Source organism: Eptesicus fuscus, chromosome 3 (assembly GCF_027574615.1).
Source record: "Eptesicus fuscus isolate TK198812 chromosome 3, DD_ASM_mEF_20220401, whole genome shotgun sequence".
In the NCBI taxonomy this organism is placed as follows: Eukaryota; Metazoa; Chordata; class Mammalia; order Chiroptera; family Vespertilionidae; genus Eptesicus; species Eptesicus fuscus.
Genome location: NC_072475.1, coordinates 66,868,706 through 66,937,440, shown reverse-complemented (window position 1 = coordinate 66,937,440; position 68,735 = coordinate 66,868,706). Strand labels below are relative to the sequence as shown.

The 68,735-nt window shown below is 42.5% G+C and overlaps 1 protein-coding gene across 2 annotated transcripts; it reads right to left on the bottom strand.

Moving 5' to 3' along the window:
- Nucleotides 1–8,294: 8,294 nt before the first annotated feature.
- CCDC80 (coiled-coil domain containing 80) lies at nucleotides 8,295–44,792 on the bottom strand. Of its 2 annotated transcripts, XM_054713979.1 has the most exons (9): nucleotides 44,623–44,792; nucleotides 44,073–44,391; nucleotides 41,742–43,657; nucleotides 34,449–34,605; nucleotides 22,396–22,532; nucleotides 20,124–20,272; nucleotides 12,555–12,658; nucleotides 9,989–10,069; nucleotides 8,295–8,808 (listed from the first exon to the last, which is right to left on the bottom strand). In XM_054713979.1, exons 3-9 carry the CDS (start codon nucleotides 43,644–43,646, stop codon nucleotides 8,462–8,464), a joined length of 2,880 nt encoding a protein of 959 aa, XP_054569954.1. In that variant the 5' UTR covers nucleotides 43,647–43,657; nucleotides 44,073–44,391; nucleotides 44,623–44,792; the 3' UTR covers nucleotides 8,295–8,461. The 2 variants fall into 2 exon arrangements, with proteins under 2 accessions (XP_054569954.1, XP_008144819.2); XM_008146597.3 differs by lacking the exon at nucleotides 44,623–44,792 and having other exon boundaries at nucleotides 44,073–44,410.
- Nucleotides 44,793–68,735: the final 23,943 nt, after the last annotated feature.

Here is a 68,735-nt window from a genome sequence, read left to right as displayed (position 1 = left end):
AATTTGCTACTAGAATTTCTATATTGCATACTCTATGTACTTATATAATATTTTATGTATTCATATACATTTAACCCACTGTGTTAAATATTTTAATAGTTCTTATTTTGTAAAATTTTGTCTGTAAAGTTTACACACATCACCCTGCAAGGATTTCCCCAGTTCACATGTTGAAAAGGCTCACCAGGTTCCAGAGAGCACACTCACAGAAGACTTTTATTTAGAGGGGAAGGATACAGTGCAGCAAGGAAAGGGGAGTGCAGACAATGGGGTCCAAGGAGACTGCATGCCTAAGCTCCCTGGGGCTTTGTTTCTCCACAGATCATGGTCTCACCACGACCTCCAGCTCACACTACCAAGAGGAAACGACTTTGGGAGAGCCCAAAGTGGAATTTCCCAGGATAGTTATGCCTCTCTGGCCATGTAATTAGCCAGGTTTACTTACGTTATCAGGCCAGTTGGGAACCATCATTAAAGACACAGATTCTGGGGATTAACAGGGTAGTTTCAGAGTCTAAATGGCACATCATAAATCCCATTGCCCTTATCTTGGCCCAGAGTAAAAAACCAGACATCTTCATGTCCATGGAGATGAAGCTAGAGCTTTCCAGTCTAGTTGTAAGCCAACTCTATCCTATACACACACACACACACACACACACACACACTGAGTGGCCAGATTATTATGACCACCTGACATTTTTAGGCAAATTAGCCGTACACTGCATTGGATGGGATATGGAAGCCGAAGGCCTGTTCGAACACCTTTGCTGTCTGCAGTTACCAAGATAAAACGTCTCCAATTTACACAGGAACACAAGGATTGGACAGTCAAGCATTGGAAAAAAGTCATGTGGTCCGATGAATCACGTTTCCAGTTGCATCATGCAGATGGAAGAGTGAGAATTTGGCGGAAACAGCATGAAAGCGTGTACCCCACATGCATGAATACAACCCTTCAAGCTGGTGGGGGCATGTTTTCCTGGCATGATTTGGGCCCTTTAATTCGTGTGGAACAACATCTGAATAGCACAACATACCTAAGTATCATTGCTGATCAAGTTCATCCTATCATGTTGATGGCGTATCCAATGGAGATGGCTTCTTCCAACAAGACAATGCGCCATGCCACAGTGCTCGTATTGTGCAGGAGTGGTTTCAAGAACATGAGGGAGACTTTACCTTGCTTAGGTGGCTCCCACAATCACCAGATCTCAATCCAGTTGAGCATTTGTGGGACGAAGTTAAAAGAGCCATCAGGCAGCTTGTTCCACAGCCATCAAATCTCACAGAACTGGACAGTGCTATTCATCAGGCATGGTGTCAGATTCCTCACATCACCTTTCAACATCTCATGGAGTCAATGCTAAGAAGAATCACCGCAGTATTGAAGGCAAAATGAAGTACTGATGGGGTGGTCATAATAATCTGGCCACTCAGTGTATATCCTTACCTTCCAATTTCTTTCCTTCAATTAGGAAGCTAAGTGGGTCAAAATGAGGATAAAAAGACAGACTATAGCTATGTTTCCTCTCTTTGGCCTCTTGGACACAGCTGATCCTTGCCTGGGCAATGGATTATGGAAGTATTATCTTTCTTAGTGCCCAGTTTTCCCAAGTTGAGGATGGTGAATAGGCACACATGACTTGAAGTTTATGCTGTAGGATTAAGAGCATTCTCTAGTTTCCATCTTAATGAAGTTTTCTTCTATAACTTAATTACTTATTCATTTTGGTTTATTTCATGGAGGGGTGGTGCTTATGAATAAATTAATAGTGCCATCATTTTCCGTGAACATCCTAAATCTTTGAGAGAGAGGAAGTTCCCAGGGGAAGAAGTGCCTGCACTATGAGTATCCAAAAGCCACTGACTGTGGTGATGATGGAGTCAATAGGAGGGACTTGCTCAAATCATGTGGAGCTTGACAGGAAGAGTAATGAAATACTCTTAGCCTCCAAAAGACTGAAGAACTATCATCACTCATCTGTCCCTGGTCCCTTCCAACCACCCCCACTCACATCATTGATTATATATACTATCTTATAATTAACAGTGTACTTGACTGTTCTTGCTGGTCTGTACAGGGAAATGTCTGTTTCAGTTTTTATTCCTGGTTTCTAGCAAACTACATAGAAAATAGTATAAATACAATAAATGTTTGAATCACCATATAACTTGGGTCTAACCTTCAAGTTAGTAACTTGCATTAAGCAATGAAATGACCAAGAAACTAGAAACACCAATCAGAAAGGATATATGCACCCCTATGTTCATAGCAGTACAATTTACAATAGCTAAGATTTGGAAACAGCCTAAGTGCCCATCAGCAGATGAGTGGATTAGAAAACTGTGGTACATCTACACAATGGAATACTACGCTGCTTTAAAAAAGAAAGAATTCTTACCATTTGCAGCAGCATGGATGGAACTGGAGAACATTATGCTAAGTGAAATAAGCCAATCAGTGAAAGAAAAATACCACATGATCTCACGCATTTATGGATAATAAAGAACATTATAACCTGATGAACAAAGATTGATACAGAGGCAGAGAAGCATCGAACAGACTGTCAAATTACAGCGGGAAGGCTGGGGATGTGGGGGTGGGGGGGAGGTAAGAGATCAACCGGAGGACTTGTATGCATACATATAAGCATAACCAATGGACGCAAGACACTGGGGGGTGAGGGCATGTATTGGAGTGGGGTGGGGGGGCAATGAAGGGATATGGACACACATGTAATACCTTAATCAATAAAAAAATTTTTTGAGGAAAAATGAAATGACCAGATGGTTCTTTGCACACATCAAGGCTTTCAGCTATTCCTGATCAGGTCTTGCCAAATTTGGGCATATACCTACTCTGCCTACACTGGTCTAGTTTGGTTCTCTAAAAAGTGTTCTTGACCAGAAGCAAGGCAAGGATGGAAAAGAGGAATGAAGGAGACAGATGGAATGAAGGTGATGTCTGCAGGTGGAATTTACTCTTTAAGTTTTGGAGGAAAAAAGTGAGGCTTGTTTCCAGGAATTGGCAATCTTCCAGAAAGGGTTTGCCAAGCTGTTCTCTCCCTCCCACCTTCAAGGATCTCCTTTTTGCATTGCAGATATCCTTGGAAAGCGTGGCACCTTCAGGCTCTCAGTTACACCTAATCAGTTATAGCCATCCGTGAGCCAGAATGGGTCATGACAGAGGGGCCTGGGAAAGGGGGAAAGGGCCAGGAGAGAGGAAAGGGGTGCTTATGGGGGAAGAGGAAAGGCAAATAAAATTTTTCCCAGGATCAGTTTTATCTATTTAAAATCACCCCATCTTTTCACCCAGCCTCCTTATCACAGGTATCCGCCCGTAGATTGAAGGATGGAGGACCATTCTTTTGCTTTCTAGGAAGAAAGCACTAATATTTAAGGCCTCTGCAGTCAGCAAGGGACTGCCCAGTTTGTCCAAGCTTCAGGACAACAGATGATGCATGTGGTCACCAAGTTAGGAAACTCAGTGCCTTGTGGGAGGGACTCCTTAAACATTCAGGATGCTCACAGTCTTTGCCAACCTGAATGTTCTTGGAAATGCCAGTCTGGCTATAAGGAGAGGATGAGGGTTTCTATTGTTAGACGTATAACCTCCTTGATTCAGCTGCAGCAGTGCACTATGCTGGGAAGAACTCAGGGAAGTTATTTCATACCTTTTCCCCAACCCTCTAAACATCTGGAACTGAATTCTGAACTACAAAGTCTGGATTCTCTGAGAAGTCAATTCATTTTGACCACAGGAAACCTCTGAGCTTAGCAGCCTACTCCTTAAAGGTCAAGAAAGATTCATAAATGTCAGGGTTTAACAGAAACTTACATATCTAGTCCTACTCTCTTATTTGGAGATGAGAAACTGAGCCCCAGAGGTAAAGTGACTCATCTCAGGTCACAGGTAAGTACATAGCAAAGCAAGGACCAGCAGTTGTCCCAAGACCAGTGGCCTTTCTAGGACACCCATTGAATCTGCTGCAGTTGGCTCTTTGCCCTTCCTACCTGTAGTGTAAGTGCCTGACAATTAGCTTTTTTGGTTTGTAATGTACTTATTTGACAATAACTTTGGCTTACCAAGGCATTCATTTAGAAGACATCCATCTTGAATAAACATATTGTCAACTACATCTAATCTAATAATAGACAAATATGCAAATTGACCGCACCTTCGCTACACCTAAGCCACGCCCACCAGCCAAGCCACGCCCATCAACCAATCAGGACGAGTATGCAAATTACCCCAACAAAGATGGTGGCTAATTTGCATATCAAGACAGCGTCGAAAGGGGGGGGAGGGGAGGAGAAGGGAGGAGCGAAGTCAGGGCTGGGGGCGAAGGGAAAAGCAGGCGGGCTGGAGGAGAAGGCGGGGCGGGCGACAATGGCGGAGCGGAGGCGGGCCGGGGGCGAACAGAAATGCGGGCAGGCTGGAGGAGAAGGTGAGGCGGGCGACAATGGCGGAGCGGAGGCAGGGCCGGGGGCGAACAGAAACGCGGGCGGGCGGGAGGAGAAGGTGAGGCGGGGGACAAGGGAGGAACGGAGGCGGGGTAGAGTGCAGCAGGAAATCCTATTGCAGGATTTTTCCTGCAACGGGAAAGCTAGTAACTAAATAAAGAGCCAGCTGCCTATCCATGAAGTTCCTATTTATTTATTTTTATTTATTTAAAATATCCAAGGATTTTTTTTTATTATTATTGATTTCAGAGAGAAAGGTGGCAAGAGAGAAATATCAATGTAAGAGAGAAACATCTATCCATTGCCTCCTGTATGGGTCCCGACCAGGATGGAGCCCACAACCTTTTGGTTTACAGGAAAACACTCCAACTGAGTCACCTGGCCAGGGCTGAAGTCCCCCTGGTAGAAAGCCCTCGATGACCTAGATAATTGATCATTTGAGTCACCCTGCTTCTTCTTCCTGCACTTTAACTTCTGCTCTTATGTTTCAAATTCACAAATAAGTGTGAACCCATGAAGCCCTAGGTACCCTAGCTTTGACCCCAATAAATTCAAAACCTCTGGTTCCCATTCTTTCTGTGACCTAGTTCCAGGAACTGTGAGTAATAAAGTTTTTTTTTCAAAGCTCCCTGAGGGTGTAGCTGAAGTGCATCTTGCAATCATAATAAGGACAAGACCACAACATGGCTCTGCTCCTGCTCAGGGGAATGTCTGTGCGGGCTGCCACCACAGTATGGATCCAGGTGAGTGCCTCAGGCATTCCTAGCTGACAGCAGCACTATCATAGGCTGAGACCAACACAAAACACCTCCATAACCTTGATTCTTGAGCTCATGATCACATGTACAAAACTCAGAGAAAGTCTGGCATTGGGAGCTTTGCACCAACTCTGAGAGAACTGAAGAGAAGGAGTTAGCATTTTAACTGTGCTTCATTTTTGCCATGAAGTTAAGAATATTCATTAACTACACCGCACTCTCTGCACACCCCAACCCCGTGGTCGGCAAACTGCGGCTCGCCACATGCGGCTCTTTGGCCCCTTGAGTGTGGCTCTTCCACAAAATACCACGGCCTGGGCGAGTCTATTTTGAAGAAGTGGCGTTAGAAGAAGTTTAAGTTTAAAAAATTTGGCTCTCAAAAGAAATTTCAATCGTTGTACTGTTGATATTTGGCTCTGTTGACCAATGAGTTTGCCGACCACTGCCCCAACCCATTAAGTAGAGAGCAGCCAAGAAGGAAAAAGGAAGAAAGGAACGCAATCGACAGGGAACGGAGAATTCGTGGTAACAGAGCAATGGACAAAGTTTCTTTTCAAGAGGCCTCTCTATCTGTAATCTTCATACATGACTGAGTCCTGAGATCAACAATCAGGGCTCACTGAGGTTACCATCCTCCCTGGTATTGAGCTATTTTTTTCCTCGATGCTCTAGAAGTTGATAAGGTGTGAGTTTCATTATTAACTCACCTCCAGAAAATGAGACCATTTGGGTTCCACGGGCTCCACTGCACCTCAGCCGCCTGCCTCTGTAGCAGGGGAAGGAACTCTCTGCTGAATTAATATTCACCGCAGAGCCTGGGATTGCTCTGGTAAAAAACAATTATTGAAATTCGTAGAAGGGAACTGTGACAACCAGTGACTTTGGCAAGGCTGTGTTCTTTTCAGGATCATCCAGCTTTCCCTAACTCAACCAGCTGCTTTTCTTTTTAAATACCATAATTCCACAGGCTTTCTAAAAAATGATACATTGTTTGTTCCTTACCATTTTTTTGTTGTTGTTGCTATGGTTTTGAAAGAAATGCTTTTACAGAAAAACAGTACCCAGATTTCAAACTCTCTGATCTATACCCCCAGAAGACAGAGACTCATATTACCTAAATATCCAACTTTCTCATCTGCTGGAGAATACTTTGTATTTTACCAGATTGTAGAATTTGAGGACTTTTACCAATAGTACCTTCCTCTGAAGGTATTTCAGGGTTTTTGCTGAGCTATGGCTAATTCTACAGTGGTCCAGATGATGACCCATAATTTTTAGGCCCCTCTCATTAGAGAAAGGAGAGACAGAAACATTGCTAATTACTAATCTCAGTGCAAGCAAAACAAGAAGAATGATTGAAAAAGTTATCTGAGCTTATGAAAAACAGTTGTTCTTTGATTGTAGGAGCTACAACCTTGATATTATTTTAGAAGTAAATTTTCTATTTCTATCTAAATTCATTTCTTTGGGAGATGAAACTTCCTCATTATCATATTTCCTAAAACTGAGACTATTTAGGCCTCTTACTTAAGCATTGTCCCTACATTATTTCAGAAGCAATGGTAAAGAAATTCATTTTTATTGGCAATTTCAAGCAGTGCTTCACCTTGGCATAAATTTAAGAGTAACATACGTCAACCTGGCTCTTTCCCTTGCATGTCTCTAGCAGCTGGTACAGGCTGTTCTGGACGGAGGGAGGAGGAAAGCTCTCCACCATGCGAGAGGGGTGTGGTGGGAGCATAATTTACAGAATAAGAGAACGGTGTTCTAAAGTCACTTGAACTTTCCAGACCTCAGTTGCCTGTATACCAGGTAAGAATGAGTCGTCTTCATGGAGAATGAGGGGCAAAACAAGAGATTTTCTCAAACTCATGTAGTCACAATTTCCACTTTTACTGTAATTGTAACAAAGTTCAGATGATGTGGAGACAGATTTGTACAAATAGGCACAGGTGAGTTAGTAAGGAACATTCACATGTGCCTCGAAATGCAGTTATCGATATCTTCGCTCATTGCTCATTAGAGTTAATAACCAACCAAACATTATTTGGAGAATTAGTTATTATTAACAGTGGAAAAAAAAATAAGCATCCCTTTATTGATAGAGGCTGGCACTGTCAGCCTGGGATTCTGACTGACTGCCTCAAGGCCAGCTCATAGATATTAGTTGGTAAATAGTACTTGGCAGTTGTTTGTTGAAAAAAGAGAAGTAGGGAAGAAGGAAGGAAGGGGGAAAGGAAAGTATTTGGTTTATGTGCCATATGTAAAAAACAAAGGTTCTTTTTCAAAGAAAAGGATTATATTTTGTTCTCCAGCTACAATTTTATCCACTGTGATATAGTACCATTTGCCTTTGACAGCACAAAAGAACTCCTGGATAGAATCTCCTTCTCTGTAATTTTATTTTACAAGGTCCTGTGGGGGTAACAGGCCCATTAGAAAATAAGTACAGTGGTTAACGGTGAGGGGTCAAGGTGTTCCATGACAGGAAGTCCACGGTACCTGCTAGAACTCTGTAGGTGTCACCTCTAGCAGCAAGGTCAGAGTCCGCCGCTGATTTAGGGATTCCTCTTCCCTGCCCCATCTCAAACTCAAGATAACATCAACAGAGCGGGAGGTGGCTATAATAGAAAGGCTGGTTTAGGTGCTTTCTCTGGCTTGGTAGCCAGTATCAATGGACTCCTGTGGTATCAAGCTTCATGAAAGAAAATAACACCATGAAGAAAGCAGAGCCATTTTAATCGTTTCTTGATGGACATTTCAAAAAAGGTTAAGAAACTATCTCTTCTGTCTGCCCCAGTTGTTCAGATGTATCCTGAAAATATGCGCTGTGATCTTTAATGTCCTTGATCACAGTTTGCACTTACCAGCGAACACTAAAAAAAGTAGAAGACAGACATAATTACTTATTCTATAGAATTTTGTATTCCAAATCATGTCCATCATGTAAGAGAAGTAAAATATCCATTTTCAGTAACCATTTTTCAGCACCAGATCCCCTCCAGTTAGAAAAACAAATACTTATTTCAAGTGCCTTTATGACTGAAGGCTTCAATAACAACTCATGAGTAGGCCAAGGTTTGCTATTATTTAATCTTGGAAGAACACAGAAAGAAAAAGGAAGGGAACGTAGTGGGCAGTGTGGAATGTAGGCAGAACTCCTTTACGTAGCTGGCCACATGTGGCTTTAACAGATGAAGGGGAAACTGACTGGGGCTAAGGTTACATTTTTCTGTTCAATAAGGGTATCCATGGTGGTAGCTCTCATGGTGACGGTAGTCGTCCTGGTAACCATCCTGGTATCCTTGGTGGTAACTATGGTAACCGTAGCCTGCATACTCATCTTCTGGGCAGCGCATCCCCAGTGACTGCTGAATGGCCATTTCCTGTCTCCGGAGTTGCATTGAATCAATTAAATCGTACACGATCACCATGGACCACATTGGGGAAGGATACCAGGATTTTACATTTCCATCTTTTCCAACTAGAAGCATGGAGAAGTACTCAGGGCTCACTTGAAAATAGTTACGTATGTCTTTCACCAAATGGGCTGGTACATCTTCTCTCTCAACAACAGAGCTCCCTAGAATAGAATTAGAAAAATTGTTAGTGGATTAAAGAGAGCACTCAGGAAAACAAAGTGAGAAGAAATCACAGTGAGAATGAAGAAAGGACCCATGATCTATTCTCTTTAGCTCAAGATCCAATTAAAGAAGTTTGCTGTTTTTTTCCTAGTAGAAATTAAATGTCCCTGCTGTGCACATGATGTCCCCTCTATAGGAATGTTAAACATATAAAACCAGCCCCTTAATTTAATCCTTGCAAGATCAATTTAAGATTTGTCATTAACAGAGATTATATTGTTTGCATTTCTAAGTTTATTTCCAATTAGCTTAGTTAGTTCTTTGCAATTACAGTTTTTCTTTTGATGCTGTTGTCTGTATTTTAAAAAAGCTTATTTTATTGTCAAAGGTGAAGAACACCAATCACGTAAGCACTGGGTAAATGTATTTGAACAACTGTGATTATTGACACTGTCCAGCATTGTGCCTGGATTTCATATACATTTTCTCATGTAAAGAGCCTGATCTTGGAAGGAAGGACTGGATATGCCTTCTGAAATCTTTGATCGCTAGTCATTGTCTTTTAGCTTCTTGGAGCCTTTTAGTATACTAGTATATCTTTATCTGTTGAAAGGGAATCATTAAGATATAATCTATGGGCCTCACAGTACCATCGTGAGAATTAAATGAGATAACATAGATGAAAATGCTTTGTAAACCAGTCAAATATTACTAGTTAATAAAGTAAATATTTTTACTATAATTTATGAGTAATTTTACATTGAAAACACTGTTAGTTTTTTCACTCCACTTCTCCTTCCTCTACACACATACTGTGTGGGCACGCACCTGCACGTGCGCGCGCGCAGACACACACACACATCCTTCTGTGCAAAGCAGGTGGGGTATACCTTAGAGCCGTGGTCGGCAAACTGCGGCTTGCGAGCCACATGCGGCTCTTTGGCCCCTTGAGTGTGGCTCTTCCACAAAATACCACAGCCTGGGCGAGTCTATTTTGAAGAAGTGGCATTAGAAGAAGTTTAAGTTTAAAAAATTTGGCTCTCAAAAGAAATTTCAATCGTACTGTTGATATTTGGCTCTGTTGCCTAATGAGTTTGCCGACACTAAGGTTTAGAGGTATACCCACTGTTAGCATAAAATTTAATATAATTTAATTATTATAAAATAACAACACTGTACCATTAATCGGGAATAGTTCTAAGACTCCCCCAATTTCTTCTCCAATGCCTAAAAGCTTCAGAATGGTTATGTGGCGCAGACCTGAGAGGAAAAAAAAAAAAAAGCCATAGAATTAGGGGAAAGGACTCTAAGTTATCTTTTAATTCCAAACACCAATGTCTGACCATTAAAATCTCTAAGTTTAAAAAGAAAATAGAACATAACCTGATTAGGTAGAATAATCTATTTTTAAGTTATTCCATAAGAAAATACTTAAATACTTCTACAATTGTAGATTTGGGGAATTAACAGCATCAGATGTTGTTTGCTTTGGGGGGGTGGTGTTGTTTTTGTATATTAAAATAGAAGAATTTGCTCTAAAACTGTGATTCTGACTTTATTAAATGACAAAATGAAAATAAAGTCATCGGAACATTAAAATATCTAAGATGATCTAAACTGATTAGTGTTCTGAAAAAAGTCACATAAACTTACATAGATTGCTTTCAGAAAAAAGACTGGAGACCTTATCCATTGTGATTGTTAAAGAAATAATTCTGGCTTCCCCGAATAAAATTTGTGGCTTAAAAGGCAGGTTCTTATCACTTATTTTGAGGATTCAAAGGGTAGGTCACACTTAGGCAAGCACAGTCTGCTTCCCACCCTCAGCTAAAGTCTCAGGAAGGAGAGGTCATGCCTTGGCAGCTCGCTGGAATTCTTTTGAAGATGAAGCACACATGGAGGGATTCAGGAGAAAGAAACAGGAGGGCAAGGGGGCTGACAATTCATTCTCTCAAGATCTCATGGCTTAGACAAGTTTCCAGCCTAGTCAGCGTAATAACTTGGGATTAATGATATAAATGTTGGTGTTTATTGTCCAGGGGAGAAAATTGAAAGCAGCTTTGGGAGGTCTCTTTTAAGGAGGAGCTTAAAGCAAAATATTATTTCAAAAAAGTTTTTGTGGTCTTTACTCTTCTCGGAGAAATAAAACATTCTGTTGACTTGTGTTTCCCAAAAGGGAAGATCATGAATTTATTCATGAGTTGTTCACATTTCCTGTATATTGTAAACAAGAGTTTGCCTACAGTAATGTGACTTAGGCTCTATGTGCAGAGATTAAAAACACTAGCCGGTTTGGCTCAGTGGATAGAGCACTGGCCCTCGGACTGAAGGGTCCTGGGTTCGATTCCATTGAAGGACACACACCTAGGTTGCAGGCTCCATCCCCGACGCCACCCGGACAGGGTGCGTGCGGGAGGCAACCAATTGATGAGTCTCTCACACATCAATGCTTCTCTCTCTCTCTCTCTCTCTTCCCCTCCTTTCCACTCTCTAAAAATCAATGGAAAAATATCCTAGGGTGGAGGATTAACAAACAAACAAACAAACAAAAAAAACAACCAGCATCACCTAATAGCTGCAGCAAAGATGTCTTTAGAAAATTAACAAGTCATGATTTTATTTATATTCTTATTGTGAAGGGTCATTAACTACTCCAGGAACTTCTGCTTTCTAGCACTGTTGGTAGCTATAAATAATTTAAAATATGCTTAAGAATAGTATCACAATCAAATCTTATATATGTTGATATAAAGTCTTAAATTTTAACTGTGATAAAAGGAGCATAAATAAAAACTGAAATATATTTATAATTTACAGTTACTGGTACATAGCAAGGATCCAGGCTCTGTTGGTGCTTTATAAAACTCACCCCCTCCCCTTTGATAAATCAAGTACAGTTGTATAACAAATGATTTTCCTTCCTAACAGAAGTATAAAAATAATGCTGATTCCAATAATAATTTTTTTTTTTAAACAGTGGCCCCTGCTACTTCCCAACACCCAGGACTCTCAAAAATTCATCCTCAGCAGAGTTATATCTTAAATGAGACTTCAGTTGGGATTTCCACTTTTGGAATTGCCATTATCTCCGTGGTTCTATGTACTATGCATTTTCCTTTCTAAATATCCACATTCAAAATGATATTAGCTGTATCAGATCACTAGAACAATAATGTTTGGTAAAAACACACACACACAAGCATTAATTTTCAAAACAGTGGGCAGTTTACTACAAAAAAAAGTTCTCTATTACCTGCTTGTCTTAAAAATAAGGTTCTGTTTAACAGATCTCTTGGTGCCCTTTTAAAGGAATGGCAAATTAGCATAATGTGCTTCAATTAATACATTCATTCTAACACCATTCCTGTTGTACAAAAGACATTTAATTTGTGAAGTATCCAGAATTACCTAAGTAAATGATGAGTATCATAACTTAGGTAAATGATGATAGATATGGTCTTGAGACATATATATGACATAATACAGATCACTGACAGTAAAGCAGCAGGTATTTTCATGAAGAATCTGAGAGGGGAGAATATTGAGAGAAAAAAAAAATAGATCCCAGTTGACTAAGGCTCCAGTCTGAAAGCAACTTTATACTCAATATAACTGAGTAAGTGTCTGGGAATCTACAGTCTGGACTGGGGAACATTTGAATGAGCTAAGCTTCTATGTTTCATTTTAGAGTTGAGCAGGAAGAGAGTGGTGTGGGAAGGCAGAGATGACGAGGCTTCCCACTCACCGAAATTGCATGCCTGACCACTGAGGGCCGAGAGCTGCTGTGAATAGGCCCAGTCTTCATCATTAGGAGCAGAGATCACCAGCAACCGCCTCCTCCATCGGAATCTGGAAAAGAAGCAGAAGGCCACAATGATTGCTTCGAACAATAGAGGCTATAGTGTAAGGAAGCAGGGTAACTTTGGCTGCTGGTATTTTTCTATTCCCAGAACAAAAAGCACTGACTCTCAGAAACGTCCCATAGCTCCTCAAAGCCATTCAACTGCCTTTGCACATTTCTTGCACTTTTTCTGTTGTAACTTCACAGTCTGCCTACTTTGGCATTTGCATGGTATGTCAGGCATGAGTTTGGCCACCATGCCTGATGAGGTCACTTAGGAAGAGATACAGCTCTCAGATGCAATGGAGGCTGATCAAAATTGTATGTCCTATTGTAGCAACAGAAATAAGGGATCTAATCTCACTTATATGTGGAATCTAATGAACAAAATAAACTGACAAATAAAATAGAACTAGTGGCATGGAAACATGGAACAGACTGATGAATCTCAGAGGGAAGCAGGGAAGGGGAGCAGGAAGAGATTAATCAAAGAACTTACATTGCATATATGCATTGCCCATGGACACAGAGAACAGGGTGATAAAGGATTGGGGTGGGGCAGGAACTGGGTAGAGAGGGGTAATGGGGAAAAAATTGGGACATCTGTAATACTCACAATAATAAAAATTTTTTAGAAAGGAATCAGAAGGGGACTGAGGAAAATTCAAGTTCAAGTAGAGTTCCCAAAGGGCTTGGAGGGGGGTTAAGAAATAATTATATGTACAGAAAATAGAATAGGAAAAGAGAACTGAATTTTAAGTAGGTGACAGGAAGAAGGAAAATGGGAAAGTGGCTCAAAGGGTCAAGGAGAATTCCTGGCAAAATAAAGTTCTATTTACCTTCCTCAGTAGCTAATGGTTTCTCCAGAGGCAAGCACAAGTTCTAAAATGTACCCTATCCCCTTAGTAAGAACTAATACTTATAAAGTACCCCTATGAACTAGAATAGGACTAAACCTATAGCCACAGGATTTTAGAATATACTAGAGGCCTGGTGCATGAAAATTAGTGCACTCGGGGGTGGGGGGTCCCTCAGATCAGCCTGTGCCCTCTCTCAGTCTGGGGCTCCTCAGGGGATGTCTGACTGACGGCTTAGGCCTGTTCCCTGGGGGATCGGGTCTAAGCTGGCAGTCAGACATCCCTATGGCAGCCCAGGAGCCCTCAGGGGATGTTCGACTAACTGCTTAGGCCCGCTCACCATGGGGAGCAGGCCTAAGCCATTAGTCGGACATCCTTAGTGCTGCCACAGAGGCAGGAGAGGCTCCCACCACCACCGCTGCACTGGCCAGCCATGAGCCGGCTTCTGGCTGAGCAGCACTCCCCCTGTGGAAGCACACTGACCACCAGGGGGCAGCTCCTATGTTGAGCATCTGCCCCCTGGTGGTCAGTGCGTGTTATAGCGACCAGTTGTTCCTGGTTGTTCTGCCCTTAGGGTCAATTTGCATATTACCCTCTTATTATATAGGAGAGTAAACTTGTTTCTGCTATTATAGCTCCAACACAGTAGATAGGGGAAAAAGCGTTTGTCCTGTAGCCAGGAAACATTTCCACTGCTACTTTGGTGGTCCCTGAAGTATGTCTCTCAATTCATCTAAGTCTCAGTTTTTCCTTATCTCTAGAATCAAAAATAGCATCTACTTCAAAGAGGTGTTATAAGAGTTAAACCAGAGCTCAGGAATGTAAGTTACCCATGTGATGACATGGGTATAGATAGTGTCTTCACCTGCAGGCTCCTAGATGTCGAAGTGTGCCCATTAACAGGCCTTGGACATTGTCTATCACACTGCCCATATGATAACTGATCTAACCCTTGTGTTTGTATCATTTTACAGCTCACTTGCATCTACAGCATATGTGTTTCCTGTTAGAGCCCAGTGAGCACACAACGTATTGTCTCCATTTTACTGATGACAACATGAAGCTTAGAGGAGAGAAGTAACTTGCCTACCTACTAAGAGGTGGTCGTAAAAAAAACAGATTTATCTGGCTCCCAGGCCTTGGTATCCCTCATCTACCACCCTCAGTGATCCTGCTGCTTGGCTGGTGCTGCCAGGGTCCCTGAGAGGGTAGGAGGGAGAGAGCGCGAGCAGAGCGTATGCAGCCAAGGGGCAACAGTATGGAGTTGTCTCAAATTCCGCCTTCACCGGAGAAGGGGTTTTGCTTTCTGCCTCCAGTGCAGGCAACTGTGGGCTGTGAGTGTACTCACTGAGCTGGAAGCCGGCTTATTTTATTCATCGCTTCTCTCCCTGTGCCCCTTCTAGCCTCAGAGTGAACATGAGAATTTTCAACCCAAAGAAAATGGCCTCTTGGGGGAATAGTGGTTTGGGTGAATGAGAGAAAATGATAGTCTGATGAAATACAACCTCTGAATAGATGCCTGGAGCAAGACTCGCCAAGAACTGCTTGCTGTGACATTACATTCGCTTCCTCTGCTTGTTTTTCTTCAAAGGGAAAGAAAAACTAAAATCTCCACTGAGGATAGGGAGATGAATGTGTTTGGCATGGAGGAGCAGAGAGGAGCATCTGAGACGGTCCAAAGTTTCCTGGGAAAAGGACCAGTGATTGCTGTCGGATCACAAGCATGGTCTCCTGCACTTTCCCTGCTTCCTTAGGAGACACGCCAGATCAGCGCTGGCCCCCCAGCCAGCATCCAAACCAGGCCAGCCTCCCTGGCCTCACACAGAGCCTAAGGTATCCTGCAGGGAGCTATTTTGGGTGAGGTATATTTTGACTTGTTTACCTGTGTGCACTGCTGTCGGCTGTCCTGATTGCAGAGGGATGGGGTCTGAGACTCCGTGCCCCAGACACACCAAGAGAAGGTCATTTCCCCTAAGGAATGATTTCTGTTCTCCCAAAGCCCTTCACAGGAAGATAAAAGCCCCCAGCTCTCGACACTGAAGGAAATAACACCCATAGGATGTAACAAGAGATGTGTGTGTGTGATCCAGATCCTTATTCCCGACAACTTGTTTTTCTGTCACTTTAGCTTCTCAGTAAATAAAAATTATATGAGCTATGGATGTGTTTGCTTCTCTTAACCAAAATTAGTGTGCATTCGCCCACTCTTTGGGGCTTCTGTGTCAGAGAAAAGTAATTATAGACTGAACCAAATGAGTGTCGCTAAAGGTTAGACTGGCTTAGAGTCTGGTCAGCTGAAACCAGGCTTTATAGACCCACCAACAACTCAGCAAATCTGAAGGAAAATTCCCATTTGGATACTGATTTATTTATATAACTTTTAGTTAAAAAAATTTTTTTTTTCAGTTCTCTTTGCCTGGGTTTTAATCCTGAGGTATTTGCTGAATCTCCTTTTCTCACCTCTCCTCATCTCTCTCTTAATGACAGAATTCTCTAACTAGGAGCTAACTAACTGGCCCTAATACTAATAATAGCTTGCATTTATTGATTATTCACTTTGTGTTAGATTCTGGACCATCATTACCTTTAGTATTGAATTTACTTTTTAAAACAATCTTAATAATAATAATCTTATTACCCCATTTTTAAATGAGAAAATGAAAACACAAGAGGTTAAATAATCAGTCCAAGATCACACAACTAATAAGTGGAGAAAGCAGAAATTAAACTCTGGGCTGTCTTTCTCATGCCTTTAAGTAATATACTATTGAACTTTAATTTTTAAGACCAATGATAATGATTAGCACAGTGATTTCTAAGTTGTGACCACAGTCATGTATAACCATAGAACATCCAAATCATGGTCATACCATTCTGAATATCCATAAGAAATGTACGTACGTTCCTGAAATAGTAATAAAAGAAAATATCCTATATGATAAAGAGGTAATGTGCAAATTAACCCTCACGCCCTCACAAGATGGCTGCCTACGACCAGGCTGGCACGGGGGTTAGTGAGGGATGACCAAACGACTGAACAAGAAGGCTGCATGGGGTGACCAGGCCAGCAAGGGGGTTACTGAGGGACGACCAAACAACTGAACAAGCAGGCTGCGTGGGGCAACCAGGCCAGCAGGGGGGTTAGTGAGGGACAACCAAACGACTGAACTGCAGGCTGCGTGGGGCAACCAGGCTGGCAGGGGGGTTAGTGAGGGACGACCAAATGACTGAACAGCAGGCTGCATGGGGTGACCAGGCCAGCGGGGGGCCGTGAGAGGCAACCAGGCCAGCAGGGAGGGGTGGTTGGGGGGCAACCAGGATGGCAGGGTGAGGCAGTTGGGGGCAACCAGGCCAGCAGGGGGACGCAGTAAGAGGCGACCAGGCTGGCGCGGGGGGGGGGCAGTTAAGGGTGACCAGGTCAGTGGGGGGGGTGCAGTTGGGGCCAACCAGGCTGGCAGGGGTGGGCAGTTGGGGGCAATTAGGCTGGTGGAGAGGGCAGTGAGGGGTGACTAGGCTGGGGGGGGCAGTTGGGGGTGACCAGGCCGGCAGGGGGGCGGACAGTTAAGGGTGACCAGGCAGTCAGGGGGGGCAGTTTGGGGCAACCAGGCAGGCAGGCAGGTGAGCAATTAGGAGCCAGCGGTCCAGGATTGTAAGAGGGATGTCTGACTGCCAGTTTAACTGGCAGTTGGACATCCCCCAGAGGGTCCCGGATTGGAGAGGGAACAGGCTGGGCTGAGGGGAGCCCCCCCCACCCCCATGCACAAATTTCATGCACTGGACCTCTAGTAATTACATATTGTAGGGCCCCATCCAGTTCAAAAGACTTTAGATGCAAAATGTGTGTACAAGTCTTAAGAATCAAAGATAAGACTAATTCAAATCAGTGCCCAACGTGAATGAGCATTGCAAGATTGTGAGTGAAAAAAATTGAGATAATGTCAGATTTCCTTTTCAGGTTTAAAACCCATCACATAGTGATTATAAAAAGACATTCTGCCTGGGGATGGTAAGAAGAAGACCTCATGATATCTGCGGCTGAGAGTGTCACAGCTGGCCCAAATCCTTGGTTATAAATAACATCAGTGGGTAACTGTCTGTTTTAGAGGTTGGGCAACCTGAGTTTACTGGGGTGGTTCAGAAAGTATGCATCTTTTTGTCCTGATTTAGATTTAAAAAGAGAATATTTTCAAAGAATCAAAGTCATCGTAATAATGTATATTTCTAAGAAGATCCTGGTTTTCTTTATATAATTCATGTTCTTGTGAAACTTAAGATAATTTGACTTAATAAAATGACATCCTTAAAATTCAGAAATAGAATGTGTAGTTGAGTAATAGGTGTAAATGTCTGGTTTTAAGTGGAAATCTCACTAAGTGTACACAGTTATTGGAACGTATGAGAGAACTTTAGATTCACTGTGTTTACAAGATTAAATTATTAAACTTATGGGTCATTTAAGTTCTCAGAAATTCTTTGTTTATTTCAAGCAATTAAAATAAATATATTAAATGTGAAATGTCTGAAATAATGTTGTTTGATAGCTGAGTTTTTAAGCAATATCAAACATTATCAAAGCCCCTTAAAACTGTAGGTAAAATTTCCTAAGTTATAAATAGAACTAGAGGCCCGGTGCACAAAATTCGTGAATAGGTAGGGTCCTAGGCCTGGCCAGCAATCAGGGCCGATTGGGGTCTTCTGGCTGCTGGCTGGGGCCTTCCTTCATTCCACGCTACCCCCTGGTGGTCAGTGCACATCATAGCGAGTGATCGAACTCCCGGTCTCTCAGTTGAACTCCCGAGGGGACAATTTGCATATTAGGCTTATATACATATAGATTATAAGACTTAAAAGTCTAACTTAAATGTTTAAGGGAGAACTAAGATCAAAAGCAAACTTGTAAAGAATCTTTTCTACAAGGAAGGAAAAAAGGGGGAAATGGAAAGAAAAGGAAAATATACTTTTTAAAAAACTCCCTGAGAATAACCATAAGCTCTTATTCTTCTTCTTCTAAGTCACTGCCATCTAGAGGGATGACCTGGGATCAGAAGTTGATGTTTCAGTGGCCCTAGGACTGAACAAGAAGCCATTTGCCTGTGGAGCCCTTTCTCAGCCAGGAGAGTGGCATGAAGGCTGAACTGAGTGGTCCTGTGGAGGCATGCACTTGCCATCTCCATTCCAGGTACTAGCACTGCACTGAAAATTTGGGTGAAGGAAGAACCTCAGATTCCTTTTAGCTCTGAAATCCTGTGGTTTTAGGATGATCTTCTTTCTCTTCAAACTCTGGGCCTCTGGGTTCAAGACTAAAAATCATTCATTTCATATTTTCAAAAGGAGTATTAGATAAGAATGTGGACTTTGGTAGCCCGGTTATCCTGGGGCCACAGAGTCCTAGTGCTGACACTAGCTGAGTGATGAGAGAAAGTTAGTTAATTTCCATGATGTTTAATCTGCAACATGACAATAGTCATAGTATTTAGATCACTGGATCGTTGTGAAGACTAAACCCACAAAAGAAGGTGAAGAGCTCGACACAGAGGTGAGCATACAGTAAGTGATCACAGCAACCTTGGGATGGGTGCAGGACTACTTACTGTCTTTATTCTCATTTGTCCCTGAGAGATTTTTAATTAAGAAACATAGGGGCAAAATAGTGAGTAAATCGCAGACCCAAAACTTAGATGAATGATAAGTCCTATGCTCCTTACACATCATGAGGTTATCGCCTAAGAGGCCCACGCTTCCTGAATCTAGAGGAAGTCAGATTATCATTTACACATCATTGAATTCTTGATTCTCTGACTCGCTTATGGAGAAGGTGCTTTATAGATACAAGTAAGGAAGTTCTGCCTGGAGTGATACACAGTTAACACCCAGCTGCCAAGCAAAGGCTTGCTCCATTTCAGGAGCCTCTCAGCACACAGTTCAGTTTGGGTGAGTCTACTTGTTGTAGGTGGAGTCAGTGCAGCTTTGTACCTCCTAGGGCCCCAAAGGCCCTATAGAATTTTTACCCAACATGCAGGAAGGGAAGGAACGACATGAAGATTTTTTTTTTTTTACATTCTCTTCTGTGTGTACAGAAAAGAGCTTCTCTACAATGATTTGCAATAAACCGCTCTCCTCAGGGAACCAGGGAGCTGGGTCAAGAGGATTGCTCCTTCTGAGGTCCTGGTAGGGCTTTTGTTTTCTCTGCAGAGTTTGAAGGAAGCAGAAAATCAAGCACAGTGTTCCAAATCCTGTTTGAAACTAGAAGGGGCCTAATAAATAAATAAGCAAAATAAAGTTGTTGTATGCAAAGCCCTCCAAATTCACTGACTGAATAAAGTAACCCTCACAGGGCAGAATTTTGTATTTTGTGCCCAAAAAAAGGAGCAGAAAAGATTTATATCCAAAGCCATTAAATCAAGCTTGCAGCTGCCCCCAGCCAGCCTTGTGACCAGAGCCACTTCCGACAAGGCCAAGACGAAGCCCAGTGGCCAGAGGGCTGGGAAGCAGACAGACCTTTCACCAGGGAAGGTCGCTGTCTGCACACGTCTGCTCTGTGCTTCCTGGGCGTTTTCATTAGTTCACCCAGTACACAGTCCCACCTGACTGCTCAGAGACTCCAAAGGGGATGTACCTGGATAGGAAGTTCTCCAGTGACTGCTTCTTGTCTTCCTTGCAAACAATGCCCTCCTTCTTCTGTTTTTCCATGTCTTTGATTCGGGACTGGAAAGTATCGATCAGATCAAACACAGACTTCATTGCTATAGGCACCTCATAGTATTGCTGTTTAAGAAAGAATAGAAAGTATATAATGTATAAGCGTGTTTCTTCCCTCTGCTCAGAGAATAGGGAACCCAGGAGAACTCAAGGGAACTCTGAAAAAATCAGAGCCTGGAGAGCTCAGTGGCTTAAAAACTCTCTCCTGTAATAGTACCTCTGCTGATGTTATGAACTTCCGAATCCATGAGACAACCGCCACTTACCTTTTATGAGGATTGCTTCTCAACTGCACTCCTTTTATTGGAAAGGGTCCATGCCTCCTTCACCACACATATCCTACGTTCACTTCCCTACCTCTGGGACTAAACTGGTTCCTGTTCACTATACAATTGGCGAGGAAGTGAGAAATGCTATATCTAACACAGGAATGGAATAACATGTTAGAATGTTCCACCTGAGCAATAAGGGTAATTGTCTATCAGAAGTGGACCTATTATTTGGCCATTAGGAATCTGCATAAACTCTTTATGATTCCCAGAGATTATTTTATTGAGTGACCATCACTTAAAATTAGACCGCTTCCTTATGTATTCTCAGAAAAGAATTGTGATACAATTCAAGGATAATGAAATTAAATTTGCTGGATCATTCTTGTCTGGACTTTCAACAGCAACCTAAGATGGATTTGGGGGCTGGCTGAGCATAAGCAGCATACATTAAGGACATGGCCTGGAGCTACATAGGCTCCCAGTGGGAAATTAAGTCAACCAGAGGATGTGAAAGCTGGCAGAAACCTTAGGGATTAACTAAGATTGGAGGTCAGCTGCACAAATACAAGAAGAATTAATGCAGGAACCTCTTTCTAGATCCAGAAAAATACTGCAGGTTGAATCAGCTATTCGGATAGCCCAGGCAGACTTTTTCCTGATGATTTTCACATAAGCATGATATACTTATGTACACTCGAATGGTTAAGACAGTGGACTCTGGAGCAAGTCTGTATGGCTATGAAGTCCAATGCTAACTGGGTGACTTGTGCAAGATACTTAACTAACCTGGACCTCTGTTTATTCCTCCGTGAAACAAAAGTAATTTTGTTATTTATTTTATGCTAGAGGCCCAGTGCATGATTAAATCATGCATGTGTAGGGTCCCCTAGGCCTAACCTGCCATCCAGGCCATATCCACTGCCCCGCAAAGCCTAGCACGCTCCGCAGACACTGCTAGTAGTCTGCTCCCCGCTTTTGATGGCAGGGGGGTCCGCTGGTGCTGGAGCGGACACACAGCTCCCCACTTTCGATCGCGGGGGAGCTGGCTGTCTGTCTGCTGGTGCCAGAGTGGACAGACAGCCAGCTCCCCCACTTTGGCTCCCCGCTTTTGATGGTCCACAGCAGGACGTGGGCTCGTTGCCCCAGAGGCCCCTTCTGTGCCGCAGCACAGCCATGGCACAGACGCTGAGCTCGTGCCGCCGCTGGCGACGCAAGCTCAGCGTCCCGCCCGCCCAATCGGCCACCCCAGCCACCCTGAGTCCCGCCCCCTGCGCCTCCCACTGGCCCAATCATGGGTGTAGCGGAGTGATGGTAATTTACATATTACCCTTTTATTATGTAGGATATCTGAGATAAAGGTCATCAAGAGTTAAGGTGAGTGCCTGGCATAAGGAAAGCACTCAGCAAAGTTAGCTATTTTTGTTATTTTTTAAAATGATTCTTCATAGTTCAGAACCTTTGTCCCCAAGCACATGAACAAAGTAGGTATAAAACCTTAGTGTCTTGTCCATATTCGAGGACAGGAGTTAAACTTGTAGGCCCTTCCAAAGTTGGCCTGTGTCAAATCTGGTTGTCTTGAAGGCAGAGGCCAAATACTCTTTATCTTTTATCCCCAGGGCCTAGCACACCATGGCTATTCAACAAGTGTCTAATGAATGCAAGACATTGATGTTACAGAAGAATTTAGTCTGAGTCAAATAAGTGGGTCATAGGAGGTCATCCAACCCAGTCTTTTTCAGAGACCACATTTCTGGACACAAATTCTATAGACCAACATGGAGTATTTGGACCATTTCAAAATTTTCCCATTTATAAAATAATTTGTGTTCACTCATATCTAATAGACTCAGTGACAAAAAAATTCAGAGTTGCTGTTGTAAGGAATGGCACCACATTATCTAAATCAGGAACCCATACCTTGACTCTGAGGTCCACGTCTGTTAGCACCATGAAGAAGTCATCATAGGTCATTCCATACTCTCTCCTCAGTTCGCTGATGAGATGCTGGTCTACCAAGTCCTCATCATCCACCACTTGCATGGGTTTCTCATTATCTTAAAGCAAATGAAATGTGAATTAATATGGTGAGACAAGATAGAAATCAAAAGAAAAATTGGTAGAAGCTCTGGGCCTCCATCCAGAGTTAATTAGAACAGCTTTCATTAGTTGCACATATTCGACTAACATTTGGTTTAAATAAAAATTTACAAAGTGAATAAATAAATACAGAAATGAATGAATAAATAAACTCATTTTGAAAATCGCTCTTCTAAAGATGACCAAGCTCCATCTCTGCCCACCTTGGTTAAAGTAAATCATTAGGAGCAAAATGAGAGACTGCTGAGTCATCCCTGCAAGAAGATTGCCACCTCACCCAGAATGAGTCATCACCCTAACTCACCAGGGAAGTAGGCCAGGTACTTTTAAGTTTTACTTAATTTTAAAATTTATTTTAGTTTTAGCTATTTATTTATTTAAGTCTAAAATCTGGGTCTGTTTCTCCCTTTTATTATACAATCATATTGGGAATCAGTATACCATATCATTGCTATAGAGAAAAAGGAAAAGTCTATGTTCAAGCCTAGTATCAAGTTCACCAGGCACTTGAACAAAGTCAAACTGTTCATAATCCAAATTTTCCAAATCAATATAATTTTAAGAATAGTTTACTGAACTTGTGAAAATTTTAAGCATTATCTATTTTTTAATATTAATCTTAAAAATAAATTATTATGATTCAGAATGGTTCCTGAAGGTGCCACGGGGTTAATAGGAAGTATGAAAACAGCAACTCCTATGTCTGAAAAGCATTTTGGAAATGATAGGATAGCTTTATTTACTTCTTCTCTCCCATACAAGTCACAGTGCTTCCTTCAACTCTACTAGAATTTTTATCTGCAAAATAAGCCCCTGTATTTTTTTAAATGTAAAAATTTAAACTTAACAAATATGTGATTAATAGATATGTTAGTGAAGAGAATCTATCAGTTTTTATTAACATTGCTAACCCAATAAATTGTAATGCAGTAGAAACAACCACCATTTTGCAGATACTGAAGTTATATAGCTTGAGTACCACTGACCATCACTCTAGAATTTACTTTTTTAAAGGGACAATTATAATTTAACGATCACTTTTGTTTATTTGATTAGTTTCATTGAAAGTATATAAAGAAGAAACTTGATTTCTCCCAAGTACATCAAAATGAGAGAAGAAATAACCTGTTTTCCTTCCCAAATCATACAGTTCTTTATGGAGGTGGTCCAAAGGCATGGAACCTACATGAGGACCAAACGCTGTCTACAAAATGAAAAATAATATACCTCATACATACAAACTATTTTTAGATACACATTTTGCTCTCATTCATAAAACATAAATCAATTTAAAAGAATTCCTAGATCTGTGTTGTTTTTTATTTATTATATCTCATTGAGTAAAAAAACCTAGTTGCAGAATAAAATGTATAGTATGACTTTATTCTTCATTAAAAGGAAACAAGACAAAAGATAATACATCCACATGTGAATATGCACAGGAAAAGGTCCAGCAGGACATACAGCTGTTAACAATGGTTGCGAGGAGAAGCAGAATTTGTCACTCCAAAATATGCCTTTTTGGGGATAGTGACTATTTTAAGCTGGTTATTTTTAAGAAACAACACTCAGGAAGAGAAGCTTTTACCTTCTCCCTGAAGAATTTAGACAGAGGGCCTGCTCCAGGAAGGGAGATATCATCACAGATAAATGTAGTTTAATATAAACTGGGTGTGATGGATGTGAAGGAACCTAGTTAGGCCTCTTTGATCAAAGTCTTTTCTGGGTCTCATTGTTAAAGTTGGCCCAACAAAAGTTTGTTTGTCAAAAGTTTGCTTTACCATCTTCATGTAAATTGCTTTCCCGCACTTTGAAGTCTCAAACCACTCCTGCTCAGTTTGTCCCTGGATCCTATATTCATATGGAACCCTTGTATGTACATAAGTAATAAGTTTGGTCATTTTAGCTTGTTAATCAGTCTCTAGTTACTTGGATTATCAGGACTTAAGAACTTGGAAGGATAGAAGGAAAATTATTTTTCTGCTCCTACAGTTGCCTCTGGAGAGTGGGGAGTGGTACGGTAGAAATTTTCATTGTTTACTCTATGCATATCTATAATTATTTATATTTTAACATGAAACATATTTTACTTTGTGATTAGAAATAATTAATAACAAGGAAAAGATAATTTTAAAACTGATTTTCAAAATGCCCTTAACAATTTCTTTTCTGATTCTAAGATTTTACAAGCCAGATTTTATCTCGAAATTAAGAATTACTACTTTTAATTCCCAACACACATTCATTTTTGTTTTTGTTCATTAAACAAAATATTTGTCTCTAGTGTCCTGAACTGATTCTGTTTTGGGTGCTGGATTCAGAAATAAGTATGCTTCAACAGAGTTCAAGTTCCTAATCAGAATAAAAAGTAGACTGTTAGCATTTACCTAACAGATAAAATCACAAAAACCATTGAGCGGCTGAGACAGAAGGAAGTTGGAGATTATAACAGATTTTAAAAATGGTCCCAATTCTCCACCCCTCCCTGTACCTACTGCACTCTGCTTAGTAACTGCAGCTCCCTGTTATGGTGAATGGGTTGAACTCTCCTGCCTTTTGATTTTGAACTCATCTGACTTGCTTTGGTAGCACAAGTAACACAAATAGGAGTTAGAAGTGAGTTTGCACATTTGGAATTGCTCTTGCCTCGACCATTGCCATGATTACATATCCACACCAGACTTCTAGAGAATAAGTCAAGTCATGTTACTCTGGTCTCATCCCAGCCAGGGCTATCCCAGATCAGCTGGCATCCAGTTGACACCTAGCCTTTATGCAAGCCCAGCCAAGATCAGCAGAACCACCTAACTAACTTATAGCTGACTGAAAATACATGAGCAAGTCTAGCCAAGCCAAGTCCAGATCAGTGAAACCCTACAAACTTGTAACTAAATGAATATCTAATGGTGTATGCCAGTGAGGTGTGTGGGTCTTTATTACATAGCCTTATTGTGTCACTAGATAACTGATATGGACATTTTCAACTCAGTCACATTATTGAGGTTGAAACTAAGAAATAGTAGGTAGTGCATGCTGTAGTGTGCAGTCCAGATCCTACTTTCAGACTAAGTCTGCTGTGAATGTTAATAGCTGAGTCCTTCTAAAAAGTGCTCGTCTTAAAAAATAGCTGCCTTGCTCTAAGTTACACCCATACTAGGGGACAGCCCATATTCAATGGTTGATGCAGTGTGTGTGGGGGGGAGGGGGACTGTAGATATAAAGCTGTTATCTTTACCTTAAAGTGAACAATTCTGATGGGCCAACCTCATTACAATTCAAATTTTCCCTTTGTCATCTAGTATCCCTCATCCCTCATTGGTATTGTTCCTGGGGATATTCCTCATAACTTCCTGCATGCAAATCTCAAAGTCTCAGAATCTGTTTCCCAGGGAATCAACCTGTCACAGACCCCAGGGAGGGAGCAAATTGCTCAAATTCACAAAGCTAGTTAATAACAGAGTGAGGGTTAGGACTCAAATAAAATGACCTCATTCCTTTCCAGTGCTCTTCCTGCTTTACCAAAACATGTCACACTCAGGATGGAAAGGACCCGGGACCAAGATTTAAGCAAACTTTGTTCTACTAGGATGTGGCAAGAAACTAATCTCATGGTCTGGTTTCTCCTTTCAACTAAAATATTTTCTGAAGTGTTTTGACTGAGCATGAGAAATAAACCATTCTGCACTTCCAGACTACAGAAATATCTACATCCCAAATGAATGTTAGAGTTGAGCAGGAGAATCTGCCAACAAAAAGCAATAAAAGCACTGATTGACACTGGATCCAACTAGGGTGGTGGCAACTCTGTGGCAAGACAGAGTCCACTTCTGGCTGAATTCTGAGTAAGGTACATGTGAGGCCAGCTCCTGTCTCCAGCTGCCTGCTCTCTGCTATGGTCTGCATTCCGTCTACATCAGGGCTGGGTGAGCAAGAGGTTCTCTGGGAAAGCAACATAAATTTGGCAGCTTCTTGTTTTGCCAAAGCTCTGTAGTCCTTGTCAAGGGTTGCATGGCTTAGAAGCAAACATTTGGTCGGGAAGCATTCCATTAACTGTCCATCTGCTTCTGATCCAGTTGAAATGATTCACAGATTCAAGCCCATTTGGTGGAATTTGGTCATTCCACACAGCCTGCCCCAGACTTAAGAGTACTGAGAAGGGACAGGGGGAGGGTGAACTCTGCTGTGTCCTGGTAAGGACTGGCCCTGCATGTGGAACATTTGTCTGGTTTCCCATCTCTTAATAATTCCAACTCCAAAAGTCAGGGTCAAATTCAGGTAATAGCAAATTTCTTTATGGATTTTCTTTTTTATGTCTGACCATAGATAGCAATGACATGCAGAAAAATTCAGCGTCAATTACAACTTGTTAAATACCAATTGTCCCAGGAATTATGTTTGAAGTTTTCATCTTCTCTGTAATATCCATGGTTTCTCCTCCTCCCACCCTCCCATCCATCCCTAAGTGCAGGCCATGCCATCAATGTCTCTGGAATACTTTAGTTCCTCCCATTGCTTTAGAAGTTCCCTATCTCCTCTAGCACTTTTTCAAAGTATAACCTACTGTCTACCTTCATCACAATCACCTTGAGTTCATATTAAAATTACAATCCTTGAATCCAGACCACTGGGATCAGACTCACTAGGAGGGAGACCCAGGAAACTGCATTTTTACAAGTTTCCTGGGTGATTGTTACACACACTAGCAGCAGAGATAAAATCCATATCCTTGGCATAGCATACAGGCCATTTAAATCCTGGACTCAGCCTGTCTTATTAACTATCTCTTAACTCTTCTTCCATACATTATGCTTTAGCTCCCTATTTTCAGTGTCCAGAAACATGCCTTCCCTTTCTGGGATGCTAACCCTGCCCTTGTTCACATGGGAACTCCTAATTAGCTGGGTAACTTGTCTTTACTTCACCTGCGCACTCATAACGTTTTTACATTCTTCTGTAATAATGCCTATCACCTTTCATTGTAACCAATATTTACACATCTGTCATCCTACTAGATAGGAGCACCTCAACAATAGGAACTGAGTCTTGATCATCTTCTAAGTTCTTGTAGCCTGGCACACACAGGCACTTGACACAAATTTGGGAATCATGAAAATGTCCCCTAAAAAAGATACCACACGCAAAAAGAGGGTAGTGAGGGATAGAGCAAAGAAATTGAGCAATTCTGGTCTGTGTACAAAACCCACCATTAAACCCTTACACTTTCCTTTATCTTTTGAGCCCCAAACACAACCAATCCAATGCAATTTAAGAAAACATACTATATATATTCATTTTTTCAAAATTTTAGTTTTCATGCATGAAGTCTTAAAATTGAATTAATCATATATATATATATATATATATATATATATATATATATATATATTTTTTTTTTTTTCTGTATATTCTCATGTTTGACACCTTAAAAAGCATAGGGAGCAACTGTCCCTCTCTGGGCTAACCAATTCTTAGAGATAGCAAAGGGCCAACCAGGGAGCCAGGCTTTGAAATGCAAACTAACCAATCCAGAACCCTCACCCCTTTCTCTGGCCCATGGAACCCAGGAGACAATATTTCTCTGCCTTAATCATTCCAGAAGCAGGTACTAGGCAACTAGGGGCCAACCCTACAGCCCAAAGCCCCCTAAATCATTCACACTAACCAATGTAAAACTATTCACCCTATCCTGCCTTGCTTTTTCCCATGGAAACCCCAATTAAGACCTTGGCCTGGACGCTCTCCTCACTCTTGCTTCTGCTTCCCCACCAAAACCTGGTGTTTCTCCTGTGGCCCTGAGAGGCCTGCTGCAGCTTCCTCTCTGGAACCTGTGAGTAGTAAATTCTATTTTCCTTTGACATTCCAGTCTCTTAAATGTCATTCCATATGCCGCACTATTCACCATCAGACCTTAATAATGTCCTGGGGTAACATATAACGTAAATGAAACATACTTACACGGCATTTAAAATATGACTATTTTATTTAAGAAGTCAGTAGGAGCCAAAGGTCTCTCTGTTGTACTTTGGATAAATCTGGAGAGCAAGACTCCAGCAGATGCTAAATTGCTTTTATCTCAAGAGTATTGCCAGGATTGCCAAGCAGTCAGTGGTAGGTTATTTCAGTTCGGATAACCTTGGCCTCCAGCTATGGGATTTACTTCCTTTTAACTGGAAACAGATCAATTCAAGTGACTTTGTAGTTGATCTGCTTGCTCCTATTTTACTCCGTGAGTGGTCGTTTGCCTGCTTACCATCAGTCATTGAAGGAGGAGTGACTGGGTTACAGTGATAGATGGGGCTAGCCTGGCCATTCCTGATCACAAAGCTGCTGCTCTCACTTGGTCCCTGGATAGACTAACCTGTCCTATATGTGAAGAATGGGTCCTGCCAGGTACTTTTCTATCCTGCACACTAACTCTACTAAAACTTAAAAGTTATTTATAACTTATTTGAAAAATATATTCCAACATCTTTAGTGATTTCACATAGTTTACCAAATAAAGCTTGGATTCTTTGTCCAGGTATTCGAAATCCTCTAAAATGTGGCGCCAACCTACATTTCCAGCCCCCTCTTCCCTTCTACACCCAATCCTCTGCTCTAGAGCAAACCTAGCTGCAAATCAGAATCACTTGAGCATCATTTTTTTTAAAAGAAATTCCTCCTGGATCCCATTTCCCAACTGAGTCAGTATTTGGAGTGAGGAGGGGGGCTGAGAGTCTGAGTTTTTAGTACCAATCTAATAGAAAAATGGGTAAAGGACACTAAAAATAAAATATAAATGCTGCTTAATTATATGAAAAGATGTTCAGTCATATTCATAAATAGAGAAATGCCACCCAACACTACACTACAACATCATTTTTCACATAACACATTGGCTAAAATCCTTCACAAGTTTGACTATATACTCCATGGAGAAACTGTTATACATTGCTGATGGGACTGCAAAAAGATATACTGTTCTTATCTACCAAAATGAAATACATTTTCCATTTGGTCCAACAATCCTACTTCTACAAATCTACTGTAAAGATATACCCATATACATAGAATGACAAATGTATGAGGTTATTTATTGTGAAATTGTTTATAAAAAATACTTTAAAAAATCCAAGTGTTTATCAACAAGGGGACTAAAATAAACTATGGTAGAATAAATCTCACAATGGCTTAATAAAGAATGTGAAAGATCTCTATAAATTCAAAAGGAAAGATCTCTAGGAAATATATTTAATTGAAAAAAGTAGAACAGTATACATAATATGCTATATTTTGTATTAAAAGAAGGGGCATATGGGTATTTATATTTATTTGTATTTGCACAAAGACTACTAAAAGAACAAATAAGAAATCATAAAAATACCTATGGGAGCAGGAGTAACAGAGTAAAGGGGCCAGAAATGGGTGTAAGACTTATCTGTGTATATCCTTTCATGACCTCTGAGTTTGGAATTTTAAAAAAAAAAGTATCATTAAAACAATTTAATAAAAATCAAAAGAACCTTGATAGAGTCAGCAGGTACCAAAAAAATTTACTTAGTTTCAAGGCACCTCTGTTAAATTGACCCACTTTTAAAAATCCTGATATTTATAATACCTTCTCTGATGACGGCACCACATTCTTCAAACACTTCAAGCATTTGACTTATGGGGCACTTTACACTTCTTGATTGTCAGGGGCTGATCTTGACACTGATACACTGGATGCTAGAGGCAGCTGAGGGCAGTGGAATGGGATGACTAAACAAGTTAGGAGACAGCCTCTCTAGCCTCTAGGGCACAGAGTGATTGATAATCTGAAGACTAAATAAACAGAGAAGGACACTGCAGTCAGTGTCTGGAAATCTGCTTACTCACCCAGCCTTGCCTCCCAGCACAGGGTGACAGGGTCTAGAGAAGGCAGCTGCTAGACTGTGTCACCAGTGATGAAAGGAGGAGTTGGGGCAAAGGGTCAATTTTTCAGGTACTCCTGAGGGAAAGCAGCACTTCTGCATTTTTATGGATCCTGGTGGTTGTGAAACTTGTCCTGAAAGAATAATTCTCTTCAACAGGATCAAAATCAGAGAGTATTTTATGCTGAAATGTATTCTTTTATACTCAGAAAAGTTTGGGATTTTTTTAAAAGAAATTCACCTATGAATTCCATATTCCATCCTGGATCGATATTTTATTTTATTTTTTAAAATATGTTTTTATTGATTTCAGAGAGGAAGGAAGAGGGAGAGAGAGATAGAAACATCAATGATGAGAGAGAATCATTGATCGGCTGCCTCCTGCACACCCCTTACTGGAGATCAAGCCCACAACCCAGGCATGTGCCCTTGACTGGAATCGAACTCAAGACCCTTCAGTCCCACTGAGCCAAACCAGCAAGCGCCTACATCAACATTTTAAATGCCACTAGCAATTATGAATGCTTTTATGTGTTAGGTCATTCTAAACCCTCCTATATAACACTCTGGGCTGGCAAAAGCAAATGGGCTTATGCTGCACTGGAATTTGCTCAAGCATGGATAAGTTTGTTAAGCTGATGCCTGAAATCTTCAGGTAAGTTTCCTGGTATTCGTAGGTCTATCATCTATAGTTCACATACATTTAAGAAGATGAAGCAGGTGGGAGGACAGCTCACACTGGAATTGTATGTGGGCCTCTGCTTTTTAGGTCCAGTAAAAGCCTGGAAGAGTACAGAGTGCTTGATTTATTTTTAAGGAAAGTAAGGCCATCTGATAGATTTCCAGCTGAAAATCGGTCAAGGCTGGAGTTTGGTTCACTGAGACCATGAAGCACGCCAATTCCTACTTTCCCATGGCTGACTCCCAGTCTTGGCTGAAAGTACTACGGCCTTTCCCATAAGGGTAACCTGGGACATGACACAAAGACAGAAAGGCCTTCCAGGAATTAAGTGAGGAACAAGATAAAAGCACCCCAAACCATGTCCAAGCTGCCATTCAGTGACAGGCAAACACCCAAAATCACAATACCTGACTTCTAATAGGGCAAAAAAGAAAACCTCAGTCCCTCTACAGTTCATATTCAATCCAGATGTCTAGAAAACAGCAGGATTAATACTAACATTTTGCCAAGGCAGCACCAGATGCTTATAACAGAACCATATAGAGGATGAGGTAGGAGACATAATAATTTTCCCAAACACCCCTCAAATAAGACTTGAGAATTCTTTGTGTGAGAGTCGGTGGTTAACACATTTGACATTGGGAACACCTGGAGAAGAATTTTCATCACCAGCCAGAACCCGTTCCTGCACTGGATTGAATACCTACTTCCTCTCCAGACATCTGGGTCGTAATTGAGCTCACTGGCTCATGCTACTATTTTTTTAAAAATATATTTTATTGATTTTTTACAGAGAGGAAAGGAGAGGGATAGAGAATTAGAAACATCGATGAGAGAGAAACATCGATCAGCTGCCTCCTGCACACCCCCTACTGGGGATGTGCCTGCAACCAAGGTACATGCCCTTGACCGGAATCGAACCCGGGACCCTTCAGTCCACAGGCTGACGCTCTATCCACTGAGCCAAACCGGTTAGGGCTCATGCTACTATTTGAAAATCCAGGAAGCAAATGGTTGAATCCCAGTTAACCCCTGAACATGTGCCTTTGGGGTATTATCACCAGTAGTAAGTAATACAGCCTAACCTTGCAGAGCAGTTGTGAGAGTTCACTGTCAACATTCTGTAAACAGAAGAAAACGATTACAAGTATATTTCAATTATAGGTGCTCTACTCCCTATGACAACTCACTGATCTCCAGATGCCTGCCAGAACCGAAGGTGGTGATGATGACCACAGTAATAGTGCTCATTATGTGATGGCGATTTACATACATTGCCTTATTAAATCCTCACCATAGACTCGAAATACAGACAACTATGTTTAAGCTGAGAATTAGGAAGTAGCTTGGCCCAAGATGTTCACATAACAAAGAGGCAGTGACTGTGTTTTTGAAATGGTTTGTTTGACTCCACAACTTCTTTGGTGTCTTCTGTTTGTATGCCTGTTGTTTCCGTTAAGGTAAGGACATTTAGTTGTTGTTGTTCCCCCTGCCAAACACACACACACACACACAGCACATCCACAGATAAATCACTGATCCACAATGGTTTAGGGTGGGACATTGGGAAAGACGCTTTTAACTTTCCTTTGGATCTATGTCAGGAGGGGAAGGTGGGCTAATGAAAGAAAATGTATAACTAAAACTTCCTACCTGAATACATTCTAGAGATCAGCTGTACAACATGTGCTAAGGCAGTGGTTGGCAAACTCATTCGTCAACAGAGCCAAATGTCAACAGTACAACGATTGAAATTTCTTTGGAGAGCCAAATTTTTTAAACTTAAACTTCTTCTAATGCCACTTCTTCAAAATAGACTCGCCCAGGCCGTGGTATTTTGTGGAAGAGCCACACTCAAGGGGCCAAAGAGCTGCATGTGGCTCGCGAGCCACGGTTTGCTGACCACTGGCCTAAGGTTAGCAATACCGTACTATGAACTTAAAAATCAGGTAAGAGGGTCAATCTCATATTGTGTTTTTACCACAATAAAAATATGACTTAGAAAGCTAGACCATATTAAAAACCAAATTGATGTTATCATGACATAATTACGACTATGTGTTCAATTATACTAAGATCACATGACAGAAAAAATCTGTGAGCTAACGTGTTATATGTATTGAAGTTAAATGTTAACTAGTGGGGAAAGTCTGTTTTACATCCTTTCAGATGTTTTCAGATGTAATGTATTTTATGAAAAACATACAGGATATATAAATGGTAGAATAGGAAGTATTTTCTTTATAGTTAAATGAGAATAAAAAAGTAGACAAAGCATGTAAGAAAAAGGTTTTTAAAAATAAACCCCCTGCCCTAGCTGGTTTGGCTCAGTGGATAGATTGTCAGCCCTTGGACTGAAGGTTCCAGGTTTGGATTCTGGTCAAGGGCATGCACCTCGGTTGCAGGCTCCATCACTAGGTAACTAATTGATGAGTCTTTCTCACATCCATGTTTCTCTCTGTGTCTCTCCCCCTCCCTTCCACTCTCTCTAAAAAATCAATAGAAAAATATCCTCAGGTGAGGATTAACTAACTAACTAACTAACTAACTAACTAACTAAAGCCCTGGAGATGTAATAATTAGAGAATAAATGGGTGGGGCAGATTTGGGGCTTCTGACTCTGAGGCTTAACTACTCCCAGTAAGTCTTTCAATGTTCCCAGGGGAACTGCAACGAGTTAGATCTCAGCTGCCCAATGATACTTCAAGAGTCCCACACGCATCATTAATATGAAAAATTGCGAAAACTCTACATTCAGCCAAATTCTTCTGCTCTCCAAAAGGACTTGGGCATAGTTCAGTCCTCATTTCAGTGACTTTTCATTTATCTTAATAGCTTCTTTCAGCCCTGGTTAATTCCCTCCCCAGCCTTGCCAGACTCAAGTAGTTCAAGGGTCTGGCAGGTCCCTATCTGTGAGTGAGTTGCCTGCAGTATGAAGGCTGCGGGAAGATCACATGATGTTACTCACAGGCAAGAAGACTCAGAATCCAGAAGAAAATTTCTGAATACCTCTCTGGTTCTCCCCCTGCTGTATTACTTCTCTCCTTTTTCTCCACCTTACTGGCTTTCAAACCATAGAGTACTTGCATATTTTGCATTTAAAGTGCCAAAAACTTAAACCAGAACCATCGGAAATGGTTATGCAAATAAACGTGAGGCACAACTAAACTTGGTTGCCAAAGCAAAGAGCCCTCTGGATATCTGAAGTTTCCTGTGATTCCCCACCGACCTCTCCCATACAATTTGTCCCACCTTAGCTAAGAGAAAAACAATAATATAATTAAAATGGTTAAGAGAACCTAGCTGGAAGTGGTCGATTTTCATGGTGCTGTTGTTGACAGGGCCAAAGATGGTGATCACAGAGATTTTCCTGGTGGCCATCTTGCAGAAACTTTCCAGATATTCATCTCGCTGTTGCACATACATGTTGTTCTCAACCTTAGGAGCGGTGATCAGCTGGAGGTGGGCGAAGGCAAGCAAATATTAATTCATACCGATAGTTTTACACTGAGGCAAAATCCAAAGGGATGACTTGGAATAGAGGGTTGGTAGTGACTTGACACCAAAACTAAATTAAACTAAGTTAAGCTAAGCCAAGCTAAACTAAACTAGACTCTATGGTTTTGTTGGACAGTTAGCATGATCAGGGCCAAAAGACTGCTTGTAAAGGGTTTTTATTTTTAAATGGCTCCAGGATGCTTAGATTTTCTTCCTCATTTCTACTCTTTACATTCCTTACTAGTGTCCATGTGTCTTGGTTTTCTCACTTGTGAACTCCGCACAGCAGAACTTATTGTGCAAGGCTGTTGTGGGCACTGAATAAATACTTGGAATGTAAAAATTGCTTGACAAATCTTACTTATCCTAATTGGCTGCTCTGACATTTGTTAATTGCGTGGTTACTACTATTATTTCATGTCTCACAGGGTTGAGAGAGTTTCATAGCCAGGCCTTGGGCACTCTGGAACAATCGATGGCTGATGTCTGCTATGAACACTGTCTACTCATCATTTGCTAACTCATTACTGGGCTCAGAAGTCAGCCTCTATACATGTTATCCCATTTGATGACATTCAAATATATCAGCCACTTCTCTACTTGCCCATCTAACCTTATAAAATGATTCGGAAGTCTGTCACATGGCATTTCTCGGGGGGGGGGGGGAGTTACCATATTGAAACCTCTCAAATTCTTTCTCAAAACGGTTAATATCTGGTCCCAGCTTGATTCTGCTGTTTATTTTTCTCTGTCAGAGATGTTTATTGCTTCCTGGAGGCTTTCCCTTCTAAGAATTGTCTATGCTTGACAAAATACTATCCCTCATGGAAATCAAGATGTGTGCAATAACTTCAGGGTGGAACATTAACAAAGGTTTTCTGGGATAAAGTTATACTGTTTTCTCAGATTGTTATTTATTTTAAGTAGACATGATTTCATTTATTTTTTATTTTGTGTTTATAAGCCTGTTCAGTTGGACATGATGGGTAGAATATGCTTGTTTAAGAAATGTAATTTTCCAGAAGGAAAAATAATCAAATTTATTCATTGATTCTACTTAGCCTTAAAAAAGACTTAAGGTGGCTATAAAAAGAGATAGTAATGGCATTTTGGGTTTGTTTGTTAGTTTTCAATTAGATATATGACATCTGAAAATATTTGCTTAGGTGTTTATGGTAACCCAAATCTTGGGAGTTTTATTTTCAGTTGGGATGTTTTGTTTTTCTTGCTGGTTATTCTTTGCTTACAAATACACTATTTTGAGATAAATAAAGTGAATGTTTAAGTGAGAACACAAAATAGTCAAAACAGAGGTAAGATTTACTGGTTATGATTTTGGACTCCCTACTCTAAATGAAGGATAAGCCTATGTTTAGAGGAGTCTCTAGGGCACAGTTGCCCAGAGGCTAAATGACTGATAGTTACCTGCCTCTATAATTTCAAATCCATTCATCTCACACTTTGTCATGAACCTTTAAAGTCCATGGACAGACCATGATATGACAGACAGGATTTCAAGAGTCTTCAAAATGCTCTCTGCTCTTCTCCCCCTGGTACATACCAGATAATTGAGAATTTCACATGATATATACAGAACCTCATCCTCCCATCTGGAAGTTTCTCCCAGGGATCTGTGAACACAGTAGTCTTAGGCCAATGAACACCCAGTAGGAATCACACTATAATAAACCAGAAGCTCTAATAATGTTTATTTTCATCTTGGGACCTTTGCCCAAGGGTACCTTAACCCACCTTGAGGTGACATTCATCTTTCATGACTCATTTCCCAGTTGCTGGCACTCAGTGATCTTGCCCTAGGCTCTCTCTTGCTAACCTTTCTTCCTACTCTCCTTTATGTGCCCTCTTCACCCATAGCCAGACCATTCCAAATTACGACATGAAAGGAATCTTGGCAAAGTGGCATAGAGCAATGGTGATTATAGTCAAAGTTGGAGGATCTGTATTTTAATCCTTATTCAACCCCTGGCTTCCATGTAGCCTTAATAAGGTCATTTAACCTTTTGAACCTTACTTAGTTTTCTCATCTTTACAGTGAAACAACTTCCCTGCCAACCTTACAAAATAGTGAGAAAACTGAGCAAAATAAATAAAAAGATGTATGTAAGGCTGTGTGTACCCAAGTACCATACATGTATGTCACCTCTGAATAGTTCACCCACATTCCTTCCTCTGCCTTGGCCTATATCCAACCCAGAAAACCCTCAGGTCCCCTCCAACTTATCTGATGCTGAGACATTCTTCAAATGCAGCATCCTCCCTAAAGTATTTTCTATGTTTATTGCTTCCTGGAGGCTTTCCCTTCTAAGAATTGTCTATGCTTGACAAAATACTATCCCTCATGGAAATCAAGATGTGTGCAATAACTTCAGGGTGGAACATTAACAAAGGTTTTCTGGGATAAAGAAAACGACGATCACTTCTTCCTTTTAATTACTGTTCTTAGAGTCTGCCCTGTTCACTTGGAATTTATGAATTACCTTGATTCACTATTATATTTTATGCTTATGGCACTGAAGCCCCAGCCCCTACCATTGCTGTGCCCATGGTTATTAGGAGAGCAAACTCTGGCCCACGTCCCTCAGGTTACATAGATCATTCCAGCCAGGAGAGGGGAGCGACTCAAGAAACACAGTGGTCCCCTGCCTATGAGTGTCTAGCTGCAGCCCACAAACCAGTTGGTTTAATCTGTTCCTCAAGTTCACATCAGGGAAAGTAGAAGAGGCTGGTCATCTGAATATATTTTAAGGTTTCTTTTTCTGTGTTTTGACATCTCCATCCAATTAATTTTCTAGTTTGGCAGTATTTCAAGCAGTACTTAAAATGGTAACCATTTCCAATCCCTTCTTCCTAAAGAGAGCATCCTAGGACTTCTCAGTAAACATTGTTGTCTGGTACTTGGCCTCTTTGCAGTTTGTTGGCGATAAATCAGGGCATGTCTCTTAAATTTAGAACTGTGTTGTGGTTCTTTTTTATGTTTCTGTTCCAACAGTGTGTTGGCACAAGGAGCCTCAGAGTATAATGAAGCCAGTTTACATTAATAAAGGGAGTGAACAGGAATGGGAAATGCTATTCCCATATAAAGGGGGAAGTATTTTAAGTCTCAGGTTATTCAACATATTGTGTTAGGCTAAAAACACTAGATATTTATGAAACTCTGGAAAACAGCACTTAAGGTAGCAGTTTGTATTAGTAAACCAGAACTTTATATCCTTTCTAAAATTAAATCAATTAAGTATATTGCTATTCCAATATCCAGATTTCTGAAGTAAGGTTGAAAGTATCAACCCACTTGAATTACCAGAGCTTCAAAGAATGCTTAAACTTGAACTTGAATCTCTGCAATTCAGCACTACAAGGCCTCTTGTCAATTGACAAGTAGATAGATTCTTGGCACAAAATGATGGTTTGACAGCTACACTCCACATAGTCCAATGTTTAAGTGATAAACAGCTTATCTATATTCTCACCATTGTCACCCCCACACTGACACCAGCCAGTCTGAGGGTTTGGGTTAACTGGGATTCAATCTATTGTTCTTGACTGACTGCCGGGAAAGCCAGCCAGTTGAAGTGCAGAGAATTAGCTGGGTATTCAAGGCAGAAATTGTACGTTGGTGCTTTGCACAAATGTTGACAACTGCTATGCCTTACCATTTATCTGAGTAATTTAAGGTGTGAAATGAATTTTTAAATATCTGTGTTCGAATAATTAACAGGGAAGTTTCCCCTTCACTTTATGGCATATGCCCCATATTCACTCCAAGGGAATGGGGGAGTGGCTTGAGTATGAGCTTTAAAATCAGACATGCCTGAGTTCTAATTTTGGCATTGCCATATATTAACTGTTCACCTTGGGAGCCTCAACAGCTCTAAGCTTCTGTTTCCTTGTCTGTAAAATGGAGTTAAGTCTTTCTTCACAGGATTGTCATGAAAAATTAAACTGCACAGTCTCAAATAGCCCCTGGCAGGATGTACCCCTTTTCTTTGACAGACTGAGAGCCAGGGGGGTTTGAAGAAATGACCTCAGGCCCACGACGAGGACACCTGGGTCCTCCTGTAGCTCCTTTGAAGGCTTCTAGGATGCTGTTCACCCAGCCACAACCTATACCATTGCTGCCAGTGTTTCTCTAACTAATTGCTTAAGCAGAGGTTATGTGATGTTTTCTAAAAATGATATTAATAAATGCAAAGCATTGGAGGTTTGTGATAAATTGTAACAGGGTACCAGGTTACTGAAATGTTGGAAAGATAAGCTCAAAGGCCAGTGCAGTTTCTTGGAATTCAAACCTCATTTAAGTTTGAGCTCACTTGTTAGACTGAGGCCAGTTAGAGGTATATGTTGTCAGCTGTACTTGAACAAAATGCAAAGCCTTAATGAATATTAATTGAATCCCCAGCTTCCTGAATAACATCAGCCATGTTGGGTGGGGAAAATGAGTGGAAAAACGATCAATGGCACCAACTATGTCTTTCACCCAGAAACACAAGTCTCCTCTCTGTCTGGTCAAACAGTCTTTTCTCTGCATCTTTTGATATTGCATATGCTTATTTCATCTTGTCTTTTCTAATCCATTCTTATTTTAGATGTCATTAGCTATTTAGAAAGCACAGTTCTGATACAGTCATCAGCTGAGCACATGGGGATTACAAGACCGAGATGCCTCTTGTTGGGGCTTTCTGTGTAATAACAAACCCAGTCCTCTTACCAGCCACCCAGAGCAACGTTGCCATGAGCAATCCCAGCTGGTTTCTGTTTTGCCTCACATGACATCAGCAGAAGCTGTCATCTGAGTTTCATTTGCTAGAAATTTATGATCAGGGATACTGTTAAAAGCAGAAAAGACCCAGCTGGGCTTTCAAATCTCTGACTAAGGGAGTGGGGGAGAAAGGGAGGGAAATAAAAGGCATGACTAATACTAGGGATATGTATAAAAACCCTTTTCTTTTGACTCATAAACTAGCGGTAATGGAAGTATTTACCCATAGGTGCACAATTACAATCCTGACAGTTTACCCGTGATTATTTTCGCCTGGTTAAAACCTGACCATGAAGAACACTTTGCCTGCCTTGTTGGCTAAATGGCAGGATTGGGTGATGTTCTTTAGCAGGCTGGACAAAGTCCCAGGTACTCAGGATGAGGGCAACAGAGCACACCACTAATGCTTTCTCCCAGCCCAAAGAGAGCAGTTTCTCCCCCGTGGGTTCTCTAGCAAACCATTCAAGTACCAGGTAGGGTTCTACTCTGAAATCAGTGATTCTTTTGGTTCTACTGGAACTTTTCCATTTAAATTTACATACTCTGGGAATAACCAAGAAGCTGTTAAACTACTCTGGCAACCTATCCTCTGCTACCCTTAGTTTATATAGTTACTTTAAGGCTCTGGTTAAAACAAGTAACAACATACAAAAAATAACACACACACACACACACACACACAAAACCTGAAGAATCAACAAAAACTTGGGTTTTGTCCTAACACATAAATACACTATTGATGGGATAGCTAAGAGAATTTAGGGACATGCCCCACCCATGATAAATACCACAAGGGACTCTGCTCTAAATTACACTTCAAATGCATTTAAACTTTTGAAACCACTAAAGATAGATGGGTACCAGAGTCTCTCTGGCTCAGATCATTAATTAAAATTTAGGCCAGATTGGAAAAAAACAACAACAAAAAAACCCTCTGAGCAATGCCCTGAGAGAAGAATGCCTAGCTTGTTTGGTGGGGAAATGCAGGGTGTGGAGTCACCTTCTGCCTTCAGTAGGATAGATGATGTCCACAGTGTCACAAGATGGCTCCCTGCCATCCAGGTACCTGAGGGAATCATTCTTGATGCTTATCACCCAACATTAATTCCTGATCTTTTTCTCTAAATTGTATAGTACTCTTTTCCTCTTGGACAGCCTGGAGTAGAATGACAACATTAAGAAGCTATGAGTAAAATCCTGGAAGGGCACTAGAAGAGTGGGTAAGGAGACTTGGAGAGGAGAAGAAACCATGTTCCCTGTGCTGATGAGAAATGCCCTTACCTTTAGGATGGGGCTAATTCCTGTCCGAAGCCCTTTTTCTGGGGTTTGACAAAATGTTGTTGTTATTCTTTGGATGGTGGCAAGTAATGGCCAAATAGATAGCTACTGAGATGTAACTGTGACTCACTCAATCCTACTGGCACTCAGAAAAAGAGACAAAGTGGAAGTAAGGACTGCTTGTCTCCTTACACACACACACACACACACACACACACACACACACGCGCGCGCACACACACGTTCATGTTCATTTTATAGCGTCTCAGGGCAGCTGACATCTGGACTCCACGTTCATATGTGTCTTTAGGGTATTGGAAATTAGAGCAATTAATCCAGCTCCTCACACTCCATCCTTTTGGCCTCTTACTGGTTGGGCAGTGATGGAAGAGAGGGCCTTTAATAAAGGGATGAAGATTTCAGACAGCTGATTTAAAACCATTCATGAGGGTCACACCAAAAAGGGCCCTTCCCCACTCCCAGTCACGCCTACTCCCCACCGAGGCTGCCTTACTTTCCCCTTTGAGTTTTCCAGCTCTTGATATAGACCTAATAAGGGGAGAGAGGAGAAACCTTGTTTATTTCCCCGTACACATGCTTCTGGTTTCTCGGATCAGGAAGAGAGAAACCCTTTCCCTAAGGGTTTCAGAGTCAATGCATACCATTTTTAGGAACTTCTTCATTCTGTTTGTTGTTCACTGAACTTGGTAAAATGGAGCTGTATCCAGAACTACCCCTTGGAAGAGAGGAGTGGAGATGGGGGATGGGCACTGATGGGTTTGGGGGAAGCCGGCCACGGGTGCGTCCCTGGGTTCCTGTCTAAGGTCCCCTGGCCAAGGGCTCTGAGTCTGTGTGAGAAAGACTCACCGAGCATCGACACCCAAAGGAGCTGCTGGCCGGGCTGCCCTTCCCTGACACACCTCCCCATCTTCTGCACTGGGTCTGCCGTCCAGCAATGTGGTTTCAGGAAAAAACAACAACAACAACACCCCAAACCCCTCTCAGCCCCCAGAACAGTGCCCAGGAGAAGGCTACTTACAAGGAGCCTTCGCTTGCCTTCGAAGGAGCCCAGCAGGTCGGCCACCAGCTTCTGGGGACTCGGCGTGAGGAACTTGGAGGTGGGCTTCAGGTAGCCGTCCTGCTCCGCTTTCTTCCTCTTGCTCTTCTCCTTCTCGGGCCGGCTCTTCTTCTCCGCCTTGTCCTTCTTCGCCTGCTTCTCGCTCTTGAGCAACCTGTCCGCCTTCTCGTTCTTCGCCTTTTTCTTCTTCTCCTTCTCGGGTTTCTCGAGCTTCTCGTGCTTCTTGGACTCCTTTGCTTTCTGCGGGGGCACATTCCCCGCCTGCAGCTCCTCCTCCAGCTGAGAGGCGGTGGGCCGGCCGGGGTCGTACTTGTCCTCATACTCGTTGCTAAGGATTTTGTCCTGGGCTTTCTTTTTGGGGGGCTTCCCCTTTGCCGGCTTGTGAGGACCCGGCCCCACGGCGGGGTCCCGGTGGCCGTGCTCCCGCCGGTCGGTGCGGTTGTCCCGGGAGCGGCCGGGGACCACCGCCCGGGCGCTGTGCTCCCAGGGGGGCGCGGGCGAGGCCGGGAGGCCCTCGGAGCCGCTGGCCTTGCCGGGCCTGCGGGTGCTCGGCGGCCTCTCCCTCGGCTGCTCCTTCCTGGGCGGGGGGTAGAGGTGCCCCGAGGCTACGGCACCCCTGGCCGTGGTCACCTCGGCGGTGGCTGGGGGCCGGTGGGCGTCTGAGAAGGGGTGCAGCCGGGGGGTCCAGGGCCGCTGCGTGGTCGGAAAGGCCGTGGTGGTCGTGGGTCTGGCGGCTGCAGTCACCACCACGCGCGCGGTGGCCCGAGTGGCCGTGGGCACTGGAGCGGGAGGCAGGGTGGTGGCCCTGGGGGTCGGGGGCGGCGGCGGAGGCGCGGCCGTGGCGGTGGCGGTGGCCGCCGGCTTCCTCGGCACCTTCGCCCGACTGTCCCTGGTGGGCGGCACGTGCGCCCTCCGCAGGTCCTCCTTCCTCTTGTCACTGCTCGGGCCCGGCCGCCCCGCGCCCCCGCCGCCGTCCGCCTCCTCCACCACCTGGCCCTCCAGCCCCGAGGCCTTGCACTTCTGCACGAAGCCCTTCTGCCGGACCTTCTCGATCCTGCGGATGGGGCCCTGGTCGATGACCTCGTACATGGCCTCCAGCCTGACCGGGTAGGGGTAGCGCTCCTCCACCTGCAGCGTCTTCTTCAGCAGCACCATGCCGAACTTGCCCCTCTCCAGCTTCAGGAAGCTCATCAGCTTGGGGACGAGGCCCGGGTCCAGCGGCTGCTCCAGCACGCGGCCCTCGCTGGTGATCCTCCGCACCTTGCCGCCCTCCTCGCCCGCCTGGTGGAACAGCACGATCTGCTGGATGTGCCGCTCGGCCAGCTCGCAGTACACGTCGTCCTTGAGGAGGCTCATCATCAGGCGGTAGTAGCCTTCCGCGGCGTGGGGCGCCGAGATGACCCACACGCGGTTCTTCCCGGCGAAGCTGGCCAGGATGTTGGGAGAGCTGGACCCGGCGGGGAAGCGCAGCATTCTTGTCCGAGCCGAGGACCCCTCATCTCGGACCATCTCCCGGGGAGAACCCCGGGCTGCCGGTTGTCGCCGCTCCGGCCTCCCCAGGGCCCCGTGGGGGTCCAGTCGGGCTGGCGGGGCCTTTTCGGGAGCGATTCTCAGCACCGGCACCGGCACGCTGCGCCTCCTCTGGAGAGGCTGAAGGGGTCCTTCTCCCGGCGCGGTGCTCTCGCCTCCCTGAGACCTCCCCGTGTGCCTCAGCAGCCGAGCTGGCCTCCTGTGCGCTGGGGAGACCAGAGGCGCTTTCTGCCCTCCGTGGCTCCCTCCATTCACAGCCTGGGGGTGGGGCTGTGACCCGCACACCAGCCACATGGCCACCAGCATGGTAAAACTGGGTCCCATTCTCCATGTCATTGTGCAATCCACTTGGAGAGGCAGCGAGGTCAGAGACAAAAGGGGAGAGGAAGGGGAGAAAAGAAAAGAAAATTTTATTTAATTGCAAACAGCTGGGCATTTCCCCTTTCTCCAATTTGGCCCAAGACTGGGGGAAGGGGTGGTGAGAGAAGAATAAGGAGGGAGGTCAGGGAATGGAAAATAGGATGAGATCCTGTTACTTTTAAGCCCCTATAATTTGTCAGCACTTAGCAGAGACAGTTAGGTTCAGCAGGAAACCCAACTCGGTGCCCCATTCCCCGTGCTCGCACCCTTGCACCCGACTCTCTGATGCTCCAGAGAAAGTGCACACTGAGCATGTTAATTATGACAAGAGCCTCATTTCATTTCTTCAAACCAGCAACAAAGAAGCAATCACACCAAAGACAGAAAGGATTACACACTTACACTGTGGCTCATGGAGATGGAATGCAGAGGGTTTAACAAGCAAGCCGAAGTGTGGTCCCAGGACAGTCTCCTAGATGAAATGCCTCTCCTCCCAGCCCTCTGTCTCCTCTGCGAGGCTGGGGCGCGCTGCAGCTCCAGCTCCGAAGTCGAAGTCGCCTGTCCTGACCTGAGGGCTCAGCGGCTCTCTTCTTTCCTTTCAGGCTGTCTTTTTACCTTCTTGACAAGTAGGATGAGGTGACGGGAGCTGTCCCTTTACGTCTTTGCATCTTCATTTTTTTCTGCCGTTTCTGCTGGGTCTTGTCGCTGTGTGTGCCAATCCCTGTGTGGGACAGACAGGAAGCCCCTGAGTCTCACTCTGTGCTCTCTTTAGAGTTCCAGGATCCCTCTTATCACCCTTTCCCCCACAGTCTGGCTTAGTCCCTTTGTCTCCGAGCGGAAAGGCACTGGGATTAATATGTTTCCCAGGCGGAGGGAAAACACAGGAATGTGATGTTGAAAATAGGCTTTTTCTCTTTTCCTGCGCCTCTCTCCTCCCTTTCTTTCTCCCCACCTCTTTTCCTTCTCCTTCGTTTTCTTCTTCCTCTGGCCTGGATTCAGTCCCAGGAATGCCAGGACAACCTCAGTTTTTATCCAAACCAAACTCAAACAACAGCAGCCGCTGGAAATCAAGGAAACTTCACTAAGAATTTAACAGGTCAGCAAAACACCGCCTCCTTCCCATTTCAGCACGTTGAGAGTGGACTCGGTGAGGAGGGAGAGGGCTGTTCTTTGGGTGGGGGAAAGTTCTGAAACACTACCCATCATCATAAATCACTTTAGAATAGGATGGCTGAGGACTTAACCCCTTCCATACCGAGTCGTCAGGATATTCTCCCTTCCCGCCTGTACTCACGCTGCACTTCGGGACGGGGAAATGCTCAGATTTCTGCATCTGGCTGCTTGGTTTTCCTAGAGACAGATAATCATTTGGGTCAGGGTGCTTGGCGTACACACAGAGATAGTATATATATTTATAGTTCCATGAGTATAATTTTATCTTTTTTCTCCCTGCTTTATGCATTTAGTTTGAGGTTGGAAAAGCCCGTGGAAAACATGACTGGGTTGTTTTTATTTTATGCTAATTGGAGATCATATTACTGTATTCTTGCTTCTAGTTTTCTCCTTGGCATGGAAGGAAGCTGGTAAAAGGTTAGAAATGCAGGCAATAGCTGTTGTTCCCCTGAGACCAGTCGGCCATTGCATCAGGGGAGGGGCACGGTTCTGGGTTCTGCCTAGAAATGGTAGGCTAAGACCTTCCTCAGAGGCATGAGTGAGTGTGTGTGTGTGTGTGTGTGTGTGTGTGTGTGTGTGTTGCAGTATTTTGCTCTCCAAAAGCTTCAGGTCTCTATAGGGCTTTAGACAATCCTTCGAAATAGCCATATCAGGTTCCAAAGAAGAGACTGAGGTAGCTCTCTATGTCCACCTCCTGGGTCTGTCATAGGGATTCAGCTTTCAGATGGGTGGAAAGGTGCCTCAAGTTACACAAACATTTTGTCCAGCTTTTCTAAGAGAATGACATCGGTATGAATTGCCACAACTGTGGTGAGCCAGGGTTCTCAGAATGCCCTTTGCGAACTAGGCCATGCTAATGGCGACTCTCACAGAATAAAGCCTGGTCCTCGGTTGCTACCCCTTGATCAGCCTGTCTCCAATGGGTCATATGCCTTTCCTTCTCATAAGCTCTCAGCACGGAATTGAAGACCTATAGGGGGTTGAGTGGAAGGCACTCAGCCCACAGCTTGAGGACCAAGGGGTGCCCAGAGGGAAGGCCCTGCTCTGGCGCCCTCACAGACTCTTGTGACTGAAGCATAAAGGTGGGCTTCAGACACAGACCCTTTGTCCAGTCAGAGAAGGTGTTTCCTTTCATGGGCGCCACCTCTTAGACTTAAGTTGATCAAATGCCTGTGCTAAGTTATACGGCAGGCATGTCAAACTTGTGACCCACAGGCCACATGTGGCCCACAATGAATATTTCTGCGGCCCAGCCACTAAATGGTATGTAAAAAACGTTTTAATAAAAATTTCATAACCTAATTTTTACAATATCCTGTTATATATAACTAGAAGCCCGGTGCACAAAGATTCGTGCAATAGACCTTCCTTCACCTGGCTGCCGGCCAGTTTTCCTCTGGCACTTGGGACCCAGGCCTTGGCTCTGGCCACCAGCCTATCGGAGTGCCTCCTGCCGGCACGATCAGCCACCCCGAGTCCCGCCGCCCGTGCCTTCCGCAGGCCCCATTGGTCCCTGCTCAGCAGCATGGTGGCCGATCGTGCTGGCGGGAGGAGTGGGGGGCAGGGACTCGCAATCGGTCACCCCAGCCACCCCGAGTCCCGCCCCCCGCACCTCCCGCTGGCCCAATCGTGGGCATAGCGGAGTGATGGTTAATTTGCATATTATCCTTTTATTATGCAGGATTATTAATAACGAACTACAACGTTTGCTAATGACTGATTACTATAATCGTGTTGCATTCATTTCCTTTATGCATCTTACGCGCAGGCGCACCATTTCTCTCCACTAAATCTAGCAGCGAATATTTTAGCAGCCCATTGCCATGTCATTAGTCTTGGACTGACTGGTTTGGTATGCACAACAGGAAATATTTCACTTTTGGAGAACCAGAAAAATTGGTTTATTTGCATTATGCTTATTAATTTGTGCAGTTATTCAGTGTCTGGTAAATTAATGTTCAAGCAAAATATTAATTTTTATTAAAATATTCTATTATTCTAAGTTACGATTACTCATTGATTTCAGCCCTTTGTATTCAGCATGTCTCTATCAAAAAAGACCTACATTTCTATGAGTATTGAAGCTTTTGTTTTTTTGCGGCCCACATAAACTTAAACCTTGTCTATTTGACCCGTGTTAGCCTTTGAGTTTGGCATGCTTGTTATGCAGTCCTGGATATTATTTCCTTTCTCAAAGCATAGTGTGTTCTGTACTATTCCTTTCAAGGTCTTTTCTTTCTATTCTCCTTACTAATAACAACTATCATTTATTGAGCATTTTTAGGTGGGGCTCTGGGCTTGGCACTTTCATATATTCTTTTATCTAATCTTCCCAATATCCCTAGGAGATAGGTAGAATTATTCCCATTGGACAAACTGAGGCCTAGGGAGTTTAAATACATTCCCTACTCTCACACAAATATAAGTGGTAGCGCTAAAATTGACCCACCTACAAAGCATGTGTTCTCCTGCCTCCCCCTTTTATTTTCTTCCCACACTTTCTCTTATTTCTCTTCCTTTAATACCTTTTTATGTTTCCCATATTCATAGAAGAATCTCATTTACTTACTCAACCAGAGCACTTATTATACTTTTAGAATCCCACTTTCCAGAGTAATTTTGTAGTAGTACTTTTCACCTTCCTTAGTAGGTCCTTAAAGCCTTGTCCTTTTTCTTAAATATCACAAGTCTTCCACCAGCCTCCTAACAATGTGCACTACATTCGTCACCTGTGCACTAGTAAAGTTCAAATACAAACACTTTAGTGACCAGGATTTGATTAAGGGGGAAGCCAGCCCAACCCTGAGCTGTGTGTCTTCCTGGGAGCTTCAGGTTGTCTTCCCTTCTGTAATTTTCAGCCACCAGATGGCGCGCTCAACACATATATGGGAAAGGACCTAATACTGCCATCTTGGTGTCTCCCTAATGCTTCCCCACCCCCGACACAGACACACTGGCAAAGTGGGGCTTCTCAGTGGGGCTTATAGTCCATTATTTAAAAGCCATGTATTAAAAAGTACCCCACTTAGATCTTTCCATCTCATCTATAACCTAAGAAAGAAACATTAACTAATTAGCAGAGACGAGCAAGAAAAACGAGAGAGAGAGAGAGAGAGAGAGAGAGAGAGAGAGAGAGAGAGAGAGAGAGAGAGAGAGAGAGAGAGATTTAGGCTGAGTCAAAGAAAGGTAAAAGAAATAAAATTCAAAAGTAGATTTTAGAAATGCTAATTTTGGAATTCATTGACAAGAAACTACCTGACATTGGTTGCATAGTAATTTGGAGGGAAGAAAGGCCAGAATGTTTGAAACAAAATTGCTTTAGAGATATAGGATAGGGTGTAACTATTTGATGAAAATCAGTAGATGTAAGGTTGCATATCCAGAAGGGGGTGTGCTAACTGATCAGACCCACACTGACCTAAGTCTTCAGCAACCTGGGACTAAGACTCAGGGAAATATGTCCCAGGCACCCTAAAGAAAGCATGGTTTCTGTCACATAGAGTTTGTTCCCTTGCACAGAGTAACTCTCGGTGGGTGTTTCTGACCTGGAATCAAAACATTGTTCTATTGCCTGGGAAAATCATTTGCTTAAGAGGGAAAAAGAAAAGGAGGCAAAACACAAGCTCTTCAGTGTGGTCTTGGAGGGAAACCACCTCTCCGGCTCTGTTTCCCCCAGCAGAGCCATTTTAACACATTTGTGTGCTAGAGACACAAACAATATTCAAGTTGAGGGTACCGCTACATGCTTTTTCTTTCCATTTGCAGTCTTTACTTGATGTTCAGTATTAAGCCACACTTGGTCTTTCAGAATAAAAAAGAATTCTCTTTCTCAGTATTCACAGAGTAGGACACACTGAAGAGGTAAACTGCAAGGTCAAGGGGAAAGTCCACAATGACTATTTATTACCTCAGGATGCTGCTGCAGCCCAGAGAAGCTTTCAGAAAGGGTAACCTCCTCTGAAATTGCTTTGAAATGTCAACAGGTCACATTTAATCCAAAGTTGAAGGATATGTATACTTTAAATAAATAAATAAATTAAATAAATAAATAAATAAAAACAAACTGATAGGACAGTGACCAAAACTATTTGGAAGAACAGTTTTAATATTCTGTTTTATTCGTTTATTTTTAATTACTTTAGAGTTTATTGGAAAAATCTTGGAGGCACCTTTTTCTGGGTGGAAAGTTGTTTAATTAAGTTGTCAAACTCCTAATTAGAGCAAATTGAAGGATCTTGCCCTAGCAGAGATTAAGGAGCTATTTAAATGAACTAATGGCTCATTTGAAATTTTTTTACATCAATGATTTAAACTTCCTATTTGTATTGGTTGCCATTCTGTGTGAGTAGTGTAAACTTGTGGGTGTATCGAATTGCTGCTTGGGAGAGTTGATTCTAGGCTGGGAAGAGATGGACAGTACTGGGTTCAAAGTCTTAACCATTGGTCATTTAATATATAAAAAAGATTTATATCAATCAGATTTGAAGGGGCAATTTTGATTATGCTGCTCTCCATACTCTTAGGTATAGCCAAGAAGAGAGTCATGATCCATTTTCCTTCTCCCTTCTTTCAACCTTTCTCTCAAAAGTTCTCCAAGAGTGCAGACTTTGTACCAGGAATAAGAGAGAATCAGTCTCTTCCCTTTAGAAGCTCACAGTCCAGTGGAAAAGATAAACAAATACTCGTTAATTGTACTCTCTGCAGCAGCACTGCTGACTTTTTATTATGTAAAAGTCAGTGCTGACATGGCTGTAGCCAATGTGCACAGAGTTTATTCTTGTCCGAGGGGTTTGCTTCTTTGATTGTTGGAGCAGGTTTTATCCAGAAAGAGGCTTCCCATGGCAGCCACTGTGTGGCACCTGGGAAATATTTCATGGTCTGTTCCCCTGGCCTCGGAGTTCACTAGTCTATAAGAGTCCGAGATACTCTGTCTGGCAGGATGTGCTAGAATCTGACAGTCCTCATTCTCATTTCCCAGTTCCCATCTTGCACCGGCCCTGCTCGGATTGCCTTGTCTTTCGCTTCTTGTTTTTCCGTATTGACCTTTTACTCCAGGTTTTGATTGCATCACTCAGAACATCACCTGACATAAGGAGGGGTTAACCAACAAGATTCCAATACGTTCACTGAACAAACATTTATTCAATGCCAGGCATTGTTCTAGTTATGAGGGATATCATATGAATAAGCTCCTGACCTCATGGAGCTTATATTCCAGTGGTAGAAAACAAGCAATAGAATATAAACAAAACTATATATGCCTATACCTAGATACATGCTTGGGAGACATTTTTTGAAAGGGAAGGGAGTAAATGGTGCTGAAGAGAAGGAAGCTATTTTAGATTAGGGTCAAGGATAATGGTCCTAAGCGAAGCGAGGGAAACCAGTCACTCAAGTAGTGGGGAGGCGGAGAACATTCTAAGTAGAGGGAACAGCAAATACACAGGCATTGAAGCAGGGATTGCTTCACAAGTGTGTCCCGGGAAAGCGATGCTGAAGAATTTTAAGAAAGGATGTAGCAAGACTTGATATATAAGTTAAAGGGATAACTATGGGTGTTACATGGAGAATAGAGTATGGGGCCAGGATGGCTGTGGGAAGACCAGTTAGGAAGAGAATGTACTAATCAAGTAAAAGGTACAGTAGCTTGATTTAGGGTGCCAGTAGCAGGGTAGGTGCAGAAAAGTCATCCTCTTTGGTATATGTGTTGAGGCCAGAGCTGATGGGTGTTGTTTGGGGCAGAGACAATCAAATGTTTTGTCTGAAAATCCTGTCAGACATTCTGGCACAGAGCTTGAGCAGCCAGTTGGTACATGAGTCTAGACTTCAAGGAAGACTGGGGCTGGAATTATAACATTGGAAGGCTATTTAAAACGTGAGGCTAGAAAAAATTACTTAAGGAGTGAGTAGAGGTGAAGATAAAGAGTCCTCCCACCTGGGGCACAACCTTTAGAAGATGAGAAGAGTAAAGGATGTGGAGGAGGAGTGACTGCTGTGGTGGGAGAAAGGAAGGAGCACATGGTGGTTTTCACTTGCCCACAGCTTGAACGACATGTCACCTCTGACCCTCTCTCCACAGCTTCTTACCACACGTATCAACGTTCAGTTCATTCTTTAATGCCTGGGCCCTGTACTACCTCTGTCACAGGATTTCCCCTGAAGCTCCGACATGAACCACTCACCTCTCTCTGAGAAGATATTCTGTAGAGCATCACTCTTCTGATTGTTTTGTACTTCAAATATGGGTTCTTGTTCTTCCAAAATCTTTAAGCTGATGAGAACATGGAGTAACCTTCCATTTAGTTTGCCTTTTTCTTTGCACCCTGCATATAGTGAAAGGACAAACAATTTAGGTCTGTACCAATCAAATACAGTTAGGAGAGTCAGCAAAACCCCAGAAGGCAACCCAACTATAACTTACCACTTGAAAGAAAGAAAGAAAAAAGAAAGAAAGAAAGAAAGAAAGAAAGAAAGAAAGAAAGAAAGAAAGAAAGAAAGAAAGAAATATCTACACTTCTACTTGCACTAGAGGGTCACTTAATCTCTATTCATTAAATACTAATGGTAGCAACAGAAGACATAGAACTATAAATCATCAAAATTAAATCTTATACTTGTATTGAATTATGGAATTGTGAAATTGAGGCAAAGTCTCTATCTCTATATATAAAAGCCTAATATGCAAAGTGTCCCCTTGGGAGTTCAATTGACCAGGCAACCACTAGGGACCCTACCTGTGCACGAATTTGTGCACTGGACCTCTAGTTTTATATAAAGAATTAGGAATCTTATTCATTTCTATCTATATAAAATCCTAAGCGACCATTGCAACTGAACAGAAGACTGAACAGGCTGCATGGGGTGACCAGGCCAGGAGGGGGGTTATTGAGGGGCAACCAAATGACTGATCAGCAGGCTGCATGGGGCGACCCGGCTGGAAGAGGGGGGGCAGTTGGGGGCAGACAGGCCAGCGGGGGGGGGGGGAGGGGGGAGAGACAGTGAGGGGTGACCAGGCTGGCAGGGGGGCAGTTGGGGGTGACCAGGCCAGCAGGGAGTGGCAGTTACGGAAATCAGGCAGGCAGGCAGTTGAGCAGTTAGGAGCCAGTGGTCCCAGATTGTGAGAGGGGTTTCCGACTGCCAGTTTAGGCCTGATCCTGGAGACATCAGACTATCTCCAGGATCAGGCCTAAACTGGGAGTCAGACATCCCCCGAGGGGTCCTGGATTGGAGAGATTGCAGGCTGGGCTGACAGGACAGCCCCCCCCCCCCATGCATGAATTTCATGCACCAGGCCTCTAGTATTTATTTATTTATTTATTTATTTATTTAATTTTTTTTCATTGTAGCACTTATTTTTCTTTTATTTTTTTATTTTTTATTTTTTTAAATTTCTTTATTGATTAAGGTGTCACACATTTGTCCTCATCCCCCCATTCCCATCCCACACCCCTCCCCACGGATACCCCAACCCCCTGTTGGTCTTAACCATTGGTTAGGCTCGTATGCATGCACACAAGTCCTTTGGTTGATCTCTCCCCCCTCTCCCCACCCTCCCCTACCCTCCCTCTGAGGCCTGATAGTCTGATCGATGCCTCCTTGTTTCTGGTTCTGTTCTTGTTCATCAGTCTATGTTGTTCATCATTTCTCCTAGATGAGCGAGATCATGTGTCACTAGAAATATACTTATAAGAACTGAATGTGAGATGAGCAATAATAGTTATGCTGACAGGCAAATGAATCAGTCTGTAGTGAGTTTCTTTCTGGACCAACAGTTCTTTTGAGACCCAATTTCAATGTCCACCAGTTCCTTATGTGTACATGTCGGCACTGACTTTTCAGCTCTGGATGGTGGACAGATGGTGGTAATGCAGGTCTGAATCTCTCTGGTTTGGTCTCGGCCGGACCCAGAGGCATGGCTTCACCTGGACCCAGGGGCGCGTGGCCTCACCCGAACCCAGGTGTGCGCGGCCTCATCCGGACCCGGGACCCAGCCTCACTCGGATCCAGGGGCACACGGCCTCACCCGGACTTGGGATTCAGCTTCACCCGGACCCAGGGGTGGGTGGCCTCACTCGGACCCAGGGGCGTGTGGCCTCTCCCAGACCCAGGGGCACATGGCCTCACCCGGGCCCGGGACCCAGCCTCACCCGGATCCAGGGGCACATGGCCTCACCCGGACCTGGGATCTAGCTTCACCCGTACCCAGGGGCGCGTGGCCTCACCCAGATCCAGGGGCACACGGCCTCACCTGGACCCGGGACCCAGCCTCTCCCGGATCCAGGGGCACACGGCCTCACCCGGACTCGGGATTCAGCTTCACCCGGACCCAGGGGCGCGTGGCCTCACCCGGACCCAGGGGCGCGTGGCCTCACCCGAACCCAGGTGTGCGCGGCCTCATCCGGACCCGGGACCCAGCCTCATTCGGATCCAGGGGCACACGGCCTCACCCGGACTTGGGATTCAGCTTCACCCGGACCCAGGGGCGCGTGGCCTCACTCGGACCCAGGGGCGTGTGGCCTCTCCCAGACCCAGGGGCACATGGCCTCACCCGGGCCCGGGACCCGGCCTCACCTGGACTCGGGATCCAGCTTCACCCGGACCCAGGGGCGCATGGTCTCACCCGGACCCAGGGGCGCGTGGCCTCTCCCAGACCCAGGGGCGCGTGACTTCACCCGGGCCCGGGACCCAGCCTCACCCGGATCCAGGGGCACACGGCCTCACCCAGACCCGGGATCTAGCTTCACCCGGACCCAGGGGCGCGTGGCCTCTCCCAGACCCAGGGTCGCGTGGTCTCACCCAGATCCAGGGGCGCATGGCCTCTCCTGGACCCAGGGGCACGACCTCACCCAGACCCGGGAATCAGCCTCACCCGGACCCAGGGGCGTGTGACCACACCCGAGCCCAGGGGCGCGCAGCCTCACCCAGACCCAGGGGCGTGCGGCCTTACCCAGATCCAGGGGCATGTGGCCTCGCCCGGACCAGGGACCCAGCGGGGCTTCATCTTCTTGATCCCAATTCCTGTTGGTCAATTCCCTCTCAGCAATTCCTTCGGCCATTTTCTCAGAGTTCCGGGGCAGCTGCTGCAGGACTCATTGGGCGGTGGGCTCAGCAAGCTCCGGTGTGCCCGGTGCGCGGTGGCGGGCTGGTCCGGTGTCACTGCGTCGGCCCTTGGGTCTGCAGCGGTGGCCGGTCACCGAGCGTGCGCACCTGGTCACTTCCGGGGCGTTGAGATTCTTGAAGGACTCGGAGGTCAGCAAGCGCGGAGTCTCCCACCCCATGTCTCCCAGGGGCTTGTCTGTCCGTGCTCGGCAGCGAGTGGAGCCGTCCCCTCAGCTGGAGACCGCCGGGGGAACCGCGCCGAGCACGTTCCAGGCCGCCATGGTTTCGCCTGAGCCGTAGTTCTTAAAGTGTGATCTTTGGCTCACCGGCATCAGCATCATCCCGCGTACCCCTCTCTTTTATTCTAGTTGTAGAGCATCTGCTCAGCCAGCCCTCCGGTGGTTCTGGATGGTGTCTGCTCTGTTTTCCAGTTGTAGTTTCAAAATTGTTGTGGTAGGCAACAATCAGGCGTCCTCCCTATGCCTTCATCTTGGTCCTCCTTTGTGTAGTTAAGTCTTGATTGTTGTTGGTGTCACTGGGAGGAATTTTCCTCCAGGCCAATTGGCTGTGAGGACCCGCTGTATCTATAAAGGAAGAGTTGCTGTGCAGGAGACACATTTATGGGCCGGGACTTGTTCCACTGGGGCTTTGGCGCTCACTGAGTCTGCCTCTTAAATGTGTCCCTTATGCGAGTTGTTGAAATCTGGTGTCAACTCACACTGACCACTAGATGCCCTCGTTTCTGGGTCTCCTATGGAGTGTAGGTCAGCTACTGTCTGAGACCACTCAGCAGGAGTTACAGAAAAAACTGCAGTTTCCTCCTCCTGCCTGAGTGGCCCTGGATCAGTCCGACTAGAACCGCAGTTCATCTGGTCAAGCTGCCACAGAGCAGGCCAACCACATGCAAAAGCTGCTGCTTGGAGCCTGGGTGGGCCTGCAAAACGTGCGGGGCGGGTCCCAGGGCGGGGCGGGTCTCAGGTCGGGGCGGGGTTTCAGGGCGCCACCAGGCCATGGCGTGGCGAACCGCAATGGCTGCAAGTCTGCTTTTTCTGCTTTCCGCAGCGCAGCAAACACTGATTGCTGGGTGCACCTCCTTGAGGAAGTTACTCCCACTCTCTGACACGAAGGCCAAGAGTCCAGCCTCCCCGCAGGCGTCTGGGTCTCCCGCGCGTCCCCAGAAGCTGGATTTCAGGGTGATGGGGAGCTAATCTCCCCTAGGGTTGGAAAAAAAGCCGCACGACCCTTCCCCCGCCACCAGCCTGACCCACGCGCCTCCGCACCTCATCCCCTCCGAGTTCGCTCTTTCCTCTTCCCTCTTAGCTGTAAATCCACCATTCAGCCAGCTCTCCTGTGGATCTGGGTGGCAGACGCTCTGTCCTCCAGTTGTATTTTTGAAATTGCTGTGTGCAGCGCAGTTCATTTGTTTAACTTTGCCGCCTTCTTGGTTCTCCTCTCTCAAAATGGCTAAAGGACTTGAATGTAAGACGGGAAATCATAAAAATCCTCCAAGTCAGTGTCAGCGGCCTCCGGGGCCCCGAGGATCTCACTGGGCAGCTCAGCCAGGTCGGTGACGCGGATGAGCCCCTCCTGCAGAAAGATGGTCTTTTCCTTCACCGAGAGCCACTGCCCCGAGTCCGCGGCTGCCGCCACAGCAGCTGCCGTGGCCGCCTATGAGCCCATGGCCCCGGCTGAGGTGCTGACTGAGAGGAGCAGCTGCCCGGCCTGGGGAGATGCGAGCAGGAGTCGCCGCGCTCACCAGTCCATCTTTTAGTTGTATTTCCGAAACTGCCATGCGAGGTAACAGATCAGCTGTTCACCTCTGCCGCCATCTTGGCTCCTCCCGTCTTATTTTTCTTTTATTAAGGTATTATATTTGTACATATGTTACCATTGCCCCCCGCCCACCCCACTCCCATATATGCCCTCACCCCCCAATGTTTTGCATCCATTGGCTATTCTTATATGTATGCACTCAAGTCCTTCGGTTGATCTCTTATCTAGTATTTATTATAAAACTGTTTATGGAGCACCTTTTGGGTGTTGGGAATAAAGCAGCAGAAAAAAATCTGGGCTCTTATGGAACTCACATTCTATTAGTGAGAAATATGGACCCTAAAGAAAATCAATGCCAAAAAAAATAATAGTAAATGAAGGAAAAAACTCACTATTTAAAATGGGGTGATCAGATACTACCAAGGGCTAGCCTTGTCAAAGTAGTTATATGCTGCATTTAATAAATTTTTGGCATATCTTAAATTTTGTCAATTTGTCAACCTTTGAAGTTGGAGTTGTGTTTTAGTCATAGTCTGATGTCTCTAGGAGCCAAGTCTATTGAATGAGGTAGATGACCAATTGTATAATTCTGGTTGAGGCCAAAATAATAGATGACTACAAAGTATATTTCCTGCAAGGTTCATCAACTGGTTTTGGGGGAAATATGAAAAAGAAATTTCAAAAATTCTCTGAGTGTCTGGCATAGAATAAGTACTCATTCTATGTTTGAATAACCAAACCATCACTATCTAGTTTCTTAAGAAGTCTTAAGAAGTCTGCTTTGAAGTCAATGATATTAATGTGAACTCTGCTAGTTTTTTTTAAATAGTCACATTAGTTTGTAATCACATATTATTAGAAAGCTCTGTGTAAAAAACTATATTGTTATAACTTACATATTTTTAACCAAAGTCTATTGTAAACATTCCAGACTAAAGATCAAATACAATGTGGATTTCAAAGTGAGTTAAAAAGTTCAAAGCGGAATTCATTCTCAATATGTTAAAAAGGAACATTCCAAAGTCCTAAATGTTATTTTTATGTAAAAGTTAAGTATGGAAAATAAAGACATGTGGTCCCTTTACAAATAATTTGTGATGTTGGATTTTGGCAAAAGCCTTTGGGAAAATTCAGAGGCAATACAAATAAATGTTAATAAATAACTGCATCAAACATGAGAGAAACAATTTAGATTGAGGGGGGAAAATCCCAGTTGGAGAATAATCCCATATTTGGATATTTCACTCATTCATTGAATAAGATTTGTTTTGCCTATAAGAAGGCAGCACGAAATTTGCAAACAAAACTTATATTGAAATCCCAGGTTTGTTGCTCACTAGTTGTGTGACTTTGGCAAGCTGTTAACTTCCCGTAACCTCCGTTTCTTCATCTATAAAAAATTGGAATGGTTAATTTTTTATATAAATAATAGGGTTAATTACAAATAACAGAAAATTCACAGCTAACTACTACAAACAACAGAGAATTTTTCAGCTCACAGAAATAAAGTGTGCCAAAGTGGGACAAGCTTCTGGGTTGATTTCATTCAGAAGTTCTCAATCTTTTTTTGTTGTTGTTGTTGTAAATTATACATAACATGACATTTACCATTTTAACAATTTTTAAATGTGTAGTTCAGCAGCATTAAATGCATTCACATTGCTGTGCAACCATCACCTCTGTCCATCTCCAGAAATTTTTTATCTTCTCATACTGAAACTATGTACCTGTGAAACAGTAATGCCCTGTTTCCCCCTTTCCTCCGATCCTGGTAATTACTAAATTATTTTCTATAAACTGGAGTGTGAATGGTTATTTTTAATGCATGAAATTTGCCAACCACAAAGCTAATACTCAGCTAATAGCGGTGGAAAGAGTGCCTGCACATGAGCAGTCATAAACTAAGACTTTCAGCCTAACGCTAGTGAAACAACTTGGGAAGGAGCTAAAGGGTCGGATAGAGGAGCTAAACACCAAGTACAAAGATAAGTGGTCAAACATTGGAAGGAGGTGCAGCTATGAAGTATTTCATGCCAACCTGTCATGAAATCGGGACCCAGAACAGTGTTTACACTTTGTGTCTCCAGTTGGCTCTCACCTCCATGGCTGTGAAAGTCTTCCAACTGGTCATCTCACCATCAGACTCATCCTCTCCAATCCATCCCCCAAATGGCCATTATTGTAATTTTCCTAAAGCATCAATGTTTCATTCCTGCTTCAAATTCCTCAACAGTGAGCAGAGAATTTCCAAGAGAAAACTCAAGGCTCCCCTGGCCTAGAAGTGAGCTAGGAAACAGACTCTGATCCCAGTGGTAACTATGGAAACCTGGTGACGATTAAAGTTAGATCAAGCTGAAAGGTGTAATGAGAATGCATGCCTGCAATATAATACCTGAGTGGAGATTGGCACCCTGAGATCTCCTCCCACAAAGGTTTTGAACTCTTACCAAATCAACAGAGATGAGTGTAATGTAGAAGATGCCCTAGAGGAGCAAAAGAAATGCATGTTCTCAAGGCCATGGTCTTCAGGAGAAAACCACTTGATGGTTTGAGTTCAAGTTGCACAAAATGCACTGGAACTATGAGACACCCTAGGTACATCTCACACTGTACATGGAACAGTGAATCATATATGAGGGGAAATCAGAGCCTCGGAGCCTCTGCTTCCAATTAAAGAACAGCACAATTGCGTAATTTAGAAATTGAGGAGCAGTGATTTCATTAAGGATTTTAACAACTTGGTTTAAAAAAACAGACGTTTTCCTGAGTATAAATTTGGAATTAGATGGAAAGAATTTGTTTTTACCATGTTGGACCTAAATTAACTTGGCCAAAGTTTAAAACTTAAAATAAAGAATACGGCAGGAAGAAGATTATGGTTTTAATTATATGTTTAGAAATAAAATAACTTATTTTATTTTTTAAAAGAGTGTGGTTTTAATTTTAGTTTTTAATTGAATGTTGTCTCAAAATAGATGAACATTAAAACATGACCCATGCCTACCTATTCATATTGAGTTAGTATGTCTAAATTATCAAGATTTCTTTATGAGTGAGTGATTATAGATAGAAATATAACATAAAACAGTATTTTAAATCCAGAGATTATGTTTAAAGTGTTTTTTAAAAAACAAATACTTTATTATGTGTAAATGAATAATATTCACCCAGTTTATTGAAATATCACAAGTGCTTAGAGAGAGATTTGCAACTATTTGTTCTATAGATGTTCAGAGTGTGACAACCTGACATGTTTAAAAGAACCAATTTCTTTCCTGTGTAATAGTGCTAGTTAAATGTTCTCCCAACTATTCAAACTCAATTTACCTCAATGGGAAAAACAACCCAGTTGATTTTTCCCTCCCTTTTCCTCACTGTGTTTTTCCAGCATATTCTTTCTTATGTCCAAATACTAGATAACATTTCAGTTTACTAATAAAGAAAATGTTACAAATGTAAGAGCTGTTCAAAGATGAAGAGAGATGCCTGGAAAGGCAGTAAGCTCCTTGTTGGATTAAATGTTAAAATATGGATTCATTAGCAGATAATTTAAGCATTAGGTGAGTGGTTAATCCAGGTGAATGTTTAGCCTTGAAAATCCTAGGAGTCTATGGTTTCTATAATGACTATGCATGAGTTGATGAAAACATTTTTTACTCCTTTTGAGCAAAGAAAAATTTACATGAAAAACCAGAGATGTCAGAGTTGTCATATAATGGTACAATGTAAGAATCACATGTCATCATAACACAAAAATAGTGGAGTTGTCCACTAACAATGTTGATTCCCAAACATTCTTCTCTGTATAATAACTTTGCCCATCAATTAGTACCTTTAGCAAGAAATGGTGAAGAAATATTGAAATTACATGCAAAGGTATTAAAAAATAAGCTGACAGAAGAGAAGGTCAACAAAAATGAAAATATTATGGGTACTTAAAATGAAAATTATTTGAATATCAATAGATTAAAATAATTCTCTCAGGAAATCAATTAAGCCATTGAAAATCCATTGAATAAGCTTAAAAATGTGATCCTTATTGGGACTGTGCTGTAAAAGTCCAACTGTGAAGTGATGGATACTGGATCATGTTATGCAATTTTGTTGGGATTTGTTGGAAAAATTTAATTATCTCTCAAATCAACAGCTGACTCTATTTCATCATTTCAAGAGTCTAGTGTACATTTGTCATTACAACTAAATTTTTCAAATTTAAAATAAAATAAACTTCACATTTTTCTCTCAGATTTCAAAATAATGTTGCAAACAAAATTTAAATGATTTGTTGTGACATTTAGTACCTGTTGAGATAGATTAATTTTGGTGGCCTTCTCTCAGGATTAAATTTTTATTGAATAACAAAAATCTTCAAGGGGAGCTCCTTAAAACAATCTGAAAAGAGACATGTAAAATAAGATGCATTGTATCAATAATTAAAAAAAAATTAATCTTTCCCACCCTATGAAAATTGGCAGCAGAAACAACAGACATATGTCTACTTCAAAGGGAAAAGTCTAAGCCTGTTGTGTCCAGAAGCATCTTCAGAAATCTAAGATAATTTCATTAATTAATTATACTGAAAACAGTTTATAACAAGGTGGGAAGCATCCCCTGGGATGTCAGTCACTGAAAGCAATTAAGGGTGCCCATGGATCATAGTTTTAGGTGATTCAATATAGGTACCTAGATTCAGGTATCTATTCCTGAACTAGATCTGTCCCAGCTCTGCCTATGTCCTCTGTTTTATGAACCCTGGGCCTCTTGACCTACCGCTAGTGTTTTAATGTCCAGCACATCAGTCTGAGTGCCTATTGGAGTCCATTACTATTCCAAAAATCTTCACAGGTATCACCTAAGATTCTTAAAGAAAATTTATCTCTACCCCAAGGTTCTCCCTTAACAGTAAATTACCAAGAAAGTCTGCCTTGGACAGGCATAACCTCCAGCTTACTCTGGAACCCAATTGGGTCCTTTCCTCAGTACAGAGTAATGTTCCAGGGGAGATTTGGGTGGTCAGGAAATCCTGGCACTGAGGGAGAAATTTGGGTCTTCTCAGAATTGAACTAGGAAGACTTTGGAAGCAGTTTCAGATAAGAGAGAGTCACAAGTATAGACTAGAGCCCAAAGACCAGCCCAAACAGCCTCTCAAGACCTTTGGCCTTTGGGCCAAGGCAGCAAGGTGAAGCTTCTGAAGAACAGGCCCTGAGGTAGCATTCCTCTCGATGGAAGTTTTTCACTTACTTGCTCACCATTTGGAGAAAGGGCTTAACCTCTGGCTGCCTCCCCTTCTTACATAATCTGCTCAGGACTGAGGGCCCAACCCTAGTTGCTGATTGCTTATTTGGATGAAGAGAATTTTAAATTCTGGACTTTGAATTCTTTAACAGCTTATCTGGATGACTTGGTATCATTTTCCTCTATGTTGGTAAATTCATGCCAAATGTGTTTATTTAATATGATGACTTTTTCATGAAGTAATATTGACAAAACCTTCAGCTACCTATCTTACTCCTACATAATTAGTTCTCCTTGCCTTGGGAATAGGAAGCCCGGTCCCATTTGCCTCTGGCTCTAAACAAACCCAGTACAAGCCTTGAGAGCTCCTCTGTGGAGCATACCAAGACAGTGTCTCACACTCTCTGGAGTTCATCATGGAAATGTGACAGAGATGAGAAATATGCAGACCCTTCTCTGTGTCTGTCTTCCAGACGCCCTGTGAGGGCTGGCAAAAATGTTCTTATTCTTCAAATATTCACTGGCATGTGTTTGTGTAGTAAAATTATGTTTGGGGTTTGTATTTGGGTTTTTTGTGTGTGTTTTTTTCTTAAATGAACATCTGTTATTCTCTTTGGGTCCAGAGTTTCTGAACCCAACTGGGCAGGGCAACTTGGCTTCCTCCACCACTTCTGTAGAGTCACAAATGGAGCCTGTCTTCTGTCAGCTGCTTATTGATTGGCTGACCAGCCACTACTCACCTCCCACAGTTCTTCTGGCTCTGAGCGGCTCGAGGGTGTGCCAGTCACCTCCCACATCTGTTCTGGCTCTGAGAGGCTCATGGGTGTGGAGGGAGGGTGTCAGGGTCAGCTTGTTCTGTGCACATGGCCTATGGGAGTTCCAGAAGCAGGGATATTTCATTAAGCGGCTCTGATCAGCTATTACTGACTGCTAGTTACAGCCCTGAGGGGATATGAGGCCGGCAGGCAGTCTGGCATGTACCTTTGAGAATGGTGAGTCATAGCAGCTTAGTTTTTCAAACAATTGTTTTTATCTCCTGGTGTCTCCCCTATTTCTATGATATGAGATTGTAGAAAACGTGACCCCCTACGAAGGCAAATGAGAGGTGTGTTTACAAAGAGTGCTTTAGATTCACCAAAGAAATGTGATTTCTTTGGATCTATATTATGAAATTCGTAGTATTCAAGGAAGAAGTTAATTTTCTACCTGCATCAGTATCACCAAATACAAAAATACTTCAAGTTCCCAAGACCATTCCAACTCTGAGAGCTTCAGGACCCTGGATTTCAAGATGGCCAAAATACAAAAGTTCAAAAGATCTCTCTGGTACCCGTCAGCAAGGTTATATCAATAGTCAAAATGATCCATTCGACACACTGTTGTAGGATGAGTGCTCCTCTCCTGACTCCCACCTCCAGTTGTATTATTGTTTTGCTCAAATTTATTTTAAAAAAAAAAAAACATGTTTTTGTTGACTTTAGAGAGGAAAGGAGAGGGAGAGAGAGAGAGATACAGACATCAGTGATGAGAGAGAATCATTGATCAGCTACCTCCTGCAACCCAGGCATGTTCCCCTGACTGGAATCGAACCTGGGACCCTTCAGTCCACAGGCAGACGCTCTATCCACTGAGCCAAACCAGCTAGGGCAATTTTTATGTGGCTTTCAGCTGTCTAAAAGATAGGTCATTTAACTTGGCATTCAAAGTCCTTTAGGATTTGATCTCAAACTACTTGTCCAAACTCTTGTTAATGTATAAAAACCATTGAAGCCTGTAAAGAATTTTTGTGAGTTATTTGAGCCAAACTGTCGACATATGCCAAGAAGCAGAACCTCAACGAATTGAGATAATGCTCCGGAAAATGGTGGATTACATCTGTATTTATACATTGCAATCAAAGGAAGGGACGTAGGTGGGTTACATGAACTCCACTGGTGATAGACCAGAGAGGTGGGAGAAAGCAAAGCAGGGGAAACCTCTGAGATTGGATAAAAAGTAAAATGATAGACACATACTTAGGTGGGTGAAGGAACAATTAACATGATAACAATGAAGGAATTTGTGGTATCTGTCCTGGCACCCAGGCACATTTGGTTGTGCCCCAGGGGCTCCAGAAAAAGGGAAGTTACAAGTTACCCAGACATTTCAAGGGTATGTTATTATAGATGCAAAAAGACAGGCTCAGTTAAGGTAAAGGTTGACCTTGTCAGTGAAGATACCGGCCTAGGATATAACTACCCACCATAACTGTGTTTAGTTAAAGTTTAATTTCAGACCATCCTTTGTAGTTACTTCAGGTCTCTGAGTTTGCAAGACCACCATGCAGGCCTCCCCTGAGCTTGTCAGGTTAGCATGTGGCCCCTTTCATCCACACTCTCATCGCCCAATACTGCCATTAATGCCTCCTTCAATTTAACCAAAATGCACCACATATTGTTTCTTTGTTGCCCCTTGTTCCTCCACTTCCGTACTCCGGCTTTTCTGTTTCCTGATCTTCTCAAGTCCAGAAGCTCCCTATCTGTCAAGGCCAGCTCTTCCGCACCTGCTCCATAGAGTCTTCCCTGAGCACTCCCACCTGAGCCTGCTTCTGCCTCCTCCAAATAAGCAATTACTTTCTCGCTGTCTCTTAAAGCACCTCTCAGTATTTCCCGCCTGGAATAATAGCTCACAGTGCCCAGTTGCCCTACCTTTCCCCAGCAGGGGCAGGCAGAACTTGTGTCCAACTCATCTGTATACATTCCCTAGGGCCTTGCAATTAGCACATGCTTGATAAATTTGTGTTACAGATACAGCAATGGACATTTGTAGAGAGCTTCAGAATTTCCAAAGTGGATTCACATTCATTCATTCATTTAATTCTCATAAGTGGAAGTAGAAGAACAGGTATTCCCTTTATTACAAAGGAGAATAGAAAGGGAGCTAATTTTTAATCAGAAATAACACAATGGAATACTATGCTTCGGTAAAAAATAAGGAATTCTTACCATTTGCAACAGCATGGATGGAACTGGAGAGCATTATGCTAAGTGAAATAAGCCAGTCAGAGAAAGATACATATCACATGATCTCACTCATTTATGGAATATAACGAACAACATAAACTGATGAACAAAAACAGATCCAGAGACAGAGAAGCATCGATCAGACTGTCAAACCTCAGAGGGAAGGTAGGAGAGGGTGGGGGGTAAGGGGGAGAGATCAACCAAAGGACTTGTATGCATGCATATAAGCCTAACCAATGGACACAGACAACAGGGGGGTGAGGGCATGAGGGGGGTGGGGTGGGGGAGTAATGAGGGGATGAGGACACATATGTAATACCTTAATCAATAAAGAAATTTAAAAAAAATAAAATGAAAAAAAAAAGAAATAACTTTCACCTATTTATCAAGCTATTGTTCGTGTCATTCTAAAAGTCTGTCTCTTCTGCCATATTGTTAAGCTGGAGCTCAGGAACCATGTCTACTTGTTCACTGTTGTTTCCAGTGCCTAACACGTTGCCAGACATAGTGTAAAATCTCATTAAATATTTGCTAAATGAATGAATAAATGAGTGAATACTGTGAGATAAGCAGTGACCTGAATGTTCTACATTCACTGTTGTAATCTCACAGCAGGTATCATCTCCATTTCACAGGCAAGGACACACAGCGCTTACGTGCATAGCTGGAATTGAAACCCAGGTCTTATAATTATAGAGGTCTTGTGTTTTACATCACACGGTTAGCATCCCATGAAGTGTAAAAATAATAAAATTTTCAAGAGTTGCTATAAATTTTAAATATTTAACTCTGTTAATTACTGACATCAAAGGATCAAAATAGTGGGTAGAATATTAGTCATTATTGCCAAGTCCAATAGTATCATTGTGTGAGAGGAGATGGGAGTGCATTCTTGGAAGGCAGGAAGTAATTTTCTAAAGATTTCTCTATCTCTACTGCAGTTCTCTGCTTTTGATCTAAGAGTAAAAAATAAATTCTCATCACAATATATTTTGTCCTAAGTGATCAGGAGAAATATTTATAGTTAAATTTGGTCATTGTTTTTGAAGAGAGGAAACAAACATATATTGAGCAAACACTTCATGCCAGGACTTTATTCAAGTGAATCATCTGATAAGGCTGGTATTATTATCATATTTATTTTACAAGGGAGGACATTATTGCTTTTTTTTCTAAGCATGATTTATTTTGGTATCTATTAAAATTACATTTTAATTTATCATTGGAATTGTACAAATCTGCTTTTTCTTTATTTAAAATTCGGTGAAAGATTTTTTTCTGATTTAACATTTTTTATAACCAAAGTTAAAAGGAGAAACTTAAAATTCTGAGTCTTCTTTCATAGTGTTTTTATACTGTGGTCAAGTCATTAGGCTTAAAATTTTGTGTTTGGTTAACACAAGCATGCAAAAATAAGAATTAAATAGTGTCTAAATATTATTCTTATTACATAATATGTTTGTTCTCCTTTTGTCACAAGATTAACATATTTCCTTTACTTCTTTTCAACATAGATTTGGGAAGTCAAGTCTGAAACACTTCTTTTGAAAGGTACTGTGTTTCAACTACCTTGATTTCTAAGAGGAAGTTCAGTTTATTTAAATTTTACAAATCTCCGATAATCTATCTTTACTACCTGTTAACTAATTTACATCTTTAATATTTACCATGCCTTTAGGTACAATGTGTCTTTCTTTATTTTTGTGCAGATCTCAATTACTAAACTACTGGTAAGCAGTTAGTCATTCACACAGTGTATTACATCAAAACAAAAGACCGTAAGACCAAAGCTCTGTGTTCTATTAGCATTCCCATGAGCCCTGCTTGGTAGCTACAGCATGTTTCTATCATTGTGATAGGTACTTAAAGAAAGCTTTTAAAAACATGGCAGATTAGCAATGTCTAATCATCCTTGGATAAAACCATTACTCTCAAAATGTGATCCAAAACTGACATCACACATAATCTTTTGTAGAAATTTCTGTTCTTGTGGCTACTCTTGCAGTGCAAAATTTTTATGTGAACTTAAATTAAAAAAAAAAAAAGAAAAACTATTGAAAGTATATCATCTCATGTCTTCTACTACAGTCTTTATGACATTTCAAATTTGTTGCCAGGCACTTTTACAGCAAGGGCCCCCATGAAAGAGACATCTGTAATGAGAGTTTGTGACATTGAAATGTCAACTATAGGAAAAATAAAAATGGACTTTCGAAATAGAGTTTTCTAAGTAATTGCATCAATTTAAATGGAAGCAGAAGTTTCTTTTCTAAAGATGAGGGAGTAGTCTTTTCTTCGATAGGCCCGCATATCCACACATATGCCAGGGCTCTAGGGCAGTTCTGCAGAGTTCCCAGATCCAGAGACATCAGCATCCTTTAAGAACCACAAGGTAAGAGAAGGGGTCCTTGAAAGTGCCTCTAAATCTCTGTCCATTCACCTGCCTCATCTGCCTACATGTAATAAACACAATTTCCTTTCTTTACCATAGTCTTTAGTCCTGACCCCTTGGGATTTACTGTTAAATGTTATATCTTGGTCATCAGGTTTAATATCACTCCACTTCAGTTGTCTGATTCTGGCCATGGTAGAGCTCTGGCCTATTTCCAGTCATTACTGCCCATCTACTCCTCTTCTCCCACTGAAATTTCCCATCATAATAGCTATTTTATGCCTTTTCCTATTCTAAATAGGTATAACCCCAGCTGATTGACCCTTAAGGTTATGGTAAGATATACCCAGTGAGTGCATAATATAATGAAAGGAGATGATGTTTTTAAAGGAATTAGTTGTCTAACTAATGTCATATGAGAGTCTATAATCCCTTTAACTTCTATCATTTTGCCTCCAGCTCTCTTTCTTGCTGTAATCTTCTTCTGACATGAATCAGAATAAATGAAAGAGGAGGAATAAAATAATACCACAATATCAAAGGAATAATACTGATACCTTCAATTGGTGAGGAACAAATCAGAAATCCATGAGGATCAGTTGAAAGATATAAACAAATTTTATACAAACATTATAAATTAATTTAACTTCTCTATTTCAGTAACTAAAATGTAAATTTTAGAAAACATCTTGCAAAGACCATGCACTGAGCACTATACCTTTCTTTGATAAGTTGGCCACATCAGAAATGTCATGTACAAACACTAAGTGAGAGACACAACTTCAATGCAGCCTAGGACTGAGATTTCCTAGAAATCTCCAGTCATCCTTGCACAAAGATCTTTGTGTGGGATTAAAACAGGAGATGCATGTTTATTCATGCAGATTTGGCCTCTTTTATCAGGAATTCTTCTAGAATTTTGAGATTTTTTTAAAAAAGACAATAATTTTAAAATAATGTTAAAGAACACAACCTAAGAAGATACATCAGAAAGTTAGCAAAAATAAAGAAGTGAATTTAATAAGTATCAACTGAGAGATGGTAGACATTCTAAAAAAACAAATTTTTATAGAAGAACCTGAAATAACAAGAAAATGATTTTCTGAAAATTTGGAATTTGACCAGAAGAACATTTTTTTAAAAATAAGCTCAAAATATCCATATAAAGATGTAATTGATCAATTATCAAGTAGCAGGGATTTCACAATGCCTTAATATCTAAATATTTGGAAATATTGAGATACTTAATGGTACAGGCCCTATCATTTAATTCTTTTTTAAAGAATAATAATGTAAATATGGCTATATTTGATATTATCAAGTTTCTATGACTGTTAATAATAAGATGGAGGTGGAATTAATAAACAAAATGATTGGAGGAATCATGGCGTTTGGATTGGAGCAAAGATATGAGTCAAAAGTCCATTGTCATGGAATTCTAGCCTTCTAGAGTTTAGTTTCTGGGCCAAAATCTTAAAATTATTTGGGAAATGTAATAAAAGAAATTAGATTTCATAGCACAAAAGGGGCATCTGTACATAATTGAAATGACCTTTGCAATTTTTATAAAATATAACTTAAAAAATATATTTTTTGACTTAGAGCAAGAGGAAGGGACAGGGACAGAAATGAGAAGTATGACAAAGACTGATAGTTGTCTTTCAATATTCATTCTCCCCTCCTTTAGTAAAAAGAAGCCTATATTGTTGCTTAAAGTATAGAAAAAATATATATATGCTCAATCTCTATTTCAGCTAAAGCTAACCATGTGATTAATTTTGGTCCATATGGCATTAGTAGAAGTTTTATGTGGCATTTTAAGAGTTCTCTTTAAAGATCAAAAAACTCTACTTTGCTCTCCCTTCATCTGCTGGTTGAGCTCCAACAGCCATCTTGAACCATAGGAATAAAGACCAGCCCCTAAGTAGGTTGGACCAGAACCTTGCAGAAAGATCATTCCTGGTGATCATAATGTTGATAACATTCCTGGACTCATTTTATGTGAGAAAATGACACTTATAATTTGTAAGGCACTTGTGTGCTGCGGGGGATACAGGGAGTAGAAAGAAGTGGTCCATGTTATTCTCAGGTGAACCTAATCCTAACTGATATATTTTATTTTTATTATCTCCTTTCCAGTCCTCTGCTGGAATGAGGTGTTGGGTTTGAGGGAAAGTTGGAGATACGCGGGATGGTAATAAATCAGAAGGTTAGGCATTTGTTATAGCTGCAACCTGTGGGCAGGATTCTCCAGAGAAAAAAATGAACAAGAAGTCCCTATTTTAAGCCCCTATTCAAAGCCCCTTTTAATACAAGACAGAAAATTAATATATCAGCGTAATTTTTCCTTTCTTTTCTTAATTCCAAGTGTGTGTGTGTGTGCAATTTTGA

What these genes read in the sequence shown, in the direction of transcription:
- CCDC80 (XM_054713979.1), bottom strand. Translation starts at nt 43,646, where the DNA reads ATGACATGGAGAATGGGACCCAGTTTTACCATGCTGGTGGCCATGTGG. An exon ending in AAGGCAAGCGAAGGCTCCTT is followed by an intron (nt 34,606 to 41,741) that starts GTAAGTAGCCTT and finishes GCCCACCTCCAG; the next exon opens with CTGATCACCGCTCCTAAGGT. An exon ending in ACGTGGACCTCAGAGTCAAG is followed by an intron (nt 20,273 to 22,395) that starts GTATGGGTTCCT and finishes TTTCTTAAACAG; the next exon opens with CAATACTATGAGGTGCCTAT.